Here is a 72,089-nt window from a genome sequence, read left to right as displayed (position 1 = left end):
AACACTAAGAATATTTTCCTCCCCAAGTTACATTATTAAATTAATCCCTTAGTTTGTAACATGTGATCTTTGAACTCTGAGACTTTGGTTCCTTCACCCCTTTTCCCTCAATGCAGGACATCAATTAATAGTGACCCAAGCCTTGTGTTTTCAGAGTGGAGGTGGCTATGTCTTATTCTAGAATTCTATGGACCATTGAAAGAAAAACAACTTGCTGGGGGTAAATATTTCTCAGAAGCAGCTATGAGCTCGCACTTAGTCCTGTAGTTATACCTTGATCTGTTAAGGTTAACAACTGGGAAATACCCAAAATTTGAATCTAGAATATCACTTCCCACTTACATATAACTGCAATAAGTCCTGACAGAAGCTGAGACCAGCTACGCAGAACTGGAAAACAGCCGACTTTGTCAGAGGGAAGCTTCTTTTGCCTATGGTAGTTCAGAAGGGCTACTTTATCCAGTGTCCTGTTCCTTGGGGCCCATCTTGAACTGACTCTCTTCAACCAGGTTTAAAGCTAGTATTGCCCCATGACTCTATGGGATTACTTTCTCTTAGAACTGATAAAACATTGGTTGGGTTAAAGCATCTTTCAAGTCCTCACTGGGGTTGATAAAGTTCAGAGGTAGAATGCTCAGTTAAGACCTCCATGAAAACACATGAAGAAATTTGAAAATTCTTTCACCAAGCTCTGAAGTTTGGTTTATGAAGCTGCACTAGACCCTCGATGGAGTTAGTACAAAATGTTTTAGGGTTAACAGCTATGAATCGTAAAGGGGGAAGGTGTAGGATTAGGCAAGGAAAGCATGTGGATGTCTGTGTAGGTTTAGTACCTACTGAAGGAGTTGCAGGCAGCCCAATAAGAAGCTCCAGCAGAAAGATTGCTCACAGAAGAATCTAAGTGGAAATGGCCAGGCCTTGGTTTCTAGGCCGTGCTGTTTTTGGATAGGAACTTCTGGGAGGAGTATGGCCTCAGTTGGAACACTGCAGCAGATCAGAACTTGCAATTAGGGGTCAGCTCTGTCTTAAGGGGACCTCTGAGGAGTGTACAACCACGGCTGCCACATGACCCAGGGTTTGGAGGACATGCCATGATCATTCTGATGCTGGTTTGTTAACAATTGAGTGTTAAATTGAGCAAAGCAACCAGATGACAGGATTTCTTGGCACAGGTCTAGAACGACCAAAGAAACTTCTAAACCGAATGTAGAGTTTATCCCCAACAAAGCCAACCTGAGGGAGGAGGATCATTTAATCAAAAACTGCTCATGTTATCCTTCATTGGACTGAAAGGGCTAAGCTTTTATAAAGTCCTTGGCTCAGCCTATAGAAGCGAGCTGACTCTGAAAGAGTTTGACCTCAGGTGGAATAGTTCTCTGAAGCTGAGTTGGACCTTAAAGGAGCTGACAGCTGAAGTCTGTCTTCTATTCTCTTTAGCCGGAAGAAAGCCTCTTTGAGGGAGGGGATCTGGACAGTGCATTTTTGTGTCTGGCACAGCCAGTTTCTTACCCATAGGTAAGACCAAGTTACTCTGTTCTTTGGGGCTGCTTAGGGAAAGATACCCTAGGCATCCTACCAATGTCCCAGAATAATACAACCTATATCTATCCCCAGCCTCATGGCATCCAGGGAAAGTTAGTGCTAAGGCATTACAGTAGTTAGGCCTCAACTACACCACAAGGCAGCCATAACTTGGCAAAAGTATACCCTGTAATATTGTGACTGACTAGTGTAAGTGGTTGTCTACGGTGAGTAGTGATGTTAAAGGAGAATGCCCAAAGCTGGAATATTATACCCAAAGCTGGGCATTAGAAATCACTGGAATAGAGTATCAGCCCTCAAGTTCAGGTGCATGGGATATAGACTCTTGGCATGTATATAGGATAACTGAATTTTGTGGGTGTGTTTAGCTACAGATAATGAAGCTACTCAGAGTATAGTTATTGGGGGGATATACTGAGGCTTCAGCCTCCTCAGGACTAAATACTTTATTCTTTTACATTGAAAATGCCATTAGGAGCCAGACAATTCGTATGGTCTAATTAACAGTAGTTGAATGTGACTATCTGGAATGCTTAGAATCTTTCAGAAATATCACCTGCATAGACTTTTCCAGGCTGCCATCTGCCTTCCCATGTCTTTCAATTCTATACTTGACCTACTCTTCTAGAGTATCACTTGGTTTAAAAACTAAAGACTCTTGGCTATAATAAGCCTCTTATCAGCAATGGCCACAGAAAAGCGTTCCTTGCAATCACTAGTTCTGATTTCAGTAAAGTTTGATGTTGAACCATGATCCTCATATTGGAAGGATGTACAAGTGGTAACCAGAAGACATAAGATTGGTCATTAAGTCTCCAAATCCTCTTTGATAATTTGTAGATCAGTGAACAGGTACTAGCCAATCCCTATGCAGTATTCAAATATTTTCTGCCCTTTATGGGCTCTTTTCTACATGCCATAATTTTTTCTAATTGCCAGGTTCTGTTGTGCAAGAAGATAGCCAACTAATGGGGCCTACTATATTTCAGACCCCACTGTAGGCTCTGTTTTTGCTGTCAAGAGACGTATTCTAATATAGCATGAATGTAAGCAAATTCACTAGTCTATGTGATAAACGATCATCATATAAAAATGGACCAAAATAAAGGGGTCTCAGGTGTGCCAAGGGTAGAGGGATATAATTCTTAGTGAGTGGTCAGGGTTGAAATCACCAAGAGTGAGTGAGCAAAAACTTAGAGGTGAAGGAGTAAGCAGATAGCTAACAGGAGGAGGCAGCCATGAGCCAGATTCTGCTGGGGACTTCCTGAGGGGCATGTGGAGCAACTCAACCAAATTCCCAAAAGATGAGAGACAAGAGGACTTAGCCATCAGTTTGTCTATTAGCTGAGATTTGTCTCCACCTGTTAAATCTTCAATGTAGTATAGAAAAAATTTTTTAGGAGTTTGGAATTGGTTTTTCTGATCCAAGCTTTCTAATTTATTTGCTAGACAAAAGAAATGCCTGTCATCCTTCCATTTGAGAAATTTAGCCACCGTGAGGCTGGTGCCCAAAGGGAACATGCTGATTGATTATTCCTTTGGCTATATTTACTCCTCAATTAGATAATCCTTCAGATCTGACTTCTGAGGCACACTAGCAAACAGATGCTTTTCTACTTAAGTGTAATAAGCGTGCAGAAAAGGATGCAAATACTCAGTTGACTGAATTATCAAGTGCTGCTTCTCTTTTCTGCAGTGACTTCTGGAGGCCTCTGATCTTTTGAGATGGAGACAAGCCTCCTACTTCCCCACTTTGACTCTGTACCTTCCTCTTTGGCTCATCGAGTCTGTTTTGCTTTACCTGGCTAGAGCAGCTGGCCATGCTGGCCAGATGTTCATGAACCTAAATTATGGCATTCCATCATATCTCTGAACTAGAGATCCCTACACTCTGGACTAAAGTACTGGAGGAACTTCTTTCCTGTTGTGACTTGATGAGATCTGTGTCCATGCCAAGAATTAAGGGTTGGTGGGGATCAGATCATCCTGGGCATTAGCACACTTGGATAGCTGTGTGCTTCCTCACCCCCACACCCTGTTCCACCCCTCACTTTAAGTCCAGGTATTTTCTTAAGACAAAAGCTTCTAAGTCTCAAATTTCCATTTTACTACTTAAGTTTTACTCCTTGAATTTGTCATGTATGGTATAAGGTTGTACTAACTTTCTGATACCAGCCAACTTATGCAAGAACCAATTTTAAAACAAGACTCTTTCTACCTGAAACAGAAGCCCACTGGGGCTGCCAGGCTTCACACTTGACATGACAGTGCTTCATTTGAGTATGAATATGTGAGAAGAGCCAGAGTTTCTCTGGGCCTGCTAGAGTCCGACCTCAGTGTCGAACTTGCCTCAGCCCCTGCCTGGGTGGAGTGAGGTGGGTCACACCAAGTCAAACTCTGAGGACAAGCTGAGGCAGTTGGTACTGAAATATCATGGCAATGGCCAGGTTCTTTTTGAGCAAGGAACTGGAGGGCTCAGAAAGCAGGGAGGCCTAAGAATCTGGGAGGTATGTGAATTCTTACCATGTAATGTGACCAAAAGGGTTTTACATCAAGCTTCTAATACCATATCCTCATATGTTCCTGAAATGGTATAGAAATTCATCTGATATACACAGGTTCCTTTTGGTCATAAACCTTAGAATTAGTGAGTACTAAATTCTCTCTAATAGTATAGAATTGAAGCTGCAAGTTCTAAGGGTCATGGCAATTCCAGGCTTTTAGTGTAAAACCTGAGCATGCTGTATACCAATGTTTGAAGAAACCTAGATTTGTGGGCCAACTGAACAGACATCAATGTTTACCTGCACAAAACGTGACTGAATCAAGACTTGGTGAATAAGTGTATCTTCAGTCAAATCCAGATAGAGCATGAGATCAGCTAGGTGATCTTGGAATCATTTCTGGCTGGGTCTGGTAAAGAAGACATGCCCTCAAATGTGCTTTGTCATTCTATATTCATACCTGGCAGGAACCTGGAAGAGAAGTCTGCCTCCTGGAGGTCATCTCTCCTATCTTCATCTGCTACTGCCAACGTACAAGATTGTATTCTAGGAATCACCAGCATGAGCACCAAAGGACAAAATCCTACATATCTGACTTTGCTACTCTTACTTTACCAATGTCAGTCTAGGTCCTTCTCAAAAGACACCAAAATAGAATTGGGCATATTAGAAAATGGTCCTTTAAAGGATGATGAAGGTAGAAGGTGGGAGAACCTTCAGAATGGTCATGCAGGCTTATACCTATTAGGAGGAGAGGGAGAAGGCAGAAGAATTGAGTAGAAAGAGCCTCTGAGGTACAGCTCAATCTCACACAGGCCATTGTGGAGCCCTAGAGCAGAATTCTGTATGGGGCAGGCCTAAGGCTTATACTGGGAGCAACCTGGGAAGAATGTGGGCTTGACATGAACATGGAAGTAGATCCTGAAGGTATAGAAGCTGGAGGCCATCTACACACCTCCATGGGTGACACAATCAGTATTGAAATGGATATAGCCGGGCACGGTAGCTCACGCCTCTAATCCCAGCACTTTGGGAGGTCGAGGTGGGAGGATCATCTGAGGTCAGGAATTCAAGATCACCCTGGCCAATGCGGTGAAACCCCGTCTCTGCTAAAAATACAAAAATTAGCTGGGCATGATGGGTGCCTCTAATCCCAGCTACTAGGGAGGCTGAGGTGGGAGAAGCACTTGAACTCAGTAGGCCGAGGCTGCAGTGAGCTGAGACTGCGCCACTGCACTCCAGCCTGGGTGACAGAGCAAGACTCCATAAGAAATGAATGGATAATTGTTTGTTTGGTTTTAAACCAAGAAAAGAACAAATAGGTTTCATTTCATAGACCAATGGTAGATGCCACTTAGAACAACATTGGGATCTCAATATATTCTATGAATCAAGAGTGTTGGGTTGAGTTATGAACACACATTCTCAAATTCAGGATCAGTGCTTTGCAAATCCATGATTTGCTTTGCCTGTCCTGGAGGCTTTCTATCTCAAGCTGTGTCCCTCAAATTAATGAAGCGAATTAGACTTGCAAAGCAGTTTCAACTCTTATCTAAACACTGTTACACTGTTATTAGGTAATCATTTAGATTTTATGTTGACTCTTTCTTGCCATATCTTAGAACTGGCTATACAAATTTCATGTAGAAATGTAAATTTTAACATTTTAACTGTATAGCACAGTAGCAGAATATACAAAGAACGTTAGTACTCATGCTTAGTTTTCACTGAACTTTATGCTGGCCAAATCTGATCATTTGAATTTGTTCTTTATCTTAATATGTTATACTTACACATAATATATATTAAATCCAAATTCTCTTTACAATAGACATTGTATGCATCTATTTTTACATGGTTAGGTAATATGGTATACCTGATAAGTTATCTTCATTTAAGCCCATTCTAGTTATAATATCTGACTGGCACTTAATACCTATAAGCTCATCAGTGTGACTGCTGGAAATTCATAGTATTAAGAATAATATCCACATTGATAAGGCTACTTATAAGCAATACATTCAATGTGTTAGCAATTTTTGAAGAACTTATCAATTATATGAACTTTTTCCACTTCTGAAAACTTAGATTTGGCAGAGTATAGGGTTGGGAAAGGGTCAAACCTTTCTAGAGTTAGGAGATGTGTTTTATTCTGGTCTCCCTGCAGATTATAAGCATCTACTATATTAAAGAAATGAAGTTGTTTTACTAATTTCTGAGCATTCCAAAATATCCAGGGTGGCTTTAAGAAAAAGGAAGACCTTGACTTAGGCACAAGTTCCATAGTTTCTCATCTTGTCCCTTTAGCAGCAAAGTTCTATTCTGGATAGAGGGACATGTACTAGCTCCATTCAAATCCAGGCTGTTGGATAGCTGGAATTTTGGCAAGCTGCAATATATCCTAGCTAATTTAGAGGCATAGGATCTTAAGAGATCATGGAACCTTAGTGGTACCAGACTACAATCCTAATAGTCATATTAGCCTATGGAATAAAAGATATTATAGTGAAGACCAAATAGAATATTCTAAAGCTCACCCTCTAATGGTTGAGACAGAAAATAAAATATACCCTGAAAGGAAATGACATTACTGTCACAATTAAAAATTCCACTATTTTATCACATCTCCATTAAATCAGTCTGACCACTACAAAAGTCAGGATCCTGGAAAGATCCAGGAGAAATGAAGTAGACAACTATAATCTCAAGAAGTTATATGAGGTATCTTCTGTACAGGTTTATACAGCCTCAGGGAGACATTAGCATACATATATAGTCCCAGGGTTATCTCCACTACTATATCTGCAGTCAAAATGTCTGAAGGGACCTGGTATACCTGGACACTGCAGAATATCACGTTAGTTATCTTTATCAATGATATCATAAAATTGGCCCAGGTAAACAAGTGGGAAATCTGTCATAGGAACTCCAGAGGGTGAGAATTAAAACCTATGAAGACTCATGGGTCTGTCACTTCACTGAAGTTTTTAGCTCAGGAATTGTGGGGCATATGAGGACATACCCCCAGAATAAAGGACATCCTTGCCATGAAGAAAGAATGAAGGCTGACATGACCCTTCAGGATCTGAAGGCAGCATACGTTACCCTTGAGAGTAACGTTCTGACCTACATATCGGATGACACAAGAGGCTGCCAGCTTTGAATGACAGAATTGGAAAGGGCCTTGCTGCTTGGACCATACAACCTAGGAAGATCCTATGGCATTAGAAGTGTCAATGATGGCAGGAAAATGTCACGTAGAGTTTATGGCATGTTCTAATAAAAATCCAACAGATCTGTGTTACAGCAAGGGTATGCCTTCCATAGCAGAGAACTGTATACGACTAAAAGAAAATAGCTCCTGGCATGCTATTGGACATGCTAGAGATGGAGCATCTTATTATGAATGCCGAGGGACCCCTAGAACTGCCCATCCTGCATGGGTTTCTATCAGACTCACCAAGTCATAAGTTCAGGTAGGCCCAGCAGTAATCCATCAAAAAATGGAACACATGGTTGAACACAAGCAAACCATAGTACACAATTATTTGGCTCAGACCACTATGTCATTCACAAACATTCTACTGATAGCACGCACTCCACTCACACCTATGGACATGGTAGAAGATTTCTTATGACCAATTGACAGAAGTAAAGAAGTTTATCTCCATATGGGTCATCCCACCTGGAGGTATAAGCAAAAAGGGACTGCTACTATACTACAGCTCAACTCATAACTTGAGAGATAAATCAATCCCAATGAGCAGATCATTGAGCACATGTAGACATACTTAGTGGGTAAAAATATGTAACTTATAATATACACAGAACCATGGACAGTAGTGACTTGGCTAGCTGGTGAGGGACCTAAAAGAACAAGTATTGGAAGATAAATGTGAAGAAGGTCTGGGGAAGAAGCATATGGACATACTCATAAGAGCTGACACTACAAAGACTTTCCTATTACATATTAATAACCACTATAGAACACCTTCCACAGAAAAAATCTACAATAAAGTAGACAGAATGGCTCTTTCACTTGACATCAATGCTTTCCCAGTAAGTCCGTGAGTGGAATAGCTACAGTAACAGAAGTTAAGTCTATACATGGGCCCCAAACCATCGGCTCCCATTCACCAAAGCTGTTCTAATGACTGGTGCCACAAAATACACAAATTGCAAGCAACTAAAACAAATTCTGAACCTCTGAATATCGCACCACCTGTAGAGACCTAGTCATCATTTGGCAGTTTATTTTATAGGTAATAGACACATACTCCAGGTAAGTGTACCTTTCCTGCCAGCAGGGTCTTGACTACTGCTACCTATCTAAGGCCCATAGAATGTTGGTCCAGTGACAAAATAATGGAACAAGGGATTCACATTACAGCAAACTAGGCTGGCCATGAGCACATGACCATGGGGCTTACTGGTACTATCCCATATGGATATACGCAGAGCTCCAGGCTAGACAAAACGATATCATAGCCTGTTAAAAGTATAGTCAAGATCATAGCTTAAAAATGATCATCCTGGGAGGATTCTTAGAATAGAATATAACCTAAATTAATAAGCATATAATGGTTCTATATCACCAATAGCAAAAATACATAACCATATAATGGTTCTGTATCACCAATAGCAAAAATACATAACCATATAACAGTTCTATGTCACCAATAGCAAAATTACATGGAGGCTAGGAATGGAAAAGAGTGGCTCTACTTCTGTCATTTCCTGTGACCAACTTTGGTAATCTGTCTCCAGTCTCTGAAACCCTGTGGCCTTGGTTCAGAGGATCTTGTTGCTAGAAGGCCAATCCTTTCACTAGGGGACACAGTAAGAATCTCACTGTATCTCAAGCAATGGCTGTCATCTAGTCACTTCAGGTACCCTTGTGCTTTGAGTCTACTTTGGAACATGCCTTCAATGCTCTGCCAAGCAGTTTACAACCCTACCTTAGCCTCAGCTCCTGCTCATGCAGAGCCTCAAGGCTAGTTGGAAATTCAGAACTTTGCAGGTCCTCTCTGAGAATGCATGCAACTTAGTGTGTGCACAGGTCTGAACATGTGTGTCACCTTCTAGATTCTCAGGAATATGTTGGAGCTTTCTTACTCTTTATGAGCATGTCATTTCCCAACTCCTTAAGTTTGGCCAGCTTCTTGATTACCCCAACTGTACACTGCTACAAATGTTAAATGATATTTTTGATAAATGCCCTAGGGAAAAAGCTGTTTGCAAAGATTAAGCTAAGTCAGGTTCAGTAAAGACAAGCCCTGTGATTGAAGATTTCCAGGAAATTGCCAGATAGCTCAAATAACTATAGTCTAGAAACTGGGCTCTTGGGGAAGAAACCAATCCCATTTTGCCCCTTCAGTGCTAGGCTATTTTTCATGGCAACCATGATTATGAAGCTCTTGGTTTACTAGACTACCCTGGATCTGGGGGAAAGGAAATGGAAACAGGACATGTCAAAGCATGAGTCTGCTGTTCTTATAAGATCCAGCTGTTTTTCTTAATACTTTTCAGATTCTTGCTGTTTGCTTAAACACTCAAATTGTTGTGGACTTTGATTTCCAGAGTTCTTAGAGTTGATCTTGACAATTTTTTGCTAGTGTTATTACTTTTGATGAGGACTCGATTTTTCACAGGTCCTTACTCTGCCATTCTGGAAGTGTTATGCCAATGAAAGAAACTTTTAAAAACTTAAATGGAGAGAGATACCATGTTTATTCATCAAGACTCAACATTAAGTTCTCAGTTCTCCCCAAAGTGACCTATGAATTCTATGCAACCTCAGTCCTACTCCTCCAGGCTCTTTAAGTAAAAATAAATATGCTTATTTAAAAATGCACATGGAAATTCAAAGGACCTAAAATATCTGAAACAATCTTAAAAATTGGACTCAACTGAGTTCAAGTCTTACAAATCTGCTGTGATCAGGATAGTGTGGCACTGACATAAGAATAAATAGGCATTGGTCTGCACTTAATGGTAACTGTATCTTGGTTAAAAAATCATCTTTATAGTAAATGGTGCTGGAATCATCAGACATCCACTTAGGAAAAATAAACCTCAACCCCCACCTCATGTCACATAGTACAGAAAACTTAGTTTCAGATGGATTATACAACTAAACTTAAAATTACAATGCATTTAGAAAACTTAAGATCTTTACACTTGGAGACAGGAAGGATTTTTTAAAGAGGATAACAGAATGAAATCCATAAAAATACAACACGTCAAAATTGGACGTTCTCACCATAAAAGATCATTAAGAAAATAATCATGGTATAAACTGGGAGAAAATATTTACAAAACGTATGTCTGACAAAGAACTCATATCCAGAACACCTAAAGATTTCCCAAATTTAACAAGAAAAAGAGCTCAAACTCACCAAAATATTTGAATGGAGACTTCTCAAAGACAGCCACAGAAATAGCCAGTGAAGAAGTTATTTCAACATGGCACAAAAGGTTTCCAACTTGTTCCCCCACCAACAGATGCACCAAATAAACATCCATTCAGAGATCCAGGCCCTCTGAAAGAAAGTCAGAAACAAGTTGAAGCTGGCCGAGCACGCTGGCTCATGCCTGTAATCCCAGCACTTCGGGAGGCAGAAGCAGGTGGATCACTTGAGGTCAGGAGTTCAAGACCAGCCTGGACAACATGGTGAAACCCTGTCTCTGCTAAAACAAAAATTAGCCAGGCATGGTGGCATGTGCCTGTAATTCCAGGTACTCGGGATGCTGAGGCAGGAAAATCACTTGAGCCTGGGAGTCGAGGTTTACAGTGAGCCAAGTCTGCACCATTGCACTCCACCCTGGGCAACAGGGTGAGGCTCTATCTCAAAAAAAAAAAAAAAAAATTCTATGTACCAGTCAACTGAGAAAGTGCTCACATCAAATGAATAGAAAATACGGCACACTCAGGCATGGACCCTGTGCCAGGGAGTGTGCCCATGCAATCACAAGAATTCCCAACACCCAACTTCTCCCTTAGGAGGGTTTGGAACACATTTATAATGCTCTAAGGCTTCCAGTTTGCCTCTTCTCTCACCAACCCTGAGAGTAAAGGGGATTGGGCATACATGAGTCTGTCTAGATCATAGAAAGTGGTAGTCTTATGCAGGTGTGCAAGCACTCCCAGTGGCTTCATCCCTCAGGATAAGAGTAGAGAAGGGGCTAAAACTCAAAGGTCTGTTTCTTTCTGGAAGAAACTTGCCAGCACGCTCTGCCAACTGCTACTGTTGGCAGCTGAGTCTGCATCAGGGAATTAATAGATTCAATAAATAGTAGGCTTCTGGCAGACTGAGCAGGACCTCAGTACTACTTTAGCTATCTCCCCAAGTTCACCCACGTGATAACTCAGTTTACTAACTCCTCCTGGCAGGAGCTTGTCCACACATCAAGAACCCCAGCTTTTACAGCTTACACCCAAAGGACTATATCTTAAACCTCTAAGCTCTGGAAGTAGAGAAGACTAGGAATGTGCAAGTCTCCCTAGATCACCAAAGTGGTGGTTTTAAATGGGTGCACAAACACTCCCAGCAGCAGTACCGAGAAGGGGTTAAAACAGTTTCATGCTTCTCCCCAGAAAGGATTGACAGTGCACTCTTCCAGTAGTAACTTGACTGCCTAGCTTCTCATTAACCTGCATTAAGGCACTAAATGTGCAGACAAAAAATAGACCTGGTATCCTGAACAGGAGCTCAGCATTTGTTGAGCCTTCTCTAGTTTGTCCCAATGATAAATTCAGGTCTTCTCATCCTTCCTGGAAAGAGCATATACACACTGAGTGCCACAACTTCCATAACTTTCACTAAAGGGGACTGCTTTAACAACTCAGCTGTTGAAGCTGATGGGGCTCTGTATCTCCAAGTCTTCTAAACTGCAGAAAACAAAGGTGGACATAAAGTGAGCCCACTTCCAGTGGCTATCTCCTCAAGATCAGAGGGACAAGTCTGAATGTGAGTATAGGCATTTGCCACCGATTCTCTCCTCAACTTAGTGCAGAGACAGTAGGAGGTAAACATCTGGTCCCAGCTTCACCATGAGTATAGAAGGAACTAGAACATCTAATACCCCAATCTTTTCAGCTACATCTAGAGGGTCTGGCTTCTAATCTGTCTCTTCTAACTGACAGAACATAGCACATCCTGATCTCCTGGAGGCCACAGAAAAACAGTCTGGACAAACACGAAGATTTGTGAGGCAACTTAAAACCTCTGGCAAGGTTAATTAGTGAGATTCTTCTCAATAAGGCCACTCTGACAATATTGGGATAAGCAGTTATCTAAAAGAGAACATATCGTAAATGCTTCATGACATTGGTCTGGGTAGTGACTTTTTTGGATTTGACCCCAAAAGCACAAGCAACAAAAGCAACAGTAGAATATGGGATTGCAAAAAACTAAAGCTTCTACACAAAGGCAACAAAGGAACAACCTACCGATCAGAAAAGACTACTTGCAAATCATAGGATAAGGGGCTAATATCCAAAACATTAACCTCAAGCTATGTAATAACAAAAATAACCCTATTTAAAAATGGGCAAATAATCTGAATAGACACTTCTCAAAAGACAAACGGTCATGTGAAAAGATGCTCAACATTCTTAATCCAGGAAATGCAGATTAAAACCAGGAGATCACCTCATGCCTGTTAAAATGGCTGTCATCAAAAAGATAAAGTGGCTAGGATGTAGAGAGAAAGGAATCCTCATACAATGGAAATGTAAACTAATATAGCCATTTTGGAAAACAGTATGGCAGTTCCTGAAACTAAAAATAGAATTACCATATGATCTAGCAGTCCTGACTTGGAATATATCCAAAGGAATTGATCAGTATGTCAAAGATCTGCACTCCCACATCCACTGCCACATGATTCACAATAGCCAACCTATGGAAACAGCCAAAGTGCCTATCAATGGGTGAATGGCCAAACAGTAGTATATATACACTACAATACCACTCGGTCTTTAAAAAGAGAATTGTCATTTACAACAGCATGGATAAACATAAAGGACATTGTGCTAAGTGAGAAAAGCCAGGCACAGAAAGACAAATCACATGATCTCATTTATGTGAAATCTGAAGGTCAAACTCGTAGAAACAGAGTATAGAATAGTGGTTAAGAGGGGCTGAGCAGGGGGTGGTAGATGGAGAGATGGAAGATGGTAGTCAAAGAGTACAAAGTTTGTTAGAAGGAAGAAGTTCTGGTGATCTATTGCACAGCATAATGACTACAGTTACTAATATATCATATTTCAAAACTCTAAAAGAATAGATTTTAAATGTTCTCATCAAAAAGTGTGGTGATATAATTAGCCTGATTATAGGCCATTATAGTATATTATGTATTTAGCCCATAAATGCAATTATTTGTCAACTGAAAACACTCTTAAAAAAGCTAATGAGCACACAAATGCTCAACTGTTAGTCATGATAGAAATATAAATAACTGAATTCTAGGTTATAGGAATATACCCCTTGCAAAATCCACATGGCAAGTTTTATTTCATGATGTATCTTAACTAATACTATACAAATGTGGAATTCTTACGTGGCTCAGAGGTAAAATGTCTGATTCTAAAACTAGGAAATGCATTTTTAAAATGTTGAATTAAGTGAACAAATACTTATCGTAGAATTTAGGTTATAGACACATACTACTTGCTCTATCATTTACCTTTTCTGTATATCAATTTCATAATAAAATGTTGGAAAAATAAGTACAAATAGAAGCTAGATTTGTTTGTGCAGGTTTGGATCATAATCCTGAAGGACAAAACCCCAAATGTCATAATGCCAAATGTTAGAACCTTGAAGGATCACAATCCCACCAAAAGTTATAAAATTCAAATACTTTATTTTTAAATGTCACCATTTTTTACAGCTTGCTATGCTATGTATTTCATCTTTGCATCATTTCCAATACTAAAGGAATAAATTTTATACTTCTAGAGTTCTAATTTATATATTTTTGCAAGTTTGACTCCATGAAAGTTATCACAACATTAGCTGTGTAATTAGTATGTATAAACAATGAAAGTTAATAAATGAAGGGATGTCCTTTTGTACATCTACATTTGTGAAAGATAAAATTTCTCGACCTCAGCTCTAAAAGTGACTGCATATGAAGTTGTGACCCATTGTGGGTTTTCATTGATCTCAGCAGAAAACTTGAGTTATCTGCCATGGTATTTCAGATTACCAAAACTTATAAACTCGGATGCACCCAATTGTAAGTGATACACACTTACATATTTCACTTTATGACCTATTTCTTTATGAGCATGGTTCCTCTGCTCACAACTGTTACACCCAGGCAACTGTCACTAGTACAACTGAGTGTTCATGCTTGTGAAAAATGTATGTTATTACCTGTTTTGTGTAAAGTGGCCTCTGAAGTATTGTTGTGGTTTTGTTTCTCAAATCCTTCTTTATAAACGTAAATCTCTTTAAATTTGTCATTTCCCAGAATTTGATATTTTGATCTGTCAGGATTATGACTTTCAAAATTTTAGACTTTAGGGACTTTGAGCTTGCAAGATTTCAACATTCATGATTATGGTGTTTTTATCAGGGGTGGGGGCTACAGGGGGCGGGTAGTGGATTTTTGTATGGCCACAACTGGTATTTGACTTGTTTTCTACCCATTTCCTGTTCCCCTTGGAAATCAAAGTTTTACTTGATCTATGTGCCACTTCAGATCAGCCCCCACCTGCCTGCCCTATAACCCCTGATTTTTGCCCCAGGCTGCTGCAGCCACAGTGACAACTTCATCTATCTGAGTGAATGCCTGCTTTCTATCACAGTTGGCTGTCTCTCCTTCCCCCAGCAAAGACTGACAGTCTGCAAGATCTCCATTTCCCTTCCTGTCTGGGGGTGCTGAGAAGCTCCACTGCCCAGATCTGACTAGATTGCAACCACAGAGGATTTGGCTTCCCTAGTGTTCTAACAGTAGAGCCAGATTATCCAAACCTGGAAGTGTGGAAAAGCTCACACCCCGACGCGTCCCACTTTGAAGAGTTGTAGGAAAGAAATAGAAGCATTCTATCCTTCGTCAGATTTAGGAGGTCCATGTGCCTTTCTCAAGGCCCTGCCTGTGACTAAGCAATTAGCTGTAGAGCTTTCTTAAGCCGTGGCCAGCTCAGTAATACCGCACATTTTATGTGCTTTTCCTCCTTTCTTCCCCACTTCTATCCTTCATTCTTGCTTGGGATTGCACCTCCAATGTGTGAGCTTATGTTCCCTAGAAGATGGAGCCTGAGGCAGATCAAACGATGTTTTGCTTGTTCTGCAGACATGTTTTTGTTTACTTCTCTAGTGCTCTCCAAACTATACAGAGTAGTTCCACACAACTGTACTGGAGAATCTAAATAACCAACAAAAGGGAAATTAAGTTACGGCTAAAGTCTGATATAATCATCCAACAAAACTACTTAATATTCAGAACATATAAAATTTGACAGCATTTTTATTAAATATATGTACAGATTAAAAAGAGAAATTAGCTTTAAAATCAATGAAGAGACAAAAATAAGAATATTCATAGAAGCATATGTGATAGTCAATAGCTGGAAACCATCCAAAAGTTTAAAAGACTCTTAAATCTTGTGTCATAAAATTAGGTTTGCCAGATGAAATAGAGGATGTCCATCTTAATTTTAGGTAAACATCTTGTAATATAATTATGTTGCAAATAGCACATAGGACACTTACACCAAAAGTTACCTAAAATTCAAATTTAAACTGGTGTCCTGAATTATTTGCTATATCTGTTAACCCAATGTAATAGAATACCATATAACAATCAAAATGAATTATAGCCACATGGAGCAATGTGAATAAATTAAGCGATATTGAGCAAAGATGTGATTCTCCTTACACAAAACTTGAACTCGGGCAAAACTAAACAGCTTAGAAATCTTCAGAATAATGGTTACAAGGTGAAGGAAGGAGAGGGTGTAGTGATCTATGGGGAGTATGAGTACCTTCTAGGTAATATCTTTTAAGCTATTAGGGAGATGTGGTTACACAAAGATTTTCACTTTGCTTTAATTCACTGAGCTGTAGCTTAATGGATTTCATGCTTTTCTACATACATGATAACTTAGTACAGTGTCTTAAGATTAATAATAGTAGTTACTTGGATTGGGTTTTCTTTGCATTTTTCTTTATTTTTTAACTTTGAATCTCAGACTTGGATTACTACTTATAATCCAAACATTGAAGCAATATTGTATGTAATGATGCGACTTTATCTTTGGATGGACAAAAAAATTCTGCCACAAAGTTTGACCATGGACTGTCTCAACTGAAAGAAACCTCTTCAAATATTTTAAGATGAGTTTATTTTGTTTTCCTCCTGCCTCTTCACCATTCCTCAATTTGGAGTATTCAAGGGAAAGAAAATACAATGTTGTCCTAGTGGGCTACAAAAGTTTCTGAGACATCACTAATCCCTTTGAACACTTGTCAAAAACAGATTTAGAAATATAAACAACCTGTCTCAACATAGGTTCAGAGCCTGGAAACTTGGCAAAACCAAGACTGAATCCAGACCTGACTACAGTCAATATTGGGCAAGACATTACAGCCCCCTGAGCTTGAATTCTCACTTCAAAATCACTGAAGCTTCAACGTAAGGAGTAGCATGCGTAGCCTAGTGCCTCGCACAGAGCAGGGCTTTAAGTATTGATATGATAACCCCACAATTGCTTTGAAGGTCTCCAATGGAGGGTTCTTCCTTCAGCCGCGAACTTCTCATGGACCTAGGTTTGCCTTTCTTCCTCCTACTGGCAGTAGACCTGAGACTTGATTTACTCGCAATTTCTTCCTTTCTTGATTTTTAGCTATAAAATACTCCATGAAAATCGGAGGCTGATGAAATTATGTAAGTTAAGATGTTTTCTTCCCAAGCCCTCTGATTCATTCCCAGAACAATCATCTGAGAATACCTTGCCAGATAAACCAGCATATTTGTAAATCTTGAGCAATGACTGTGAAACCACCTAAACTACAGGATGCTTATGTTTTAGTAAGGCAAAATATCTGCTCTGCCCGCACCTACTTAAAGAGGGCTGATTTCATTATAACACTGTGTCACTTGGCTACCCTCCATGGTCTGTCTTTATGAATATGCTCGGGAGAAAGACATGAGAGATGTGCTTTATCTCATTTCTCTAACTCCCAGGAAACAGTAAAATGACAGAAACAGCAGTCTAAGATATTGGAGATAATTGCTGCTCAATTCTGGGTTTGGTTAATGAGCACTGTACAGAAGGCAAATGACAAGACCTCTTTTACAGCACAAACTGTCACTGTATATATTGGGTATGTGTCATCTGTGTGTATTTTTGCAAATTACATTTTTCAGTGTAAGCAGTAATCCTGCCAAACAATTACAGTGTTTACAGAATCTGATGTAATCCATCTGTTGAAAAGGCTCTTCTGTGTTTAGGCTGATAAAATATAAAACAGTTGAAGACTTAACATTCCTCCAGAATAAAGATTTATGGATTTTGTTATGTTCTTATATGCCATACAATTGCAATTCATGGTGAAAAGCTTCCAGAATCCTGTTAGACAATGACAAGCTCTGTGAGATAGAGTGGCCAGCACTCATGAGGTCTAACTGCCTTCCTGAATACATTACCTTCTCACTAGCAACTGAATACCAAGGCATGGTTAGGTGCACGAGAAATACAAAGTAGAGTTGACTCTTCAACAATATGGTCTTTGTACAGGCCCACTTATATGCAGATTTTTTCAACCAAGCAAAAACTGAAAACATAGTATTCTCAATATTTAGCATCTGCATATATGGAAGGCTGACTTTTTGTGTACGTGGGTTCCACAGGGCCAACTGCAGGACTTGAGTGTGCATGGGTTTTGGTATATGTGGGGGTCCTGGAACCAATCCCTTGCATATACTGAGGAATGACTGTGTCCAACGTACGTATTCTCAGTTGAGTGCAGGGGCACATGACTGTAGTCCAAGGTACTCGAGGTTGAGGAGGAAGGATCCCCTGAGACCAGGAATCCAAGGCCACAGTGTACTATGATTGTGCTTATGAATAGCCACTGCATTCTAGCCTGGGGAACGTAGCAAGACCTCATGTCTTGAAGATATAGATATAATACATATTGAAGATGTAGATATAGTACATATTCTCTGCCCTCTTCTGGCATTCTTTTCTTCTAAATTTGGCATAACATTAACAGAAAAAGCAACTCAAAGAATCTTAGTTGAATGTCCTCTTTCCCATGAGAGGTGTTTTGTTTTGTTTTGTTGTTGTCTTTGTTACTTGTAGGGTAAGATGAAAAAATAAACTAGATGTTTTACAAATGTTAGCTTTTTTGAGACTGTATCTTAGTTTCGGTTCCCCAAGATGCAGACCATGAGAGAAAGACTTGATTTTTGCTTCAAGTGGTTTATTAAGGAGGTGTAGAGAACACTGGCAGGGGACTCAAAAAGTGATAGAGAATACAGCCAAGGACTATATTTAGCTACCACTATGGGTAACAGGGGCTTAATCTCAGAAGAAATAGTGTAGTACATGTTTTTTCAGGATTATCAAAACTGAGAGGTGAGGGAGCTGGGGTATTTGTGCACCAACTCTCATCCATCACTGGTTGACTGCTGCTGAGCAGTGGTCATCCTTCAGCGTTTCCAGCCTGTTGCATATGGCATCACGGCAGCTTCTGAACATGAACACGTAGGTGTGCTGCAAGTTGGAAGTGGAGTGAAACACAATAAAACAGTAAATTCTGAGGGATAAAAGTGGGCACCAACAATACCTGCTTTAGTCTATTTCCATCTTCCATTTTTGAGGAACTATTAATACTATCCATACTGACTCATTAGTTCTATTCATGAGGGTCACATGGGCAATAAAAATATAAAGGGAGATGGGATACAGAAGATATGTCTTGATGCCATCTTGGCATAGCAAGCAGCCTGTTTTTCATAGGTGGTACAAGTATTTGCCATAACCCATAGGGAAGAATGGAGGAATCTGAGGATGTGGTGAGTGGTACAAGTTACCCCCTTGAATCTGTGACTGTATTCTTCCTGCCTTTTTCAAATGGTGATTACAAAGGTTCTTTGAGTTGAGCTGCTTCCTTAAGACTGTACAACCAATGAGTAATGCCAGGATTCAAAAAAAGTCCAACTGATAAATTTGTGTATAATTATTGCTCATGAGATACCATACCTTAGAACAGTAGAGATGTACATGGCAATTTTGCTCCTCAAGGGACATAATGATGACTAGAGATATCTTTGGTTGTCACACTTGGAGAGACATTACTGACCCTAGGGAACAGAGGCCAGAGATGCTGCTAAAAGTCTTAAAGTGCATGAGACAGCCCCCTACAATGAAGAATTATCTGGTCCAAAATGTCAATGGTATGAGGTTGACTTAAGAAGCCCAAAGTCAGTTTCTTCATCTCTCACAAAAAGGAAGAGCTATAAATTACCTACTTTCTAGCAAGTGATTCTCATATCTTACTGTGCATAGTATCAAGGGTGCTTAAAATGCAACACTAAAGATCTGCAAATTGGAGCCCTAAAAACTGATCTAAGTAATTCTGGAAAAGGGCCCTGAAATCTGTTTCTAAAAAGTACCCCTAGTTATTTGAAGTGGGCCATACTTTGAGACACTTCATTTATAGGTTACTTTCCAGAATGCTTAAATTGTTTATCATTTTAATACTTAATGTGCTTTGAAGTACCTCTCAAGTGTAAGCTGCTATCATAACTACTTGTGCTGACTTAGTGGAAAAGTCCCAGCAGAGAAGTCCCAGCAGAGAAGTCAGAATCAACCAGAATAATCAGATCAGGAAGCTGATAGAGGCAAACATCACAGACAGGGCTATGAAAACATCTGGTGACTATAGTATTTAATGCCCTGCCCTGATGATGGCTTTGTGACTGGTAGATTGTGGGACTTGTTGCTGTATAAAATCTTAGTTAATGCTGTCTATAAAATGCTAGAAATGGAGTGCTTTATAAGAGCAAGATTGTTTGATTTATTTCTATATCTCTAAAACATATCATGTCTGCCACAGTCAAGATTTAGCAAATATGCTGTTGACTAGATCAAGTGATAGTACAGTGAAGAAGTAGAGATATTCTAGTCTTACAGCTGCCTAGATTTCCCAGATTTGGAGGTTGGAATGGGGCACCTTCAGGTTTAGTGACTGACAGTCATCCCAAGGTAATCCAAACCCTTCAAGATATGGTGACAAGATATGGTAGAGTCAACTGTTGGGGTGTCGCCCTAGATCTTATTTCCTGGACTGGCATGGGTAGGGGCTGCTAATGACTCAGATGCATACTTCTCCAGAAAACTGCCCCAGCTGATGAAAGCCACTTCATCTTGCTGTGCTGGCCCCAGAGTAGCTCAAGACAAAGCACTGCCTGGTTTCAGGATACAAAAGCACAGATCCCTTGCCTCAGGGTTGGACATTACTATGGTACCATTCATGTTACTGTGCCATGACTATGGTACCATTCAGAGATCAAGGGGTCATGTTCAAGTAAACTTCAGCTGAAACCATATCTTTGCTTACCCTTTCCTCCGCCCTAATTTCCCCCCATTCCTCCTGATAGTTTGGATGTTTGTCCCCTCCAAACCTGATGTTGAAATGTGATCCTCAATGTTGGAGGTGTTTTGATCATGAGTGAATCTCTCATAACTGGCACTTGGTGCCCTTCCCATCAGTGAGTTCTCACTCAGTGCATGCAAGAGCTGATAGTTTGAGTCTGGCATCTCTGTTGCTCCCTCTCTTGCATGCATTGTACCTTGCTCCCCCTTTGCCCTCTACCATGAGGGAAAGCTTCCTGGGCTTCACCAGAAGCTGAGCAGGTGTGGGTTCCATGCTTGTACAAGTTGCAGAACCATGAGCCAAATAAACCTCTTCATAAATTACTCAGTCTTAGTTATTCCTCTATAGCAATGCAAATGGACTAACACACCTCCTTACAGATTTCTCTTGAAAGCATTCCCTTAAATCACTTGCACAAGAATGGCTGGATTTAGGAAACCTGGCATAAGGCACTGAATTCCAGGAATGAAAGTCAAATTCACATGAGCACAGGCACATAGAGCCAACTGATGCTACCATACAACATACCACCCAGAAGCTTTCTGACCTGATGGAGTAGTGAAGCAGCCTCTTACAGGTACAGTTGAAGTGCCAGCTCAAGATACTTACCATACTATCCTTCTGAATCCTCAGTCACTATATGGTACTAGGTTCTCATTAGCAAAGCACATGAGTCCCGGAATCAAGAGGTAGAAATAGAAATGTCCCTCTCACCACCATTCCCAGTGATTTATTTGGGGATTTGTGATCTCTTAACTTCAGGATTTATGGATCAGGTGATCCTAGTTCTCATGTGGAATGCTTCCACTAAGGAACAGAGTACCACTAATCTTAGCACTATGACTGATGCCTGGTCACTTCGGGATCCCTGTGCCTGTACAAGGAGTTATCATGCTGTAAGCTACTATCAGTCCTGCTCATCATGAGACAGAAACTGTAGCCTCATGATAAAGGCAGAGGAAAACGTTCACGCAGATAACTGACTGTGGCATCTTTTAGTACTTCCATGGTCATTGTCACTCTACATGGTCAAGCACAGGAATAATGGCCTGATAAGGGTATAGTAACCAGGGTCCAAGATTCTTCAGAGTTCACATCACATCAATTACACCCATCGAGACTAGTGGAATTGCGTAGCCAAGTGGAAGCAGAATATAGAGTTAGGTGGTAGAGGAGAAAAATATGTATATTACCGGCTTTTGGCTCATAGTGGAGGGTCTCATTCATCTACCAATATTGCTCTTCTAAGTTTCCCCAGAAATTGTCACCAACCAGAATCCTAGAGAAACTGTGCCAGAATTGAGTAAACTTCATGTGAGCAGTAGACCTGAGTGGTGGGCTACAATAAATGATAATGGTTTCTTACCTAGATTTTTTTATTTTTATTTATTTTTTATTTTTTATTTTTTTTGAGAGGGAGTCTTGCTCTGTCACCAGGCTGGAGTGCAGTGGCACGATCTGGCTCACTGCAACCTCTGCCTCCCAGGTTCAAGCGATTCTCCTGCCTCAGCCTCCCGAGTAGCTGGGACTACAGGCACGCGCCACCATGCCCAGCTAACTTTTTGTATCTTTAGTAGTGACAGGGTTTCACCATGTTGACCTCAATCTCTTGACCTCATGATCCACCCACCTCGGCCTCCCAAAGGGCTAGGATTACAGGCATGAGCCACCGTGCCCAGCCCTCAGATCTTTTTTTACTAGTACAAGCATCTTCTAGCTGCTTTGTTTGCTTACCGCTCATAACAGCCTCCTCCTCTAGAGAATTTCTACACTTGCCTAGGAGGTTACACTTGCCCTCCTTTAGGGTAGTCTACAGCCTATACCAATAAAAGATAACACAATCTCCTTGCCTCAAGGTGGGACAACTTTGTAATACCACTTATACTCCAGTGCCCTTCATAGAAAGAAGGCTGAGATTTAACTTCAGTTGACATCACATCTTTGAAGTTCTGCTCTATTCTTTGGGCATTTTCTCACTAAGTCGCTTTTATAAGAATCCTCTTTCTGGCTCTGCTTCAAAGGAACCCAGCCTAAGACAAGGTACCTCCATCAAAACAACAGTCTTCTGCCTTCCTTTAAGATGCAGAAGTATAATCCAACACTTAATTTGCCAGATGATAAAACTGAGATCCTGAGAGGTTAACTGAATTACCCATTTAGTAAGATGGAAATCTGATCTTGAACCTGGATAAGATTCAAAGCCTTTTCCCTTTCCACAGCAGTATTTCTGCCAATTGCCCAGACTGTTACATTACTAGGACTCACACTTTGTTGCCATATCTCACCACCTCCTTATCTGGCCTGGCTGGAGAAGGGTGAGCCTGGTCAGGAAAACGAGAATAAGATAGCCATCAATGGGATCTTAGATGGTCACAGTAAACTAGAAATGGCACTCTGGAGGTGTCCATTCAGCTCCAGCGGTGTGCACAACTCTAACCTAGCATTTCTCTTGGAGCTAGGCACATCAAGCTGATGTTTGGATATTTCTAGTTATCCATCAGTTCCAAAGATGGCATATGAATTATGTTTCATCAAATATTGACCATTCTATCAAAGTTCATTTGGGCCCATCTCAAATTCCCAATCCCTTATCTAGTCATGACTGGTGCTAGTGAAAGTGGGGTATTTGCATCTCAAAGTACCATGTGCGTTTACTCTGTTCTAGTCTTAAATGGACTTTGAGAGATAGAGAGCACTCAATGGATAGAACAAGGAGGTGGAGCCCAGCACTGATGGGAAAGGTTATGACTCATTTGCAGGGAATGAACAATCATGCAGTAAGCGTGCATGTTGATGTCCACCTCATTCCACCACAAATCCAATTGCCAGGCAGGCTTTGTGCAACATATGATGTGTCTCAAAGCCAGAAGGGGCTGGACTTCACAGGCACCGGCTGATCTGGGTCTGGGAAACCCTTTGGTAATTTGAGACTAGAGAAGGTATTTAAAAAATCACTCTGGGCCAGAAGCAGGGGCTCACATCTGTCATCTCAGCATTTGGGGAAGCTGAGGTTGGCAGATATCTTGACCCAGGAGTTTGAGGTCATTTTAGGCAGCATGGTGAGACCCCATCACTACTAAAAATACAAAAAAATTAGCTGGATGTGGTGGTATATGCCTGTAGTCCCAGCTACTTGGGAGGCTGAAGTGGGAGGATCACCTGAGCCCAGGAAGTTGAGGCTGCTGTGAGCCATGATTGCACCACTGCACTCCAGTCTGGGTAACAGGAGTGAGACTCTTCTCAAAAACAAAAATGCTGGTAGCCAATGTGGAGAAATAATTAGAAAGATTTATGGATATTCCTTGCTGTCCAGTCACAGTAGACTTGTATCAAACAAACTTTATGAACCACCTTCCACCCACTTCCTGGACTCACAGCAGCTTGTTCTGCTCAACTTGACCAACAACCCTAGGATCCACCTGAGGCCAACCAGTCGCTTGCTCTAAGAATGCCAGAGTGGCCACCCCATAGCCAGGCTGACCAGCTGCATGCCTGGATTTTCTGGCTCCACTTGATACTTCCAGTCTAGGGTAAATCATCACAGCTGAGGGCATGGGGTCTGGCTGCCTAAGTAGCTGAAAGAGGATCCAGATGACACAACTTCTATATGGCAAATTTTAACCAAGAGAAAACAGGACACAGGAGGTCACTGGGGAGATAAAATCTGCCCCATCGTAAATTGTCAGGTGTAGTTTTTCCTCATGGCTTCTCTGGAGAAGTCCCACATGCCATGCAACACGTGTCAAGCAATATGCTGTGTGTCTTCAGTTTATCATAAATCTGTTGCCAGCATGACCATGTATCACGTCACATTGCTTCAATACTTCCTTGCCTCACATCCCTTTTGCCTCATCCTTGCTGCCCTAGTTTTGTACTCTTTAATTAAATTGTCACCATTTTGACCCTTGTTTCAGGCTCTGCTCTCTAGGGAACACTGGCTCACTTAGTTTTAGGCATGTTCTGCCTGCTCTTGGTTTGGTGAATTTCCCACCTAACCTTTATTAACACTTTTTCTTTTTAGCCTTTTCCATGACAATGACTGCCCCCTTTCCCGCGAACTGAGTCAACTCCCCCTTTATATGACTTTTTAAAGACTTTGGAATCTCATACCTCCTAGCACTTTTACTGGCTGTGGTATCTAATAAAGTATGACATGTCTCATGCTCTGACTCCCCCATTCACTTAATCAGACCAACCCCTTACATGAGAAGCTCAAATTTGTTGTTTATCTGTTTTACAAACATCATCCACAATGATTTTCCCACGTCTGTTGCTTAAATATTTATAAAGTGTGGGGCAAGGATGAAGGAATCTAGTCAGTTACTCTAGTTGGCTCCTGGAAACCCAGTTAGCCATCTTAAAAGGAGCTGGAGTAGTTTTATTTAATTAGGGCAACTGGCTCAGGAGCAAGGAGGATCACACAGATTTTAAGGTAGGAATAATTGGGTGGTTCAGAGCACCAGCCAAGGGTAGCTCTTATATAGGCATTGAGTATGGTTACATGTGAACAAATGCTGCACTTTTAAGATGACAGGGCAAATGCTTCACAGACAACCCTCCTTAGAGGGTTGACCTTAGAGTGCTGTCTTGGCTGTTTGAGGTTAAATAAGAGCTCTTAATATTTACAGTCCCAAAGGAAGGTGATGTTTTAATGGGCCATAATGAAATGAAAGCTGCTCAAGGGTAGGGGTTATTTGATTATCTCAATTTCCAAGACCCACATGCTAGGTGCTCAGTGACTGTTTCTTGAGTTAATGACTATCAGAAGACTCCACAGACTAAATTTTAAAATGGTTTCCAACAGGCTTATTTGTATACCAAATTTCTACTCTAGTGTTTAAATAAATTGCCTAGGGACCATTATATGCACAGTCAAAGCTCATTGTTTTTACTAAGAGAAGTTACAATACTCTGGAATAGATGGACCTCTAAAACTGACAGGGAAAAAGTTAATGTAAATATTTACAACCACTTTGCTTCAGTCATACTGTCTCCCTCTGTCACGTATCCTTTCCAGGAGAATTCAGTCTTTATCAGCTTAATTCCTGAACCTTGATTTTGCAGAATTTGGTTAATTAGCATGAGAGAGAACTGAGGCATTGCATGACCAGGGTAATAATTTATATTGGAGAAGGCAAGCATTTAGTGGCAGAAGAGAAACTAACATATCCAGAGAAGAATAAGTTAGATGTGAGCCACTGGAGGTCCAGGTTTGAAAATATGGAAAGTCTGGAGCAAGGGAAGAGACTGCCAAACATCTCTGCATGTGAGAGAAATAGGGGAAAAACTCTAGAACATGTGGCGACATCTAGAACCCTCTACCTTTTGCATTTTTGAAATATTTCTAAAAATGTGAAATAACTGACTTTTTTTCTTAAATGTGACATTCTAAGGCTGAACCACTAGGCATCTCAACTTTATTTGGATTGTAATTAATCTTAATTCTACCAGAGAATTCAGAATCATGACTAGTTTTAAGATGGTGTTTAACTAGTACCCACTATCTCAGAGAAAGTAACCTATTATCAGATACTGACGTGTACGTTAGACTGACATGTATGTTAGACTGATGTGTACGTTTGACATGTACATCAATATCAATTCTAAAATGAGAGCTAAGATTTTTACCACTATTTCTAAAGTGACAATACAATGAATGGGTTCTTGTGGACCTAATTCTTTAAACAAGGTTAGTATTTTTGAGTGTTAATATTTCAACATGATTATTAAAATACGACCTACCCTATGCTCAGTGTGATTTGTGATGTCCTTAGCCAAAAGCAATATAATTGGCTAGAGCTGACTTAGCAAAAACATTTGCTTAATCCTGTTAACATTTGCACTAATGAACTGTCCAGTGATCTAACAAGGGGGCCAAGATATCCAGGTGCCTCCCATCACAGGGCTGATTGTTAATGTTTTTCAGTTACTTCGGTCCCATATAGCAACATAAGAACGGAATGTATCATCTTATTGGTCAATGACTTCTCTGACAAGCAATTTAAAATGGAAAAAAAAAAATGTTTTAAAGTCCAATTAGCCAAGGAGTTTTTTTCTTCATTATGGATTTAGAAGTTTTGAAAAATCTTTTGGAAGATTTCCTGTTAGCTAGCATTTCTACCAAAAAATAAGTAAGTTTGACAAAACAGACATTTCAGTAATTATAGTCTGTTGACTAGACTTTGGAATTAAGCATTTGCAGAGTCTGGGATAGTGCATGGCACAGAAAGATAATTAGAGGTGGGAATAGCAACATTCTAAAGCTAGTTTGGAGGAGCATAAGTGTGGGAGAGTAAGAATAAAGAACTTGGCACAGGACATTCCCTCCACCACTGCCCAGAAGCCAGAACTCCTCTTTACCCCCTGGCAGGTCACTCATCTGCCTCCCACTTGCTTTGCCTACTTGCTTCCCATGTCCTTAAGATCTCTGCTTAGTTGTCACTTCCTCTGGGACCTTCCACCATCTCGGATCAAATATGTCTATGGTAGTTTTTTATGGTACTGATCCTAGCCCTTGTCTTACACTTATCTATCATGTATGACTCATCTGCCAGTCTCTAAGCTCCATGAAGGCAAGAGTTCTTCTCCCACTATGTCACAGTGCCACAAGCAGTAAGGGCTCAGCTTGCTGAATGAAATTTCTTCTCTTGGCCTACACTTCCCTAATTTTTAAAAGGAAGATTTTTAAGAAACTACTCAGCACTAATGTGATGACTACTTAGTTTTAAAGAAAGACATTCATCTGCTGTAGAGCGTAGCAGCTTTCTACGTTTAAAAGATGCTCTGTGCCATTCAGAATTTACAGAGCAACACTAAGACAGGCCTGATGCCCTGATTCCTCATTAGAGGGCTTCAAACACCAATATTGCTGGGGATCAGAGGCTTGCTGCTAAAACCCATTTGGGGTTGTTTTGGAAACGTGGGCTCACTGAAGCCAAATTGGCTTTAAAATATCACTGTGTAGGATGTTGCATGGATGCTGATAGAAATAGATCGAATATTTTTTAAACCCCAAAGATGCTCAAATGAACCTTAGATTAGAATCTCAAATAGCTGTTTTCTTAGTTTTTTTCAACCGTTTTTTTCCTCTTGGCATGTCAGTGACTAATAAATCGCAGCAAAGCTTGAGTTTATACTAGCTCATAGGTGATTACACTGAACAAGTAGTTTTGCTAAACCCTAGGGCCCCTTGGAAAATGAAATAACCCACATATGGAAGGAATCAGCCAACAGAGGGGCCTCTCTACCTACCTGCATTCTCTAGCTGCTGAAACTGTTTTGATAAGATAAGAGGAAACAGGTCAAGAAGGAACTCAGAGTCCTAGAAACTGAACTATAGCTCTTGTTGCTGCAAAGCCTGCACCGAATAAGTGAGCTAGGCCTGAGTGACTGTTGCAGTATTGCTGAGTTTCATCCGAACTTAAATGTTTAGTCTCTATCCCATCCCTACCTACCTTTATGGCCCTTTACCTGCTACCGTGACACTATTCCAGCAACCATATATTTCAAAGTCCCATAAGAATCCCAGTTTCAGTGGTTTGGTCCTTCTATTTTCATGACTGTATGAATTTTCATTGGACCAGATATTTTGATATCTGCCTTCCATAACAAGATCCTTGGAATTGCACACATGGTAGGAGCACAGCCCTAAAAGCTGATGGGGTGTCAACAGAAAGGAGTAAAGCCACCCAGACAGCTAGTAGTACAGGCCTGGCCAATTGTTGGGAGGGAGAAAAAAGCTGGCAGGACCAGCTTTTTAGATCTTCTGACCTTTCAAAATGCTGAATGCCCAAACTTCTGTGGGAAGTAGTCTAACTTTTTAAATGTCTATAACTAATTTAAAGTGTAAGTATGCCAAGAAACAAACACAAAACTCCATTTGTCTATGGGCCTCATTGGCCCACAGCTTGCCAGACTGTTTCAATCTTTTCCTAAAATCTCAAGGTTTTATCCCTGTTCATGAATCTCCCCCTGCCCCGATACCATTTTATCTGGTAAAATGACAACTTTGTGAGATAGCTTATCATGTCCCCATTTTTAATTTGAGGACACCGAGGCTCAGCTGTTGCCAATGCACGCCTGGTTATAAATTTCAGACTAGATTTAGGGTTTGAAAAGAATTATTTCAGATCTCCATGTCCCTGCCATTTGTCCTGTTATGCCATTATCTGAAACAAATCATGCCCCCTCTACATTTAAGACACTACAATGATGACCCCTCAAATCTATAAAAAGTGAAGTAAGTTAATATGGGGTTATTTACCTACAAGAATTGGGAGTCTAGGGTGTACAACAGTGAGAAGTAGACTCAAAAAGAGAAAGTAAGAAACAGTCAAACTCCTAGTGGCCAAATGGACACAAGACAGAAGAATAAGAATATTTAAATACTTGAGCTGATGGTATGATTGCTACTGTTAAAAACTTTAGCTAAATTAAGAGTTTAATTGAACAAAGAACAATTTGTGAATTGGGCAGCCTCCTGAGCCAGAGTAGGCTGAGACCCCAATACAGCCCTATGGTGGAAGATTTACGGTCAGAAAAAGGAAAGCGACTTACAGAAATGGCTGGATTGGTTACAGCTCAGCGTTTGCCTTATTTGAACAAGGTTTGAACAGTTGGCCACCTTTTTAGATTGGCCAAAACTTGGTGACTGTCACGAGTAGGATACAGTCTATTTACAACTATTTAGGTTACAGTTCATGATGTGCGCAGACAAACCTTTAGGCTGAAATTAAAATATGTAAGGAGGAAGCTTTAGGCTAAACTTGATTTGACACTACAATTTGAGACCCTTCTCTTTTCCAGTCATTTAGGAAAAGTCTGATGCTGGATAGCTGGTGTCGGTCCTCTTTAGAGGAGTGAAGCATGGGGTGGTTTTCAGTGTAGGAATGATGCAATGTGAAGAAAATATGTGTGAGAGCCAGGCATTGATGAAACGGTCTAATTCATTAGAATCGGGAACCCATAGCCATTGTAACCAGGAAAAAATATAAACCTCTTTGGAACCCTCCCATTCAAGAATCTCAAGTTTAGAAGGGCAGTGAGTTTCTCATCTTGTGAGACAGAAGTTTAAGCTAAGAAACCTTGAATCTCAAAGACCAGGATGACTCATCGTGTCTGCATTAAACCTGGAAATAAAAGATTTCCATAACCGCTCCCCACTCATGACAAGCAAAACGAATTGCTTTAGTGTGTGTTCCCATTGCAATTTGTTTTATATGCATTATATTGTAACTATATAATCCTGATAGAAGAGAATGAATCATTATCCCCATGTCTCTAGTACCCATCATGATAGGATACAAATGCTCAGTAATTTAAGATGTTTTTAAAATCCTACCAATCTCCAAATTAGTAGCTGTTTATATTGTGTCTGATTCAATCCATTGTGTTTATACTTAATATCCTTGTGTAACTGAGTTTAATTTGCCAGAAGGTACTAATTTTATTGCTTCCAAAGTGGTCACTTTTTCTGTTTATATGACACTTAATGTTTCCATTTTCTTTCAGACCCCTTTGCAGACAACGGGTCAGAATACACACTTGGTAACATAAACCCAAATTAATTTGCACAGTTTTGCTTGACTGGGCTTTTTTCTCAAAGTCACGCTCCATGAAAAATTCTAACCAGGTGAGCCTTGGCAAAGCAGCTGTTTCTCCCACAGTATATAAGGGAGGAATCCTCAACGCGTGAACTAAGAGGAGGCAGGTGATTGCCTGGCCTATTTGGGGTCTTTGTCTAATATTGACTTTTAATTATGAAGGCCAAATGTTTGTTTTCTTATGGGATCCATTTCTGCCCCATGGTATTAACACAGTTGCAAAATGAAACCTGTTTGTTTTTTAATGGGGTAGATGAGTAAGTTTATATTACAGTAATACATTCTGAGTGTCAGCTCTTGGAAACTCAGATCCTATGTCTGGTATGAGTTTCTAATGAAATGTCTTCCATGTCTTCATCAATACAGTTATATTTTTATTATACTTTACAAGCTCACTAAAAATAGATATGCCACCTATTCTGGAAAACACTTTAGAAATATATATATGTATAATACCTTATGTGCGTTTATTCATTTAATATATGGTCTGGCACAAAGAAGGGGTCCTTAATTTGTCAAATGCTAAGCATTCAATGAAGAACAAAAAGGCCTGGCTCCTACCTCAAGAACTTTCATCTTACGGGTCACAGGCAAAAATAGGCCATTATAAGAAAGGGTGTTAAACGCTTACAGTAACAACAGGCATGAGATATTTGGACCCAGAAATTCTACTTCTAGAAATCTATCCTAAGGAAATACTGTGTAAATCATATCTGCATTTCAGATATGACTTGTTCACTCAGCGAACATTATTGGCAGACCCAATTCATGCTAATATGGTTCACCCAGTGCATTGTTTCACTGTGAAAAAATTGTGGAAAGAGTAGAAAAACTGTATTGAGCCAATTTGCTATAAAAATAATAGAAAGCACAATGTAAGTGTTAGCAATTCTGTGCCAGGCAAAGTTTAAAGCACTTAATCTGAATTAACATTCTCTCAAACTCTATGAGGATTATTACTATGATCCATTTTATATACAAGAAAATTGACACCAGCTGGGAGCAGTGGCGCACACCTATAATCCCAGCACTTTGGGAGGCCGAGGCAGGTGGATCTCCTGAGGTCAGGAGTTCACAACCAGCCTGACTAACATGGTGAAACCCCATCTCCACCAAATACAAAAAAATTAGCTGGGAGTGGTGACACATGCCTGTAATCAGAGCTACTTGGAAGGCTGAGACAGGACAATCACTTGTACCTGGGAGACGGAGTTTGCAGTGAGCCAAGATAGTGCCATTGCACTCCAGCCTGGGCAGCAAGAGGGAAACTCCATCTCAAAAAAAAAAAAAAAAAAAAAAAAAAAACATTAAAAAGTTAAATGATTTGTCCAAGGTTACTTAAGAAGTCATTTGACAGGCAATGTGGCTTGAGAGTCTGCCTTATGTTACAGCCATTAGAAATGTTTATGTACTTTATACTGATATAGAAAGGCTTATGATATTCAGAGTTGGATATATACTACTTATCTTAGCCTGAGTTCTCCTAGAAAGCACAGACTCAGATAAGGGCTTGCTAGCATGCAATTTACTTGGGAAAGTTATTTCAAGAAAGAGGAGTTGTGGAGATAAAAACAGTAAGACAGAAAAAGAAGAAAGCCAGTGCAAGGATGCACCATCCATTTCATCATTGAACAGCCAGGGCTCAATCCCACTGGGACCTCTGAGGAGATGTATAGAATGTGCCTCAGAATGATCCACTCAATAGATGGAACTGGGGGGCAGGAGAGGATAAAACCATGGACTCCATTCCTCACTGGTGAAGGCTTACTCATGTGTATCACCCCCCTCTATGTCCAGGTCAGCCTAAGCATGAGCATTGAGTGAGTACACATCGACCTAACTCTGAGGTGCCAGGGAAGACCTAGGGCAGAAAGCAGAGAAAGCAGGCAACAGGTGTTGAGAGCTAATGGGTGAAATGAAAGGAAAGCCAAGAAGACAGGAGGCAGAGCAAGAAACATCGAATACCGTCCGTCCTTTCCACCAGTCATGCCCATCACCATTTCTCCTCCATTTCAGCCTTTGAGGTTACTCACTGCAATTGCCACAAGACTTAGTACAGGTGGATTAATGAATCAAGATCCAATCTCTTCTATTACAGGTAGTCCCCAGGTTGTAACTGATAGTCAACACCTCCCTCCACTCTACCCATCCTTGTTTCCCTCCTGTTCAGCTTGCACCTGGGGAGGCCTAGGGTACTTGCCTAGTAGAGCAATCCAGATTCTCATTATCTAAAGACTCAGGCCCATTTCAGAAGGGAATCTGGGGAGTGTGGGCTTTACCATGGAGGCAGATGACTATATGTTACAGGAGAAGACCTCTTTTCCCATAGTAGACACTAAACTGTAGGTTTACAGACCTCTGGTCTGTGGTTTAAGCAAAAGATATCCTTTTCTTATTCTCTGGGGATACCACAGAAGCACAGCAGATGCCGTGTCCTTCCACATTTCTTGAATTTTGTAATGAACCTCAGCAGACTCCTAGCTGCTGGTGCTGCATCCCTGAGCCCTCATCATGTTATTCTTATCAGGCTTTGGTTGCTGAACTTAGCCTTTTACAGCTATCATAGGCATGGGATTTCCCAGAGGTATGCTGTTGGACTCCCACTTGTGACCCACACAATGGGAATAGGTAATAGTTGAAGGGCTGTTACTGCTGCCAAATTGTGCTCTTCATAGTTAAAATGGAAACTTATACACATTTTGCCACAATAAAAAATACCTTTAAATGAGGAGATGATATACTGTTCATATGCAATTTTAATTCCTTTTTTGCTTAACATTTATGATGCTTTTATGTGGACATGTACATAATGCTGCCAATGGCTATTTCTAGCTATTATACATGTGGTTTTTTCTTCCTATTACTTTTATATATCTTCCAAACGTTTTCTAGAGTTTCTACAATGAGAATAATTAGCTTCATAGTTTTGAAATTTTCCCAAGGAAAACATTAGATATTAAGAAATGGCACCTGACCTTCAGAACCTAAATGATGTTCCAATCAACCCGTCCTTTCTAGATTGACTTTTTGGTTAAAACCTTTTGGCAATCATTCAAGGGTAAGAAAAAACAGATCTGTGTCCCTCAATTGTGGGAGATTTAGATTATGGCCCCTACAGGGTCTACCCTCACCCAGCTTTCTGAATAGCTCAGTCCTAGAGAGGGCTGGCATTATTGCCATGATCTCAGACCCTCATCTCTGCAGCTTCCAGTGTTGCTATTAACAGGGGCTTGCAGAGACTACTAGGAGCAGAGTCGATTGCTCCTCATCCCTTGGGTCCCTCAAGGACGTGCCCCGCCAGTGCCTACCTGACAGCCCACACCAGCACCCCTTGCCTTCTGCCCTGGGGTTTTCATATCACAGTTCAGTGAGTTAACTTCCTCAGTTGAACAACCTAGAAGTGTCCAATAGGGCTGTTTATCTTTTAAAGGGCCAGTTTTGTGTATATTTACATCTTAGTGAGGTTTCATGTTATAATGGAGAGAGCATGGGTTGTGGAGTCAGACAGAATCTGGGTCTGAGTTGGCTTACTGTTTAGCTACATGACCTGGACAAGCCACTGAGTCTCTCAAGTGAGAATGAGAGAGTGGAGCCATATCTGCCCAGTGCGAGGTGGTGAACAAATTCTTTCTTCCAGTGTGGAGACATAGCAGCTTCATAGGGTCCCTCTAAAGATGCCCAGCAAGACTAGGTAATTGGCTTGTTGCCAAGCTGTGGTAACCCAAAATGCACGGTTACGCTGATCTCCCTCTCCCCTTCCCCATTCCTTTTTCCTTGTCTCTTCCCCATTCCTTTTTCCTTGTCTCTTCCCTTTCCTCCAACTCCTGTTTCCTTAGAATTTTATTCTGCAGCAAAGTGTTAGCACAGAATCTTTAGCCTCAGGCTAGATGTCTAAAGTTTCTAGAAGAACTGGGTAAAAATTCTATCCACACATTTTTTTAGGCCCTGTGTGTGACTTTAAGCAAATTGCTTAAAGCTCTGAGTTACATCTTATGTAAAATGAAGCCAACAGAGCTTAAAGATTGAAGTGGTTGTACGTAGAAAGAGTTGTTTGTTTAATGTAAAAAGTACCCAGCATATTTCCTGACAAAAAATACTCAACAAAAATTTATCTTTCTCATTTTGCCCTCGGCTATCGTATAGTTTTTACTGTGAGCCTGCTTGTGTGGCTGGTAACCTGTAACATAAGTGGAAATTTAGGAAGGTGAATCAAAGGGAAAATTGTCAGTAAAGAAGAGAATAGGGTGTTGGTGGTTTCATGTGGTTCAGTTTCATGTGACCTAGGGAAACAACCACATAACCCACTACAAAATGCGCTTGACCACATGAATCCTAAGCCCTGTTAGGCAGAAGTCAGTCTGTGGGGTTTTCTGGGAGGTTAGCTGTGTCAGCGTTTTGCTCAATGTTTTCTTTATAGGGCCAAGACAAGAACAGGATTTCCTTTCTCATCAGCTTGTTTCCCACATGTTGAAGTTACCTCTGTTAACCTTCCCAATTCCAACAAGCTTGCCCAATAGGGCTGTTTATCTTTTAAAGGGCCAGTTTTGTGTATATTTACATCTTAGTGAGGTTTCATGTTATAATGGAGAGAGCATGGGTTGTGGAGTCAGACAGAATCTGGGTCTGAGTTGGCTTACTGTTTAGCTACATGACCTGGACAAGCCACTGAGTCTCTCAAGTGAGAATGAGAAAGGCTAATACCTATAATATAAAAACTGTTGAGAGAATGGTGACCTAATAGGAGTTTCCATTTAACATAATGCCCAATGTTTAGGGGATACTAAATCTTTTGAAAATACTCTGTTCTTATTTTGGACTGTTAAATGCTTGACACTTCCATTAGCAACCAGAGTTTTACTTGAATTAATTCTAACACACAGTTGCCATTTTCTTCTGCCCAAGCCGCAACTGTGCAAAGCAGCTTCTGTTTGCCCTTTCAGATCCACTCCCCAGCCTTCCTGTTTTGCTCTCTGCCCAAGAGACTGACTTATATGAACCACATCAGTGTGCTCCCCTGCTCTTTGACATCTGGCTGAGTTCAGCCAATGGAGGACCAGACAGGAAAAAAGGAGTGACATTCAGTGTACTTACTCTAACTCCTTCCCTGTGAAATTGCCTCAGGCTGGCTGTATTCCTCTTCTCTACAATCTCTGCTTCAAGCTTCTAAGAACTATTTCCATTCCCTCATTCTTTACCTGACCCAAGCCCCAAGTTGGACTATGCCTTATGGTTCCTTTACTGCTACATCTCTAAAATAGCCAACTGTAAATCAACTGTCAAACTCATCCTAATCAACGTGTGTCATCTATTGTGACATTGACCAATACATAGAATCTACGTGTCATTGAAATGTTATTTCACCTATTCTTGTGTTAAATACATTTGCCGTTTGTGGGGATTATATTCCTGTTTAACGGAGGTGCTATAAGAGGTTTGGTAACTCCCAAGAGAACACATGGGCAGTCAGTGGTGGTGATGAGACCTGATTAGCTGCTCTAAGTCTGAAAGTCTCTTCTGCAGCCACTCCTTACCAGCAGTGGTAGCAATAGCATAGGTTTATCTGTACATCTGTCACCCTGATATGAAAGCCTCTAGACAGAGCTAGCCAACAGGGATCAGGACTGGGAGCAGTCTTGCAGTCAACCTGAGGGATAAGCCCCTGGATGGTTGCCAAGTAAGGCAGGGAGAAGTGGGCTATAGATCTAGGCAGACAGAGTCCAGTGCCCAGAAGTTCAGGAGTGGCATGAGGCGAAAGGGGATATTCTTTGATTCTAGAACAGTGACTATTTTGCTCAGTGGCCTGATCTATTTGCTCAGTGGCCTGATCTATCTTGCTTCTCTGACCAATATCATTTTATAAACACACATACCCACAACAAATAAGGAGACTGCAGAAATGTTTATCATTGTGGCAATTGTCCCAGGTGCCCCTTATTTTCTCCCCATTGTATTTATGATCCCATTTGATATTTATAATCTTGAACATAATACATGGAATATAGATTCATTTGGGTTGATACCTCTGAAGATTTTGGTCCCCTAACCTATGTAAATCTTCTGTGCTTGCATATGGGGCCTTCCTCTGCTTACTAAGAACTAGCACACATCCCCTTGCCAAATAAAGTGCTGTAAGAATTGCAGAGATTTTGTGACCTAACTGCATGTCTTCTATCCTCCTGGTGACCAAGCTTAGGTTATGCTATAACTAAGCCTAATCATATCTGCAAACATGGATAGGAAGTCTTCTCCTAGCCAATATGTTACCAGTAAAGGATAGGAGAATGCACGGAGAACTGACTTCTGACATGGTTGATCAAAGAGGGTAAATAAAGAAAAGTTTACTGATTTGGGCACAATCTCCTAAGATGCAGGACTTAACAGCCTGCCAAGGATCTCCGGAAATGGTATGAATCTGCTATTATGATGGCTTCTAAAAGCATGGATGTTGTAGCTCATACTCAGCAAAGCTTAAATGCAAAAAAAATGCTGTGCTTAAATGGCAAAAGAAGGTATAAAAAGCTTAGAAACAGACTTGCTGAAGGGTATAAAATGTATATGACTGGAAACCCCAACAGATGTGTCCTATAGGAAGATGCTGAAGGCAAATTTATGAAGGTAGTAGAAAATGTACCAGTGAGTAGAACGCTAGCATCACTAAAATATGCAATGATGGCTGTCCTGTTAGCCAGATGGAATGAGCGATATACATTCACTGTTATCCCCAGGCCTAAGTTAACTTTTCTGCCTTATTTCATAATAGCTTAAAGTTATGTGGACCATCTGGATACCCCGTAGAACTTTACAATGATCTATTACATCAATGAACTTCTGTTGATTGATCCACTTGAGCAAGAGTTAGCCAGCATACTGGCAGCCTTGGTAAGACACATATACTCCAGAATATTAAAACGTTTGCCATATCCACAAAATATTTAGAGGTCCAATGGTCACAGGTATTCTCGAGTTTCCTCTAAAGTAAAAAAACAAATTGCTGCCACTTATATCTCCTGCCACAAAGGAGGAAGCACAATGCCTGATGGGTCTCAGGTTCTGGAGGAAGCTGATCCCACACACAGGGGAGCTGCTCTGGCTTATGTCCCAGGTGATGTGAAAGCCTGACAGCCTTGACCAGACCCAGAGCAGGAGAAAAAAAACAAAAACAACAGATGCTTGTCCAGGCCATGATGTAATCAGCCCTGTTGCTTGGGCCATATGATCTGGCAAACCGTATGATAGAAGTTTCCACTGGGGAAAAAAATGTGTGTGGAATTGATGGCAAGTCCTGGGATGACCATCACCACACAGGCCCCTGGAATGGACAGTATACATTCACTGTTATCCCCAGGCCTATGTTAGCTTTTTTGAGCCATGCCATATCATCTCTAATGGATAACTGTACAACTTTTTATTTTACCAATTTAGAACTTTTTAAAAGGAATTCACATAGTAAGGTATTTAATAGTTCCTCATAGATAGTGCTGCTTTATTACTTCTCCACCTGCTTAGTAATCTTTTCTAGAATTTACTAGTTGACATTAAGCTCACTGATCTATAACTTTCAAAACTCTACCTTCTCCTTTTACAAAAGTTGCATATTTTCTACTCTTGCATCCTATTCTTTCTCTGATTAACAGAAGTATTCTTATGTCAAACCTATAAGTTTTTAAGTTACTTTCAGATGTGCTCTTCTGAGCCTAGAAAAAGTAGAAATAACTTTATAGTTTATAATCTAGTTGATCTTTTCTCCTAACTTCGTTTATGCCCTCGTAACTATTTCATATCTTGAAAAAGGTTTTCTTTGATAGAAGTAGAAACAGAAGGAGAGAGTGGGTATTTTTGTACTATCACCAGTTAGTCCTTCAAACTGCCCTCAACTACCACCAAATTGAATGTTATAGTACCCCCACGCTCCCCATCACGAGCTGAATCCTGCCAGACCCACCAAGTCATAAGGTCAGATGGGCCCAGCAACACTCCATCAAAATATTGAAATGGTACATTAAAGATCAAACGTGGGCGGAACTGGAAGGCTCAAACAAGCTAATAAACACATAGCTCAGACCCATCACTGATGCAGCAGTACGTTTCCCTCCGTTTATGCCTATGGCTCTGGGTTTGGCCATGTATGAGGTGGTAGACAATACGTTTCCCTCCGTTTATGCCTATGGCTCTGGGTTTGGCCATGTATGAGGTGGTAGACAATAAAGGGGAGCTATTGAGACTGGCTGTATGTGTGATTCTGGAGCTTGGGAGAAATTCATCAGATACTCACGTCTTACACTTGACACTATTCTAAAGTGCTCCACATTAATATTCTTAAGTTAACTTTTGTCCATAACTTAACTTTTGTTACAACTCTTAGCCACCTTGGCATCTGGTGACCCTAATATCAGCCAAGTCCTTACTGCCTTGAGGTTTCATATTTGGACTATGATAGAATGCCTCCTGACTTAGGATATGACCTGTAAGCACTGACCCTTGACAACTGGCCTTGGTTTCACATCCTTGGTCACTCGTTTTGCCTCCTAGGTAGTATTTTCAGTGTTTACCTCTTTTTTTGGCTCTTACCTCTGACTTGTCCTCAATATCCCGAAATTGATGAACTGCTTGGTTCTCAGAGTAACTCTACAATGACTGAGTCACAGCCTCTTCCAAAGACTGGAAAAAAAAATAAGTTTTTTTTTTTGTTTGTTTTTTCACTACCAACAGTTTCAATAAGTGAAGAGTATTCAAAGAATCTCTTGAAACTTCATAGAATCATACAGACATTTAACTTTTCCTAATGTTTGTGTGCATCAAAAAGCATCGACAGTGCTTCTTTATTTTTACCACTCACCAAGCAGTATTTTAGTAAACATCAGATACACTCAATATTGAAATAAAACATAGCAGTCAGAGAGCTCACTATAAAGCAAAGGGCAGAATCCAGAAGCAGGTGCCCCTGCCATCAGAAGTAAGGCAGGATAGACAACTGAGAGGGATGCATCAAGAATTATTTGTGGGCAGGAGTAGAGGTGTGATGGATAGAAACCAAATGAAAGTCTTTTTTTTCTTTCTAGTACACAAAGATCATTGAGAGAGATTTGATAGGCATAGGAACCGTAGTTGGCTGGTCTGGTCAGGGACCTCAGGCTGGCATGTCAGTCCCAACACTTTAATTCAATTCCTATTCTTACAATGGGTTTACTCTTTGAAGCTAATTCTTGATATTGCTCCTCTGACCAATGCTCATAGCTTCTCATCTATACTCTATACTGATTTCCTTTCTTTTGGGTATATAACCAGCAGTGAGATGGCTAGATCATATGATAGTTAAACTTTTAGTTTTTTGAGGAACCTCCAAACTGCTTTCCATAGTAGTTGTATTAATTTACATTCCTACTAACAGTGTACAAGTATTCCCTTTTCTACACAACCTCACCAGCATTTGTTATTGCCTTTCTTTTGGATATAAGCCATTTTAACTGGGGTGAGATGACATCTCATAGTTTTCATTTACATTTCTCTAATCAATGATGTTGAGCACCTTTTCCTATGCCTGTTTGACATTTGTCTTGAGAAATGTCTAATTCAAATCTTTTGCCCATCTTTTGATCAGTTTAGCTTTTTTTCTAGAAGTTGAGTTCCTTATATATTCTGGTTATTAATCTTCTTGTCAGAGGAGTAGTTTGCAAGTATATTCTCATTCTGTGGGTTGTCTCTTCCCTTTGATTGTATAATTTGCTATGCAGAAGCTTTTTAATTTAATGTGATCCCATTTGTCCATGTTTGCTTTGGTTGTCTGTGCTTGTGGGTTAGTGCTCAAGAAGTCTTTGCCCTGATCGATGTCCTGGAGATTGTCCCCCAATGTTTTCATAGTCTGTAGTAGTTTCATAGTCTGAAGGCTTCAATTTAAGTATGTAACTCATTTTGATTTGATTTTTTGTATATGGTGAGAGATAGGGGTGTAGTTCCATTCTTTTGCACGTGAATATCCAGTTTTCCCAGCACCATTTATTGAAGAGACTCTTTTCCCTAGCATGTATTCTTGGCACCTTTCTCAAAAATGAGTTTACCATAGGTGTGTAGAATTGTTTCTGGGCTCTCTATTCTGATCTATTGGTCTGTGTCTGTTTTTATGCCACTACCATGCTGTTTTGTTTACTAAAGCTCTGTGGTATAATTTTGAAGTCAAGTAATGTGGTTCCTCTAGTTTTGTCCTTTTTGCTTAGGATAGCTTTGGCTATTCTGGGTCTTTTGTGATTCCATATAAATCTTAGGATTTTTTTTCTTTTTTCATGAAGAATGTCATTGGTATTTTGATAGGGATTGCATTGAATCTGTAGATTGCTTTGGGAAGAATGGACATTTTAACAATATTGATTCTTGCAATCCATGAACAGAGTATTTTTCTACTTTTTTGTGTGTGCCCTCTTTAAATTTTCTTCATTGGTGTTTTATAGTTTTCATTATACAGATTTTTCACTTATTTGGTTAAGAATTTCCAGGTATTTAATCTTATGAGTGGCTATAATGCAATTGCTTTTCAAATTTTTTTTATGTTGTTCACTGTTGGCATATAAAAATGCTACTGATTTTTGTATGTGGGATTCTACATCTTGCAACTTTACCAGATTTCAGTAATAAGTTTTCTTGTGAAGTCTTTAGGTTTTTCATCAGCAAACAATGATAATTTGACTTTTTCCTTTCCAATTTCGATGTCCTTTATGCCTTTCTCTTGTCTGATTGCTCTAGCTAGGACTTCTAGGAATATGTTGAATAACAGTGGTGACAGTGGACATCCTTGTTGTGTTCCAGATTTTAGAGAAAAGACTTTCAGTTTTTCCCCATTCAGTATGATACTAGCTGTGGGTCTGTCATATGACTCTTATTATGTTGAGGTATGTTCCTCCTATATCCAGTTTCTTTAGGGTTTTTATTATGAAGCGTTGTTAAATCTTGTCAAATGCTTTTTCCACATCAACTGGAAAGATCATATGGTTTTTTTTATCACTTTCTGTTGATATATCATCTTTTATTTTGCATATCTTAAACCATCTTGCATCCCAGAGATAAATCTCACATGGTCATGATGAATGGTCTTTCTAATGTATTGTTGAATTTGTTTGCTAATATATTTTTTAGGATTTTTGCATCAATATTCATGAGATATTGGCCTGTAGTTTTCTTCTGATGTGTGTTTCTCTGGTTTTGGCACACTAGCCTCATGGAATGAGTTTGGAAGTATTCCCTTCTCTATTTCTTGGAATAATTTGAGTAGAATTGATATTAGTTATTTAAATGTTTGGTAGAATTCAGTAATAAGCCATCAGGTCCTGGGCTTTTTTTTTTTTTTTTTTTTACTTAAAGACGTTTTATTATGGCTTTGATCTTGTTACTTGTTAGTCTATTCAGGTTTTGAATTTCTTCCTGGTTCAATCTTGGTAGGTCATATGTATCTAGGAATTCATCAATTTCTTTCAGATTTTCCAGTTTATTGGCAGATAGTTGCTCATGGCAGTTACTAATGATCCTTTGAATTTCTGTAGTATTGGTTGTAATGTCTCCTTTTTCATTTCTGATTTTATTTATTTGGATCTTTTTTTTCTTACTCTAGCTAAAGGTTCATTTTTAACTTCTCAGAAAACCAACTTTCTGTTTTATTGATCTTTTATATTTTTTTCACTTATTTCTGCTCTAGTTATTTCTTCTAATTTTGGATTTTGTTTGCTCTTGCTTTTCTCATTCAGGATGTATCATTTAAAGTTTTTCCTCATTTAGATGTAGGGACTTACAGCTATAAACTTCCCTCTGATTACTGCTTTTGCTATATCCCACAGGTTTTGGTGTGTTGTTTGTTATTTGTTTCAGGAAGGTTTTCAGTTTCTTTAACTTCTTCATTGACCCACTCATCATGAGAAACATTGTTTAATTTCTATGTATTTGTATAGTTTCCCAAATTCCTCTTGTTTTCAGTTTTATTTCCTTGTGGTCAGATAAGGTGCTTGATATTTCGATTTTCTGAAGGTTTTGTTACTTGTTTTGTGACCTAACATAGTCTATCACTGAGAATGATCTATGTGCTGAGGAAATGAATGTGTGCTTTGCAGCTCTTGGATGAAATGTTTTGTAAATATCAGATCCATTTGCAACATAATGCGGATTAAGTCTTTGATTTTCTGTCTGGAATATCTGTCTAATGCTGAAAGTAGGGTGTTGAAGTCTCCAACTATTACTGTATTAAGGTCTATCTCTCTAGTTCTAACATTTCCCTTATATCTAGGTACTCCCATTATTTTAAGTGCATATATATTTAAAATTGCTATATCCTCTTGCTGAATTGACCCCTTTATCATTATATAGTGACCTTCTTTTTCTCTTCTTATAGTTTGTCTTCAAATCTATTTTGTTTGATGTAAGTATAGTGACTCCTGGTTTTGTTTCCATTGGCACGAAATAATTTTTTTATTTTCAGCCTATATGTGTCTTTATAGGTGAAGTGTGTTTCTTGTAGGCAACAGATCAATGGGTCTTGTTTTTTCATCCATTTAGCCAGTCTATGTCTCTTGATTGGAGAGTTTAGTTCACTTACATTCAATATTGTTGATAAAGACTTAGTCCTGTCATTTTGGTATTTTCTGATTGTTCTATGGTATTTCTTTCTTTCCTGTCTTCCTCTAGTGAAGATGATTTTTCTCTGATATAATTTAGCTTCTTCCTTATTTTTTGTGTATTTGTTGCATGTTTTTTGGTTTGAGGTCACCACAAGGCTTGCATAAACATGCAGGCAAAGAGAACTAAAAATCTTAAGTTTGTCCCCTCACTTTAACTTGTTTTTATTTGTATCTTATTGTACTGTTGTCATTATTATTTTTGATTAGTGTTTCTACTTAGCATAAGAGTAGTTTATACAGTTAGTGTTTATAATAGTGTTTTTCTGTGTACTTACTATTACCAGTAAGTTTTGTACCTTCAGATGATTATTTACTGTTTATTAATGTCTTTTTCTTTCTGACTGAAGTATTCCCTTTAGCATTTCTTATAGGATGGGTCTGGTATTGATGAAATACCTTAGGTTTTATTAGTCTGGGAAGGTTTTTATTTCTCCATGTTTGAAGAATATTTTTGTTTGATGTACTATTCTAGGGTAAAAGGTATTTCCTTCAGCACTTTAGCTGGTAATGAATGCTGGCAGGACTGTTATTTCCTTCAAGGTTCTCTTCTGGCCCAGGGTGTCCCTCTAGAAATGTTGTCTGGGGGACTAAGACCTAGAAAGGGGGCCTCTTGACTTGGTGCCCTATCCTTCTGTGGCTGAGCTGGTATCCAAGGTACAAGACAAAGTCCTCCCCATTCTTCTTAAGTGGAAGGAAGAGGTCTCTTTTGGAGCTGTGAGCTGTACAGCCTGGGATTAGGGGAGGGGTGATGCTAGCACTCTCTTTGCTGCCCCAGCTGGTGTCTCAGTAGGTGGCGTACCCCAGAGAACACTGTCTCTGGGCCTAGTTCAGCTCTACTACTTGCCTACAGGTTGCAGTCATTATGGCCTAGACTGCCTTTCAAGTTTACTTGGAGACCAAGATGGCTTAGGCCCTTGGTGGTAAGGTTTGTGGGAAGTCAAGTTCAGACTGCTGGGATTGGGGATTCTCCTCTGGCTAGAGGTGGTTTAAATGCTCCCTTCGTGAGTGTGGATCAGCTGAGTTTGGTTCAGGTTTCCTTTCTGCTCTAACAAAACATCACTGAGTTCATTGCCTCACAATTGCTGTGTTCTCCCTCCCTCAGCACTCAGACACTCCACACCACATAGGTGTTTCTGGGGCTAGGGGAGAGGTGGTGATGGTGATTTAGGACAGTTTCTCCAATTCTTGAGTGCCTCTTTCAGCAATATGAAGTTAAAACCAGGTACTCAGAGGGCTCAGCTGACTCTTTTGGTTCTTTATAAAGATGTCTTTTTCTGTGTAGATAGCTGTTAACTTGGTATCCTTGCGGGGTAAGAGATGATTGGTGGAACTTTCTATTTCACCATCTTGCTCTGCTTCCACCTATGTTATTTTTCCCTCTGAAAATAGCCACTCTATTTCCTAAGCCATGAACCTTAATCATATTAGACTTTTCCTCTCCCTTCTGCCACATTCAAGTTTTACTAATTCTACCTCTTCCACCATTGCTCCCCAACTTTCATCCAGGCTATCATAATCTCATGCCTCAGTTACTAAAGATGCTCCACCATGGCTTCCTGCCTATTTCACAGATCTGAAGTTAATTCTGATGAGCAACGTGGAGACTTGGAAGAATGCTTAGAGGACCTCCTGAGTGAGGCAATCAAGGCCCCACACCCCTGCTACCTTTTCTAAACTCATCTTCCATCAGGTGCCCCTGTGAGAACTGCTTTCTCCATCCTGTTACAATTATCCACCTTTATGTGTGGTGATCCTTTCCTTTGGGATGCCCTCAACCACCTCTACCCCATTTTTTCTACCTTGGGTCTCCTTTAAAGTATCATTTCTTCTGGGACTTTTCCTTATTTCCTTAATTGACACCAATGCTTTCCCCCACACCTCCCTATTCCATTATAGCATTTATCACAAAGTATTCTGATAACTAGTTTACATATTTTAAAAGGTAAGGGCTCAGACATATTTACCCCCTGTATCCCTATTGGATTGATGTCCAACTAATATAGGATGTAGGGATGTAGCAGGAACTTAATGAAAACTGAATCAATGATCTAACCTAAGCACTCTTGCCCTGGCTTCTATTCAGGGCAAGACTTAAAGCCTGAAACCATATGAAAAGTATGTATATATTGTTTAGGATGTTGGGACTTTTTTTTATTGAAACACCACCATGATAGTCTCTTTCATGTCCTTTGTAATCCCACAGTTCAGATAACAGGTACCAAAAGAAATTCAGAGAACCAGATCCAAGACTCTTGGGATCCGGGCAGATCAAGAGCATAAGAAAGGATAAGAATGTAGAGAAAACAAAGGATGTATGAAGATAGCAAGTATTGTCTGGGAGATTTCCACCTCCATCCAGAAGTGTTAGGGTGGATGCTAATTTCTTCACTTTCAGCCTAATGTCAAGGGAGCTTCCATAGTACCATTGAAAGATGGTGGGGGGAGACATAAGACTAATGTGGGTCTCACTCCTGGGAAAGCTGAAGCTTCCTGTGGCACAGGGACAGAGACTGCTCTAAGGTCAATCTGCACCCCCCAGACTCTGTTGAGACTAGAGATATGGGAGTATTTCCTGGGGCCAGAAGTAGGAGGGAGACTGATGCTCAAAGGTGGTATGAAACCTGCTATATTAGTCTGTTCTCATGCTGCTAATAAAGACACACCCAAGGCTGGGTAATTCATAAAGGAAAGGTTTAATAGACTTGTTTCCACATAGTTGGAGTAAGCCTCACAATCATGGTGGAAGGCAAAGGAGAAGCAAAGCCTCATCTTACATGATGGCAGGTAAGAGTTTGTGCAGGGTAACTCCCACTTATAAAACCATCAGATCTCAGCCTTATTCACTACCACGAGAACAGTATTGGGGGAACCTCACCCATGATTCAATTATTTCCACCTGGCCCTGCCCTTGACATGTGTGCATTATTACAATTCAAAGTGAAATTTGGTTGGGGATACAGCCAAACCATATCACCTGCCCAAGAGCTTCTGCCACAGGTCTAGAAAATTTGAGAGCCAGGATCTAAAATCTAAACCTTAAGAAGAGGCGCCAAGAAGCCATGTAAAGAGAATGGTGCATGGTCCACATCACAAATACTGTAGGCTCAGGTGGTGCTCAGTAAGAAGCTCCAAAGCCCCAAGGACAAGGAAAGGACTCAACTCGAAACATCTGCCACAATTAGAACATAAGATCAGCTCCAGAAGGACTTTTCTATCACCTTACTTCCCTCCTTCCCTTTTTTTTTTTTGTCACCCAGACTGCAGTGCAGTGGCACAATCTCAGCTCACTACAAGCTCCGTCTCCCAGGTTCATGTCATTCTCCTTCCTCAGCCTCCCGAGTAGCTGGGACCACAGGTGCATGCCACCATGCCTGGCTAATTTTTTTTTTTTGTATTTTTAGTAGAGATGGGGTTTCACCGTGTTAGCCAGATGGTCTTGAACTCATGACCTTGTGATCCGCCTGCCTTGGCCTCCCAAATTGCTGGGATTACAGGCATGAGCCACTGCATCTGACTCCCTCCTTCCCTTTTTGAACCTTTCACACAAGCAGGCCCAAACTGAGAAAGAACACACTACAAATAAAGTTTGGAGTTCAGGTTAATTTCTTAGATATTCTGACTTCTAAATGAAACCTACGCTTTAACATAAAGTGACTACAGACATAATATTTAGGTGTGAAGGAATCTGTTAGGATTTATGTCTGGGTACAGGGGGAAAATGTCCCCAGTGATTATACTGTAAAGGAATAGTGAGATAAAAACCAAGCTTTAATGTGGCTAAGACGTAAGTTGCACTTACTCACTTCCTGAGGATCCATGACTTTCTATAGATTTCCAAAGGGATCTGCGATGAGAGAAAAGGTTAAGAACCAACTTGTGTTCTTTATAGAGTAGGGGAATGAGCTGAAACATGTTTATGTGTAAAGAGGACCTGAATAAATGTCTCCTGCTTCCAGCCTAGGTCTCTGAGACCAAAGCCTTAAAAGTTTTAAACATTAACTGGACATACAATTCTGCATCTAACAAAATCAGGTTTTTATATACTTTCACCTTTCTCTCCCTATGAGCAATCTCAGGGCTGCAGACCGATTGGAAACATAGGGGAAAGGGGAGAAAAAAGAAAGGGTCTGGTTTTCTCCTAGAAAAGCAGACAAGGATCATGTGTCTCCATAATGAGACTCCAGTACTTGCTAAGCCATAGCCACACTCACTGCCAACCACATATGTCTACACATTTTGATAGACTACAGGCTTCATTTGTACAGGAGTCCCTAATTACCCTTGACAGGGCCAGAAACCCCGAGGCTTTCAGGCTCAAGGAGGCCAGGGATTTCTGAGGGGCTGGTCAACCCGGGGGAGTTGTATCTTGTGCTTTAATGGCCTGGCTCATGGCTGGGGGTGGAAGCAGTGTTTGGATGAATTTCTCCTTGTAAGGATACAGAAGAGAAGTTTGAGGTCTCTGATAACCACCCTGCTCCTGGTGGTAGAAGGAGGAAGGATTATACTGAAGTGGAATGGGGTACAAACCTGGCTCCATAGATGACCTTTCACTCATTAATTGGAAGAGGAAAGATAATTGGTGGCAGAAAGTATCACAATGATTTCTTCAAATGAAGACTTTACAGCATGGTTGTTTGCATCTTCTCATGCTTGTCTGTGGCACATTCTCCCCCAATCCTCATACCAACTTCTAGCCTTTTCTCTTTTTGGTATGGCATTACTTGCTTGTGTCTCCTAGTGAATCTTAAAAGTAGATAATTTCTGGGTGTAAAAATATGAATAAGACCATCATGGTATCTGGCTTGTGGGTACGTGTGGTGTAATTATTTGCTGAATGTCTTTTAATTCCTGTGGATAAATAAGCACTAAATAAGACACTGTGTTAGAGATACCAAGACTGAAATATAATCCCTAACTTCTAGAAGCCACAACCTCTGGGGAGTTCAGACAAGTAAACAGATGAGTATAAGGCATGGCATGAATATGTGGTGACATGGAAGCATGGGCAAAGTGCACCCAACCAGACAGGGTGATCAGGACAACTTCCATAAGAAGGTGAGGTATGAATTAATGCCTAAAGGAGTGGTGAACGTGAGCTAGGCCAATTGCAGGAAGAAAGGGCCACCAATGAAGAGAGAGCATAAGCTAGAATACATCCCAGGAAAGAGCCAGACGTTCAGTGAGACTAGAGCACATAATGAATGAGAGGAGAGGCTTAAGAAGACGTTGGGGCCCAATCATCAGGAAGGGGTAGCCAGGTGATATGGGGCTTTGGTTGTGTTCAAGCACACATTTCTGTTTGCTTCTCTGCCTTCCCCTTTATCATAGGGATTGAAAACCTAAGAAACTATACTTCCCAAATTCCCTTGCCCCCAAATTGATGTTGTGCATCAATCAGCTGCACTCATGTGAGAGTTGGAAGGCAGAAACAAGGCGAATGTCATATTCTCTGGCAGTTATAACAGATGCAAGGGTTTCAGCAATGACGAGTTTTTGTGACAGACTTTGGGTTCCCATGATAGGAAGTTACAATTCCTTCTAGAGACTGTGGAGGAGTTGTGAAGCTACTCAAGCTAAGCTAGAGACAGGAAGACAGTGAGGAGGCTACTACTACAGTTAAAATGAGGAGAGGAGACCCTGAAATAATACAATGACTATTGTAATGGGGCATAAAGGGCAAATGGAAGGGTCAAGGGTTCTATCGGCATGGAAATGTTTACAAACACTGAAAAATGCTATTCATAGAATAAAATGAGTATTGCATTAGCAAGAGCAGCATTTGATTATGCTTAGCCTGGAACTATCTCTTGTATCTAAGTCAAAAGGAGATTCTGAGGAAGTCTTTTGGAGGAAGTGAAATATATTTCCTTGGTTCTTGAGGAATGAGAATGCTGTAGATGATTCCCTTTGTCCTCCTTCCACCTTTAGCATCTATTGTTCTCCTTCTTAACTAGACACTACTGGATTCTTTCACATATTATGAAAGCTTCCCCATAACCTACATGAGTAGGCATTTTCAGCCACTTACAAGAGACATAATAGCTCTCCCACTGTTAGTTAGGAAATCCCGTCTTGATTTGTCTTCTAACTCCAAGCCAAACATGTACACTTTCCAGTTTTTCAATCCCATCACAAAAAATATAAGATTTATGTAAGTTTATACCAAGGAGATCTGCTGGGGCGGACTGGAAGAAGGTGGAAGAGGGTGAAGAGGGTAGTGACGGGGGAGTCTGTGTGCCTTTGGAGAAATTTTATTGATCTTGCAGAACAATCTATTCCTCTCCCACAGCACCTTTGCCCTATCATATCTGAAGTTCCACACATAGGAATTTACTTCTTTAGGCTATCTACTTATATAAAGTGCTTAAAAATCAGTATGACAAAGACCAGTAACATAACTTAACATGCAAAAATCATGAACAGTTTCCACTGGCCAAGCTTAACCAGAGCCAGAGGATAAAAACTGTACGTCATCCATACTGATCAACCTTTTGGGACATAGGGCAGACAGAAGCTAGGTGGAGAGTGGATTTGGAAGAATGAATGGATGATACCTAGCACAGTTCATTTAATCCTGCAGATTTCTCTGAAAAGAGTCCCTTCCTTAAACTCTCCTTAATTACCACTTTATATGTGCTAAAACAGGGCAAATACATATATACACATTTTTCATAAAACTTTCATTTCATAAAATATCCTGAATCTGCTTTTATTTTTAAACTTTTAAAACCTAAATTGTGGTGAAATATATTTAATGCAAAAATGGCTAAGATGGTAAGTTTTTAAAATTTCAACTGTTATTATAGATTAAAGGGTACACATGACAACTTGTTACATGAGTACATTGTGCGACACTGAGGCTCAGGGTTCTAATGATCCCATCACCCAGACAGTAAGTATAGTACCCAACACGTGGTTCTTCAGCATCCAACCCCCTTTGCCTCCCCCAACTAGTGGTCCCCAGTGTCTATTGTTCCCATCTTTATGTTCATACGTATTCAGAGTTTAGCTCCCACTTGTAAGTGAGAGCATGTAGTATTTCATTTTCTTTTCTTATATTTGGTCACTTAGGATAATGGCCTCCAGCTCCATCCATGTTGCTGCAGAGGACATGATTTCATTCTTTTTATGGCTGCATAGTATTCCAATGTATATACGTACCACGATGGGCAACTAAGGTTGATTCCATGTCTTTGCTATTGTAAATAGCGCTGCAATGAACATACGGGTATGTGTGTCTTTTCAATAGAATGAATTATTTTCCTTCGGATATAGGCCCACTAGTAGGATTGCTGGATCCAATGGTAGTTCTATTTTAAGTTCTTAAAAGAAATATCCAAATTGTTTTTCACAGTGGCTGAACTAGTTTTCATTGCTACCAACAGTTTATAAGCACTCCTTTTTTCTCTGCAGCCTTGCCACTGTTTAAATCATGATTCTGACTAGTGTGAGATAGTGTCTCATTGTGGTTTTGATTTGCATTTCTGATTAGTTATGTTAAACACTTTTTAAAAATGTTTGTTGGCTTCTATGTCTTCTACACCAATGTACAAAAATCAGCATTTATACACACCAGTAATGTTCTAGCTGAGAATCAAATCAAGAACAATCTCATTTACAATAGCCATAAAGAAAATGAAATACCTAGGCATTCATCTAACCAAGTTGGTAAAAGATCTCTACAAGGAGAACTATAAAACACTGCTGAAAAAAATCAGATGACATTTTAAAAAATGGAAAAATATTTCATGCTCGCAGATTAAAAGAATCAATAGTTAAAATGGCCATGCTGTCCAAAGTAACTTACAGATTCAACACAATCCCTATCAAAATATCAATGATGTTTTCCAGAGAATTAGAAAAATCAATTCTAAAATTCCCCTGGACTCAAAATTAGCCCAAATAGCCAAAGTAATCCTAAGCAGAAAGAACAAAGCCAGAGGCATCACATTGCCTGACTTCAAACTATACTACAAAAACTACAGTAATCAAAACAGCATGGTACTGGCACAAAAGACACATAGACCAGTTGACCAGAATAGAGAACCCATAAATAAACCCACACACCTACCTGGTATTTGACAAAATCAACAAAAACAATGCAGGAAAAGACTCCCTATTTGATAAATGGTTCTGGGAAAACTGTCTAGCCATATGCCAAAGAATGAAACGGAACCCCTACCTCTCACTGTATACAAAAATCAACTTAAGATGGATCAAAGATTTAATGCAAAACCTCAAACTATAAATCCTGGGAGAAAACCTAGGAGATACCCTTCTCAACATAGACTTTGGCAAAGAATTTATAACTATGTCCCCAAAAGCAATTGCAACAAAAACAAAAATTGACAAGTGGGACCTAATTGAAGACCTTCTGCACAGCAAAAAACAGTTACCGTCTGGGTGCAGTGGCTCACACCTTTAATCCCAACACTTTGGGAAGCCAAGACAGGTAGATTACAGTGACAAGAGTTCGAGACCAGCCTGACCAACATGGTGAAACCCAGTTTCTACTAAAAATACAAAAATTAGCTGGGCATGGTGGTACACACCCGTAATCCCAGCTACTTGGGAGGCTGAGACAGAATTGTTTGAATCGGGAGGCAGAGGTTGCAGTAAGCTGAAAGCATACTGCTGCACTCCAGCCTGGGTGACAGAGCGAGACTCCATCTCAAGAAAAAGAGAAAAAAAACTACCAACAGAGTAAACAGCTTACAAAATAGGAGAAAATATTGAAACTATGCATTTGACAAAGGTCTAATATCCAGAATCTACAAGGAACTTAAACAAATTTAAAAAACATCCAGTCAAAAATGAGCAAAGGACATGAACAGATGCTTCTCAAAAGAAAGTTTTAAGCATAGCATTCAGTGACATTAAGTACATTCACATTGTTCTACCATTGCCACCATTCATCCCTAGAAGTTTCTTCATATTGAAAGACTGAAACTCTGTACCTATTAAATAACTGCCAATTCCCTCTCCCTCCAGCCCAGAGCATCCGTTCTTTCTGAATTTAACTACCCTACCTCATAAGCAAAATCAAACAACTTATTTATGACTGCCTTATTTCACTTATCTCCAAAATACTTCAGATTGTAGCAAGTATCAATTTCCTACTTCAGGCTAAATAAAAAATATACATATATGGTATAGTATTATTTGTTCACCTATCAATACTTGGGCCGCTTCCACCTTTTGGCTATTGTGAATATGTTGCCATGAACATGGGTATACAAATATCTCTTCAAGACCATGCTTTTAATTCTTCTGGCCATATACCCAGGAGTAGAATTGCTAGATCATACCTTTCTATTTTTTGAATATCCATATTGTTTCTCATAGTGGCTGTACCATTAACATTTCTACTAGTAGTGCACATGGTTCCAGATTTTCTAAACCCTTACCACTTATTAACACTTAACACTTTGTTTGTCATTTTCTCATAGTAGTAATTCTAGAAGATATGAAATGGCATCTCATTGTGATTGATTTGTATTTCCCAGATTATAAGGGATGTTGAGCATCTTTTCATGTGCTTATTGGCTATTCATGAATCTTTAAGGAAATGTTTGTTCAAGTCTTTGACCAATTTTGAATAGGGTACTGAGATGTATGAGCTCTTTATATATTGTACATATTAACCCTTTATCAGATATGATTTTCAAATGTCTTCGCATGCTATGAGTTACCTTTTTATTCTGATTAAATCCTTTGGTGCTCACAAGTTTTTAATTCTGATACAGTCCAATCTATACATTTGTTGCCTGTGTTTTTGGTATTATATCCAATAAAATGTTACCTAAGCCAATGTTATGAAGCTTTTACCCTATGTTTTATAATTTTAGTTTCTGTGTTAGGTATTTGAGCCATTTTGGGTTAATTATTATGTATACTGTAAGTGTCCAAACTCACTTTTGTTGCATGCTGATATTCGATGTTCTGTCCTTTTCTAGTTTCATTCCTTTGTGATTGGAAAAGATACCTTATATGTAAGAGATTTGTCTCAAACTTATTGAAGACTTAGTTTGTGGCCTAACTTACTGTCTATTCTGGAGAATTAAAGTTCTATGTGTACATGAAAAAAATGTACAACTTGCCTTTGGGTAGAATGTATATGTTGATTAGGTCCAATTGGCCTATATGTTATCCAAGTTTTCTATTATCCTACTTGTCTTCGGTATGGTTGTTCTATCCATTACCAAAAGTGAGATACTGACATCTCCTACTATAATTGTAAAGCTATCTATTACTCCCTTCAATTCTGTCAGTGTTTGCTTCATATATTTGAGAACTCTGATGTTTGCTACATTTGTATAGAATTATTCTATCTCAATGAATTGCTCCTTTTATCATTGTTTAATGTTTTTCTGTCTTTTAGCAGTTTTTAGCTACCGTATATTTTGTCTGGTATTAACATAGCCAATCTTGCTTTCTTTTGGTTACTACTTGCATGTAATATCTTTCTACTAATTTTCAACCTATACTTGTATATCCTGAAGTGAATTTCATTTACACAGCACATACTTGGATCCTGTTTGTCTCTTTAAAATTAATTCTGCCAATCTCTCTCTTCTGGAAAATTTCATCTATTTACATTTAAAGTAATTACTTATAGAGAAGGACTTTTACCATTTTGGCATTTTTCTGTATGTCTTATGGCTTTTTTTAAACCCTAATTTCTTCCTTTACTACCTGCCTTTGTGTTTAGCTGACTTTTTTGTAATGTCTTGATTCCTTTTTTTTTTTTTTTTTTTTTTTTTTTGAGATAGGTTCTCCCTCTGTCACCTAGACTGAAGTGCAGTGGCATGATCACAGCTCACTGTAGCCTCAATCTCCTGGGCCCAAGCAACTCTCCCTTCCTTAGACTCCTGAGCAGCTTGGACTACAAGTGTGACACCACACACAGCTAATATTTTCTTACATTTTGTAGAGATGGTCTTACTATGTTGCCCAGGCTGGTCTTGGACTCCTAGACTCAAGCAATCCTCTTCTCTCAACTTCCCAAAATGCTGGGAGTCCAGGCATGAGACACCGCACCTGGCCTTGATTTCTTTCTCACTTTCTTCTATATTCTATATATAGTTATTATGGAGATTACGGTATATCTAACATCCTAAAGTTATAACAATGTATTTTAAACTGAAACCAACAACTTGAATCACATACAAAAACTCCTTTACAACTCCTCATGCCTGTAGTTTATTGATATCACAAATTACATCTTTATATATTATATACCCATTAACATAAGATTAATAATCATATTAGTATCTATTAAATTTGATAAAAGAATTGAAAATTGAGCTACAAACCCAAATTTTAATAATACAGGTTTTTGTTTCTCCATGTATTTACCTTTACTGAAAAATTGTGTATTTTCACATGGCCTTAAGGGTACTGGCTATAGTAGTATCTTTTCATTTCAACTTAAAAGAACCCTTTATCATTTCTTACAGGGCAGATCTAATGGTAAATGAATTCTTTTAGGTGCTTGGTGATATCTCGTAGTGCCCTTAGAGTTGGTTCACTTTTCTTTTTTCTTTTTGCTCTTCAGACTTGATCATCTCAAATGACCTGTCTTCAAATTCACTAATTCTCCTGCCTGTCTACTATGAAACAACTCCATGAATTTTTCAATTCAGTTACTGTATTTTTAAGCTCCAGGTTTTTTTTGGCTATTTTTATAACTTTAACTTTTTTATTGCCATTCTGTTTGTTTATACATAGTTTTCTTGTTTCCTTTAGTTGTCTGTCTCCTGTTAGCTCTTTGAGCATATTTAAGACAGTTATCTTTAAGTCTTTGTAAAGTAAGTTTAAACATTATTTCTTTAGAGTCAGTTTCTAAAGATTTTTTTTCTTGAAAGGTCTGTTTTCCTGTTTCTTTATATCCATTGTAGTCTTTTGTTGAAAATCAGGTACTTAGAACAAAAATAGCTATCTTTTCAACCCTTTTCAGACTGGCTGGCTGTAGGGGAAGCCCTTCACTGGTCAGCCAGTCTAGGGTGATGACTAAGACTCTTCTCAGGTCTTTCCAAGGAATTTAACTTTCTTGGATCTGTGCGTGTGCTTTTCCTCCCTAATTCCCCATATCAATGGCTACCTTTAAATATCTTCATTTCCGTAAGAGTCTCCTCTCTGCTTCTCAGGGCCTTGAATGTTCTACTGTGTTTCTCTGCCCATAAACTCTGTCCCCCAAGAACCTACAGGTCTGCAGCCTCAGCAGCAATCACGTGCCATGGCACTGACTGCTGCTTTTGTAGCAGGACGAGCCACAGACAAAACTCCTCCGACACAGAGTTAAAGGAGGAAGAGGTTTATTTGGCTGGGAGCATCAGGCAAGACTCCTGTCTCAAGAGCTCAGCTCTCCGAGTGAGCAATTCCTGTTCCTTTTAAGGGCTCACAACTCTAAGGGGGTCCGCATGAGAGGATCATGATTGATTTGAGCAAGTAGGGGATACGTGACTGGGGGCTGCATGCACCAGTAATCACAATGAAACAGAACAGGACAGGGATTTTTACAATGCCTTTCCATGCAATGCCTTTCCATGCAATGTCTGGAATCTATAGATAACATAACCAGTTAGGTCAGGGGTCAATCTTTAACTACCAGGCTTAGCTCAGGCAGGCCCAGGTCTGGTTTCGAGTCTGGTTCCTAAGCGCCAGGCTACCTGCCTTTAGTTTCACTTCTCTTTTTCTGAGTATAAAACAATGAGAGGATCTGTCTCTCTTCTCTCAATTTCATCCTCCAACCTCATACTCAAACTGTGCAAACTATTCCCATTAGAGTTCCAAGTCAAGTAAGACAAATCGTTTCTTGGATGGTTTGGCCCCCACCCCCGCCACCCCACCTGACAAGCCAGAATGTTGAAAATAGTTTCTCTTCTGTCCCAAGAGAGAAACTGGGAATTTGGATGGCTTCTTCCTTCTGACTGCTCTACCAGACCATGGAGGAACTGGGGCAAAAGTGAGCAAAATTTAATAATTTTCTACCATTTCAGTAAGACTTCCTCTTGGTTGGGCATTCACTTTGTTTCTATAGATTCTCATCTGGTTTCTAGAGCTCACATAAAGCTATTTCAGCCAGCCTATTGTGCATTTGATGTTTTCAGGGAGAATGAGAGACTAGAGCTTCATAGTCCACCATTATGCTGGTGTCACTCGCATAAGTAACATTTTATCATAAACTTCTCAGCTATATGCAATTACACTAATTTTTATGAATACATTTTCTTATGATCATATTGTTATGGGATCTCCGGGGTGTCAACGTTCTGGCTGGAAACCTGACTTCTGTGGCCATGGCACCTTTGCCTGTGTTCTTGTCCTGCATCCAGAAAGAATGAGGTACACAGACAAGTGAAGGGTGAACAAGATGAAGATGAGCTTTATTGAGTGTTAACAGCTCAGAGGAGACCTGGAGTGGGTAGCTCCTCTCTGTAGGAAGGTCATCCATTGAGTGTTCAGTTCTAAGCAGAGAAGAGGCCCTGGAGAAGGGTAGATCTTCTCGGCAACTGATCCTCCTGATGTCTGCAGCTCTCAGTGGAGAGGGTAGCTCCTCTCTGCAACTGGTTGTTCCCTCATCTCCAGCTATCAGCAGAGAGGGTAGGTCCTCTCTAGCTGATTGGCAGGTAATGTCTCTGCTCTCTTCATTCTCTGGCCATCCTCTGCCCTGCTTAGGCTGAGCACAGGGCTTTTATGGACCTCAAAGTGGGGGAGGGAGTGTGTGCCAATTGGTCCATAGGCAGCTATGGGCAGTTTGGAAAAAGTACCACAAGTTCTGAGGTCAGAGTTCCCACTCTGGTTCATGGGACTGGCAGCCAGGCCCCCAGCCTTCAGGCCCTCCCTGTCCTGAAGGTGGGGCATTACTGGGAACCTACCCCCTTCCACCCAGAAATCAATCTGCCTCCCACTGCCATTCATGACCCCAGGCCCCAACCCTATTCCAAGATTGGAGCAGGTGTGGGAGAAGGAGAGAAGCCAGGCAGCAGCAGACATCCCTCAGCCAGAAGGGATGTGGGGAGGGAGGTTGCATGGGCCTTCACAGGCCCTAGAGGATGCATGCTGCAAAGATGCCCAGGCCCTGCACCTGGGAGGAGGGCTGCACCCGGGGAGCTCCCACCCCGCAACTCAGAAGGAATGGGGTTCCTGCTTCTCTCTGGCTCCTGCCAGCTCAGTGGAGTGGGAGGCCCAGGTCTGCAGCCTCAGGCCTGCCAACTGTAGCTGCACCCAGGAGGGGACATCCTGCCTGCTCCTGGCACCCTCCAGGAGCACAGGGAGGCTCACACCCACAGCTGCAGTTTGGGTGGCTGTAGCTCTGCCCAGTAGGGTGGGTCTCCTGTCTATTCCATAGAGCAGGAAACCTGGGTCTGCAACCACGGTTTGAGCAGGCTCCTGCCCCGACTTGGAAGGGGCAGAGCTCCCACCAGCTCCACAGAGTATGCAGCCTCAGCCGCGCCCCCACCCCGCAACGGCGCCGCGCCTTCTAGTTAGCTTGATGGCAGCAGCCACTGCCATCAATATAATATACATCATTTGTATAACCCGTATTGTAAACTGATCTGCTATTATGATTTAGTGTGGAAGAGAGTGCACTTTCTTTGAAGCTGAATAGATATAGACCATACACTGTTTAAGGAAAAAATACTAATAACAGAGCTAATTCTTTATCATACATACTTGTTTTTCAAATGCAAACACTAGTTTTTAGTGAAAAAGTTACCACTTAAGATAAACCTATTATGATAGGATTTTTAAAACTGTATTATTCACTATTACTGATTTGTGTTCACTATTCACAAATTAGAATTTTACTTTTATTATGTATTCCATTTAGCATAGAAAGTAGACATTCTGATTGGACTTAATACTGAGTCTTAGAAATATTAGACCTAGAAGACGCCTAGGGTTCTTGACTATGAAGAAATACATTTAGTGTGTAGCAATTCGTTTTTGATGTGTGCTACAAGTAATTTGTTTATATTGCCTTTATAAAAGCTATTCAATCTGTATTCCCCTCTGTTATAGTATAATTATCAAGAAAAATAAGACTAGCATCCAAAAATAAGAGGTAGCCTAAATTTTTACTGCAGCCTCTTGAGCAATGCCAAGTGTTCCATTCACAGCATACAGCAAATTAACACCATAAATGTGCTCTCCAGTTAGCTCATCTACATACTCTTTCCCATGACTCAACACGCATGTACATACATGCCCAACCTGCAGCTGTACCCTGATCTTTTTATTTCCAAAAGTCTTCTAAAACCTGCCTGTGACATCTTTTCTTTGTTGTCCAAATCCCATTTTCACCTTCCTCCCTGCCTATTTCTTCTTTTTTTTTTTTTTTTTTTTTTGAGACGGAGTCTCGCTCTGTCGCCCAGGCTAGAGTGCAGTGGCCAGATCTCACTGCAAGCTCAGCCTCCGGGGTTCACGCCATTCTCTTGCCTCAGCCTCCCGAGTAGCTGGGACTACAGGTGCCCACCACCTTGCCTGGCTAGTTTTTTGTATTTTTTAGTAGAGACGGGGTTTCACCATGTTAGCCAGGATGGTCTCGATCTCCTGACCTCCTGATCTGCCCGTCTCAGCCTCCCAAAGTGCTGGGATTACAGGCTTGAGCCACCATGCCGGCCTACCTATAACTTTTATTCATTTTTCCCTGGGCTCAAACCCATATAGGATGGAGTTGACCCATGTTCTTCCTGTTTACCACAAGATCTTCACATTAAACAAGAAAACTTGTGAAAGGGCCTTGTAAATTGGAAAATGCTACAAAAGTAATTTAGTATATATTAGATTCCGGAGTATTAAAATATACAAAGTTATTTACTCCAAGTTTTAAAAAACCTGAGGAAAAACACAATAACATCCAAAACTCCAATAAGCATATTAAGAAGATATGGCCCAGAAACATGTAAGACCTCTGATATTGCCAAGCTCTTGACCAGGAACCATGAGTTTACATCTCCATGCCTGTGAGATTTACCCAGTGCCTCTGGCTGGTGTACTCAGGAGAAGATATGTAGGTCTCCAAATCTCCCTCAGGAATTTTGATTAGAGGTTTGGCTTATGGACCAAAAGAACAGCTTTCTTTCTGTCTCACTTTGTGTCGGAAACACCCGAAAAGGTAAATCTGACCAAAAGGGGACTCTTATGTTTGGGGTAGGAGGATCAGGGGAAAAAGAATAGAAAACTTGAATTAATTCTTATAGTAGATACAGATGCCATGTTTTGTTTTGTTTTGGTGTGTGTTACTGAGTCTCGCTCTTTCCCCTGGGTTGGAGTGCAATGGCACAATCTTGTCTCACTGAATTTCTGCCTCCAAGGTTCAGGTGATTCTCCTGCCTCAATCTCCCAAGTAACTGGGATTACAGGCATGTGCCACCATGCCTGGCTAATTTTTGTATTTTTTAGTAGAGATGGGGTTTTATCATGTTGGTCAGACTGGTCTTGAACTCCTGACCTGTCTCAGCCTCCCACACTGCTGGAATTACAGGTGGGAGCCGCTGTGCCTGGCCTATGTTTATTTCTCTAAATATAAAATTCATGAAACCCTCACAGGTAGAAGTAATTATAATTATGCCTATTTTACTAAAGAGGAAACGGAGGTACCATAGAGCCAAATAATTTGCCCAAGGATACGTGGCAGGTGACTTGGAGGTCAGGAATTGAACTCAAGTCTATCTTGTTCTAAAGAACATGGTCTTAACTTTTGCCCCCTGCTTGTAAGGGAGGATGAGTGCTTTACTCTTCTCACTCTTACCTTTCATCTCTCTGAAATAGTCACTTAGTATCTTTAAATCCATTGAAGGCCTGAATAGAACTAAAAGTCAGTAAATGTGAACTCACTCTTTGCCTGAGCTGCGGCATCTCTCTACTTCCCTGCTCTCAGATATTGGTGTTTCTGATTCTCCTTAGGACACAAGACACAGACAAGGACTTAGACCATTGGCTCCCCAGCTCCTCAGGCCTCTTGACTCAGGTGAATTACACCAGCTTCCCCAGCTTTCAAGCTTGCAGACAGCAGGTCATGGGATATCTTGATGTCTGTAATCATGTGAGCCAATTTTTATATTTTTGTGTATGTTATACTGGTTCTTTCTTTCCCTGAACTGTCTAATACAGGTTTTGGTACTGAAAGAATGGTTCTAGAGGAGAATGAAAATAAATTTTCTAAACTGGTTCTGGGGTTTCTGAAATTGACTTTCTAATCTCTGGTTAGATTTAAAGACACTAATAACTCTTTCCAGTAACAAAGAAAGCGGTGATATTCTATGACATAAACTCTTTATAGAGACACACAAAATATCTGCATTCAATACTTCTAATCAACCACATATATCAAGGAGCTTGCTTAAGTTAAGTGACTCTACATACTTTCAAACATTTTTGAAAAACTAACAAATGGCATTGAGTTGTTGCTGCTAATGCCACAGGACAAAGTAGAAAAAGAAAAAGATGAGCTCAGGGACTCAAATTCCTACCTCAAGCAGTACAGAAATGACCTAAGAATTATAGGCATGCCTAGAGGGGAACCTTATCTCCTGTAGCTACCAGGCTAAATAACTAAAAATCAAATGCAGAGCCTGATCCTGAAATTAGCTGAATCACAATGCAAGTTAAATTCCCAGCTTTGTTAGGGTATCTACTGTAAAGTTAGGGAATTGCCTGGGAACAAATGGGATCTTATAACTTGAAATGTGGACATGTGGGAAGATTCTGATGAAGCTGGGGAAATTGAGTTCCTAAGTAAGTCCTTTTTCCCAGAAAAAGGAGCCTCCTGATTCCCAGCAATAACAGCCTTTCTCTCTCAATCTGAGATTAACCCTGCATTGCTTGAGGAAATGGTAATGGCCCATCCTGAGGCAGTTACTATGTAAGACAATGCTGGCTCTGCTCCGGACCTACCAATACCCCTCTTTGCTTTTAGACCTTTAACTAGACTCAAGTTCCAGGAAATATCTAAAGGGTGAAGTACAAAGTATTACCCAGGAGGGGCTACACTACACTCAAAAAGAACCTGAGTTTGCTAACTTATATGAACAGAAATCCACAGCCATGTATGGGAATGGGTGTTAAAGGTGTCAGATAATGGTAGAAAAATCTTATGAATCAGACTGTATTTATTGCTATAGACTCATTAAGCAGATTCTGCATTTGATGTTCTGGCTCCGAGTTAGGAAGGGCTCTACAGTTTGATTGGCTGAAATATGAATAAGATGGCCTACCATGAGAAAATGTAAATGCTTAACCTCCCTTGGTTTAATGTAGGAAAAAAGGAATTCAAAGGCATAGGGAGATTGTAATGTTAGTGTGGCTCTCACTTAAGACCTACTCACCCACACTGGGAGAGTTCTGAAGACCTACCTTTTACTAATATGTTGAGAAATACATTAGTTAGGTGAGTTCCAGTGTCCTTGAAGAACTCTATAATTATCTGTAGGTTAGACCTTTCAGTAGGGACTGTAACCACTCAACTGGAAAACCTAAATGCAATGTGAATATTTGGATTCCACAGTGGCAGGGGCCAAGTGGCAACACTCAATCACCAAAAGCAAGTTGGGAATAACACCATAATGGACAGCAAAGTCAGTCACAATCAGAATAGTTGGACTCACACAGACCTGTGGTGTTAGCTAATCATAATCCTAGAAATGAAATAGATAGGAAGCCCAGTGAACTTTTACTTCATCTATATAAGCAAAGTCCTAGATCAAGTAAACAAGTCTAAGTTGAATAATAAACAGTCACGATCCCTCAATTCCCAGGACTGAGGCAGATTATAGATGTATACCCCTTGAATGAAGGAGAGGCAAGGTCCCCTCAAAGAAGGCCTTCAATACACTACCAAAAATGTACACTGTTAATTTTCACCCTGCCTTTCCCAAAGGGACTTACCTTTTTTTAACCACTTTAACTACACATTGAACAAAAGGAAATCAGAACTTTCAAGAACTACTAGACACTGACTCAGAAATGACATTGATTCCAGAAGCCCGGAACATCACTGTGGCTCTACAGTAAGAGTGTAGGGGCTGTGGAGGTCAGGTGATCAATGGAATTTTAACTCAAGTCTGTCTTACAGTGGGTCTTGTAGATTCCCAAACCCACCCTGTGTTTATTTCCCCAGATTCAGAATACATAAATAAAATAGATATACTTAGCAGGTAGTAGAAACCCCACATTGGTTTCCTGACCTGTAGAGTAAGGGCTATTATTGAGAGACAGGACTAGCTGAATTTCCTAGGCCAACTAATTCCAAAGCCTGGCTGTGGAAGGTGAAAGCATCCACCTTTAAACACGGGGCTTGTAACTCAGCTCACACACTACCAATCAGGTAGTAAAGAGGGCTCACTAAAATACCAATTAGGCTAAAGGCAGGAGGTAAAATAGTCAATCATCTATCACCTGAGAGCATGGTGGGAGGGACAATGATTGGGATATAAACCCCAGGCATTCGGGCCTGGAGTGGACAACCCCTTTTGGGTCCCCTCCCATTGTATGGGAGCTCTGTTTTCACTCTATTAAATCTTGCAACTGCACACTCTTCTGGTCCGTGTTTGTTACAGCTCAAGCTGAGCTTTCACTTGCCATCCACCACTGCTGTTTGCTGCCATCCCAGACCCACTGTTGACTTCCACCCCTGCAGATCCAGCGGGGTGCCCATTGCCACTCCTGATCGGGCTAGAGGTTCACCATTGTTCCTGCATGGCTAAGGGCCCAGGGTTCATACTAATCGAGCTGAACACTAGTTGCTGAGTTCCATGGTTCTCTTCCATGGTTCACAGCTTCTAATAGAGCTATAACACTCACCACATAGCCCAAGGGTTTCATTCCTTGGAATCCATGAGGCCAAGAACCCCAGGTCAGAGAACAAAAGGCTTGCTGCTATCTTGGGAGCGGCCCCCCACATATTGGGAGGTCTAAGAACAAAGACCCCTGGTAACATTTGGTGGCCTCGTATGGGGATTCTCCAAAGTGGTGAGTAATATCAGACCACTATCACTTGCTATTCTTTGTCCTATTATTCCTTAGAATTGGAGGAAAATACCAGGCATCTATTGGCCAGTTAGAAATGATTAGCATGGCCGCCGGACTTAAGACTCAAGTGGGAGGCTTCCTGGGAAAAGGCTTCTAACAACCCCTAACCCTTCTGGGTTGGGAGCATTGGTCTGCCTGGAACCAGCTTCCACTTTCACAATTTCCTGGGGGAAGCTGAAGGCTGACTAGAGGTAGAAAACTGTCGTCCCGAACTCCCGGAATTGGATGGTTGGGATCATGGCACAGCCAGAAGTCTCTACTCCCCAGTCGCCCATGCGTATGCCCCTACCTCTTATTCTGACCCATACCTCTTGGGTCCCGACCATGACTTTCCTGAAAGTGTAGCTCCAAAATTCTCCTTACCTCTGAATCTACTTCCTGCAATCCCTGCCTCCTAGGTACTAATGGTTCAGACTTTCACTTCCTCTCCCAAGTATTAGAGCAAGTTGTATCTCCAAAGGGATTTAGGGAAGCTCTATGCTGCATCCTTAGGCATCTAGGCTATGAACCCAGGGAGTCTTGTCCCTGGTGCCCCTCCCAATTTAGGTATATAGCTCTCAACATGGGCAGTTATGTGGGACCTGTTTTCCACCACCCTTGCCAGGGCTCCAAGTTTGTAAATGGCTAGGAGGATTGTTCTCCCATTGTGTAAGATGTTCTTCTCCCCCATTTTCTACCCAACTTACCCCTCTGCAACATAATCACCAAGCCTTGGCTCCTTAGCCAGGGCCTTAGAACTGATGACCCAGTACTTTAACAACTGGAACTATGTCTATGACAACATAATAGATCAGGATGAAAACTAATTGAGTAAATTCAAGGGAGGTGTATATTCCTATAGTGACAAATGGGGCAACAAGTGAACATCCTTCCACTGTACTTCCAAAATCCATCTATAAAGAGGAGAGAGGGGAAAGAGGCAGAGAGACAAAGAAGGGAGTCAAAGAGAGAAAGAGAAAGAAGTAGTAAAGAAAAAAGTGTGCCCTATTCCTTTAAAAGCCAGGGTAAATTTAAAACCTATAATTGATAATTGAAGGTCTTCTCCCTGACCCTATAACACTCCAATACTACCTTGTTGTCAGTGTAAACAAGGGTGTAGTGTGAAAACACTGAGACCACTGACAACCCATAGCCTTCCTATCAAAAATCCTTAATGTAGTAACCCACATATGGACCAAATGCATTCAGTCGGCAGCAGCAACTGCTTTGCTGAAAGTAGTAAGAGTAATCTTTAGAGGAAACCTCATTGTGAGCACACCTCACCAGTTCAGAACTATCCTGTCAAAAAGCAAAAAGATAGCTTACTAACTCAAATCTTAAAGTATGGGGCTATTCTGTTAGAAAAAGGTGATTTAACAGTAACCACAGAAAATTCCCTTAACCTAGCAGATTTCCTAAATCTTCTAGGGGATTTAAATCTTCATTACCATATAAAGGCCCGACCAGACCTAAGAGGATCTCCCTTCAAGACAGTATGATAGATGGTTCCTCCTGGGTGATTGAGGAAAAAAAACACAATGGGTATTCAGTAATTGATAGGGAGACTCTTGCGGAAGCAGAGTTAGGAGAATTGCCTAATAATTGGTTTGCTCAAACGTGCCATCTCTTTGCACTCAGTCAAGCCTTAAATACAGAATCAAAACCCTATCTCAATCCTGACTCAAAAGATTACCTACACTCTCTGAAATGAATGTGCATAAGAACTGTTTATGGGAATGCATCTTGATGAGGCACCTGGGTTGTTATGAAATACTCATGAATCCAGCCCAGCTCTAGAACTCACCTCTGAGTACAAAGGCAATGTTGGGCACACTGGTAAAAGACCACTGGAATCCAGCAGCCTGGACCCCTTTCCTTGTGGTCAAGACAGGCAGGAAAAAGGGGCACAGGACTGCTACATCGGTGAGCATAACTAATTTGATAAGCAGAGGTCCATGGGTGGTTACACACCCTGGAAAGGAATAAGCATTAGGACCACAGAGGATGCTCTAGGACTAATGCTCATCGGAAAATGACTAGGCGTGCTGGCCTCCCTATGTTCTTTTTTTTCAGATGGGAAATGCTCCCCCCAAGGCAAAAACGCCCCTAAGATGTATTCTGGAGAACTTGGCCCAGTCAGCGTACATGTACCTTTTTCCCTCTCAGACTTGAAGCAAATTAAAATAGACCTAGGTAAATTCTCAGATAACCATGATGGCTATATTGATGTTTTACAAGGGTTAGGACAATACTTTGACCTGACATGGAGACGGATAATGTTACTGCTAAATCAGACCCCAAATGAGAGAACCCCAAATGAGAGAAGTTCCGCCATAACTGCAGCCTGAGAGTTTGGCAATCTCTGGTATCTCAGTCAGGTCAATGATAGGATGACAACAGAGGAAAGAGAACAATTCTCCACAGGCCAGCAGGCAGTTCCCAGTGTAGACCCTCACTGGTACAGAATCAGAACATGCAGATGGTACCGCAGACATTTGCTAACTTGGTGCTAAAAGGACTAAGGAAAACTAGGAAGAAGCCTATAAATTATTCAATGATGTCCACTATAACACAGGAAAAGGAAGAAAATCCTACTGCCTCCCTGGAGAGACTAAGGGAGACATTGAGAAACCATATCTCTCTATCACCTGATTCCATTGAAGGCCAACTAATCTTGAAGGATAAGTTTATCACTCAGTCAGCTGCAGACATTAGAAAAAACTTCAGAAGTCTGCCTTCGGCCCAGAGCAAAACTTAGAAACCCTATTGAACTTGGCAACCTTGGTTTTTTATAATAGAGATCAGGAGGAGCAGGCGGAACAGGACAAACAGGATTAACAAAAGTCCACAGTTTTAGTCATGGCCCTCAGGCAAGTAGACTTTGTAGGCTCTGGAACAGGGAAAGGCTGGGCAAATCGAATGCCTAATTGGGCTTGCTTCCAGTGCGGTCTACGAGGACACTATTTATTTATTGAGACAATCTTGCTCTGTGCCCCAGGCTGGAGTGCAATGGCACGATCTTGGCTCACTGTAAGCTCTGCCTCCCGGGTTCATGCCATTCTCCTGCCTCGGCCTCCCAAGTAGCTGGGACTACAGGCACCCGCCACCACGCCCGGCTAATTTTTCATATTTTTAGTAGAGACGGGGTTTCACCTTGTTAGCCAGGATGGTCTCGATCTCCTGACCTCATGATCCACCCATCTCGGCCTCCCAAAATGCTGGGATTACAGGTGTGAGCCACTGCGCCCAGCCTACAAGGACACTTTTAAAAAGAGTGTCCGAATAGAAATAAGCTGCCCCCTCTTCCATGACCCTTATATCAAGGGAATCACTGGAAGGCCCACTGCCCCAAGGGGCGAAAGTCCTATGAGTCAGAAGCCACTAATCAGATGATCCAGCAGCAGGACTGAGGGTGCCCAGGGCAAGTGCCAGCCCATGCCATCACCCTCACAGAGCCCCAGGTATGCTTAACCATTGAGGGCCAGGAGGTTAACTGTCCCCTGGACACTAGTGCAGCCTTCTCAGTCTTACCCGCCTGTCCTGGACAACTGTCCTCCAGATCTGTCACTATCCGAGGGGTCCTGGGACAGGCAGTCACTAGATACTTCTCCCAGCCACTAAGTTGTGACTGGGGAACTTTACTCTTTTCACATGCCTTTCTAATTATGCCTGAAAGCCCCACTCCTTTGTTAGAGACATTCTAGCAAAAGCAGAGGCCATTATACACCTGAACATAGGAGAAGGAATACATGTTTGTTGTCCCCAACTTGAGGAAGGAATTAATCCTGAAGTCTGGGTAACAGAAGGACAATATGGACAAGTGAAGAATGCCCATCCTGTTCAAGTTATACTAAAAGATTCTGCCTCCTTTCCCTACCAAAAGCAGTACCCCCTTAGACCTAAGGCCTAACAAGAACTCCAAAAGATTAAGGACCTAAAAGCCCAAGGCCTAGTAAAACCATGCAGTAGCCCCTGCAGTACCCCAATTTTAGGAGTACAGAAACCCAACAGACGGTGGAGGTTAGTGCAAGATCTCAGGATTATCAATGAGGCGGTTGTCCCTCGATACCCAGCTGTACCTAACCCTTATACTCTGCTTTCTCAAATACCAGAGGAAGCAGAGTAGTTTACAGTCCTAGACCTTAAGGATGCCTCTTTCTGCATCCCTGTATCTTTAACCTCCTTAAGTTTGTCTCTTCCAGAATCGAAGCTGTAAAACTACAAATGTTCTTCAAATGGAGCCCCAGATGCAGCCTATGACTAAGATCTACCATGAACCCCTGGACTGGCTTGCTAGCCCATGCTCTGTTGTTGACACCGAAGGCACCCCTCCTGAGGAAATCTCAACTGCATGACCCCTACTATGCTCCAATTCAGCAGGAAGCAGTTAGAGCGGTCATCGGCCAACCTCCCCAATAGCACTTGGGTTTTCCTGTTGAGAGGGGGGACTGAGACAGGACTAGCTGGATTTCCTAGGCTGACTAAGAATTCCTAAGCCTAGCTGGGAAGGTGAAAACACCCACCTTTAAACATGGGGCTTGTAACTCAGTTCACACACTACCAATCAGGTAGTAAAGAGAGGGCTCACTAAAATACCAATTAGGCTAAAGGCAGGAGGTAAAATAATCAACTATCAACTGAGAGCACAGTGGGAGGGACAACGATTGGGATATAAACCCCAGGCATTCTGGTCCGTGTTTGTTATGGCTCAAACTGAGCTTCTACTCACCATCCACCAGTGCTGTTTGCCACCATCACAGACCCACTGTTAACTTCTACCCCTCCAGATTTGGCAGGGTGTCCGCTGTGCTTCTGATCCAGCAAGGCACCCATTGCCACTCCCGATTGAGCTAGAGGCTCACCATTGTTCCTGCATAGCTAAGGACCCAGGGTTCATCTTAATCGAGGTAAATACTAGTTGCTGGGTTCCACAACTCTCTTCCATGACCCATTGCTTCTAATAGAGCTATAACACTCACTGCATGGCCCAAGGTTTCATTCCTTGGAATCAGTGAGGCCAAGAACCCCAGGTCAGAGAACAAAAGGCCTGCCCCCATCTTGGGAATGGCCCTCTACATCTTGGGAGCTCTAAGAACAAAGACCCACCTGTAACATTATGATGGACAAGGTGTAGTAGAAGCCATTGTAACTGCCTCTACCTAGGAAACTAGAGCATCAAAAGCAATATGGCATCCCTGCTGGTATTAGAGATTAGTGCCACCATCAACAACTTGAAAGATGCAGGGATAGTGATTCCCACCACATCCCCATTCAACTTTACTTGGCCTATGCAGAAGATAGATCTTGGAGAATAACAGTGGATTACTGTAAGCTTCATCAAGTGGTAACTCCAGTTGTAGCTGCTATACCAGATGTGATTTCATTGCTTGAGCCAATTAACACATCCCCTGATACCTGGTATACTGTTATTAACCTGGCCTTTTTATCCATACCTGTTCATACAACTCACCAGAAAGTTTCCTTTCAGCTGGCAAGGCCAGAAATACACCCTCACTGTCCTACCTCAGAGGTCTATCAACTCTTCTGCCCTATGTTATAATTTGGTTTCCAGGGATCTTGACCATCTTTCCCTTCTACAGGGCATTACAATGGTTCATGACATTGGCATGCTGACCTAATGAGCAAAAACGAGCAACTATCCTAAGCTTATTCATAAAACATTTACATGCCAGAAGGTGAGAAATAAATTCAACTACAATTCAGGGGCCTTATACCTCAGGGAAATTTTTAGAGTCTCAGTTGTATATCAAGATATCCCTTCTAAGGTGAAGAATAAGCTATTGTATCTGGCCCCTCTCACAACCAAGAAAGAGGCACAATACCTAACGGACCTGTCTGGATCTTGAAAGCAATGTATCTCTCATTTGGACATGTTATACTCCAGCCCATTTACCACATTAACTGAAAAGCTGCCAGTTTGGAGTGAGGCCCAGAATTTTAAAAAAGGTTCTGCAATAGGTCCAGGCAGCTGTGCAAGCTGTTCTGCGACTTGGGCCATGTGATCCAGCAGCTCCAAAGGTGCTTAAATGCCAATGGAGAAAGATGCTGTTTGGAGCCTTTGGCGGGACCCTACTGGTGATTTGCAACATAAGCCTTTAGGATTTTGGAACAAGGCCCTGCCATCTAGCTACAAACAACTACTCTCCTTTTGAGAGATGTGATTTGTTTTTCTAAGACCACCAGAGCGAGCACAAAAGAACCAGCGAGTAGGCAAGGCTAAAAGCAAAACTGCAAATTTATTCTTTGGTCATCTGGCTCCAGAGAAAAAGGTATGGGGGTGAAGTCTGTTGGCCTCCGGCAAAGGAGGCCGAGAGAGTCACCCAGTAGAGCTCTCGGGCAGAGTTCCTAATGCAGTCCCGACAAAGGTAGGGGCTGAGGAAGCCCGCCCCGTGCATCTGCCGGGAGTGGCTTTTCTAGGAGTGGAAGGGCAATAGGCGGGGCACGGACGCGTCAGGGGAGGGGGGGGGAAGGCACCGCAGGTGCCACCAGGTAAATCTTGATCTCTTCGGATTGACATCACCTGGCGCATGCCTGGTTGGTCTGCACCTTCCCGGGCGCCAGCTGCATCCTCGCGCACACGGGGAAAAGTTGGTGATGAAAAACCCGGAAATGCACCATCTTGCCTCCGTTCGTCAAAACAAGATGCCTCTTGGACTGCTACTGGGTCTTAATAGAAATAGAACCCTTGACAATGGGTCACCAAGTTTCCACTGCAACTGAGCTTACCATTATGCACTAGTTATCTGACTCATCAAGCCATAAAGTTAGGTGTGCACAGCAACGCTACATTAAGTGGAAATTGTATGTGTGTGATCAGGCTCAAGAAGTCCCTGAAGGTACAAGTAGGTTATGTAAAGAAGTGGCCCAAATGCTTGTAGTCCCAATTCATGCTATACTACCTCTCTCCCAGCCTGCACCTATGGCCTCATGGGAGTTCCTGATGATCAATTGACAGAGGAAGAGAAGATTTGTGCCTGGTTTACAGATGGTTCTATATAAAACATGGGGGCTGCCTGAAAGTGACCAGTGACAGTACTACAGCCTGTCTCTGGAATACACCTAAAAAAACAGTAGTAAAGGGAAACTCTGCTGGTGGCCAGAAATTTGGGCACCGTACCTGGTTGTGGACTTTGCTCAGAAGAAATGGCCCGGTATGGTGTACCAATTCATGAGCTGCAGACAATAATTCAGAGTTGGAAGAAAATATGACTAGAAAACTGATGACAAACTTGGAAGAGGTGTATCAACAGACCTCTCTGAATGGACAAAAAGTGATGTGAGTCCCATGTGAATTCTGAAAGTGACCTCAACAGAGGAAGATTTTAATAAAGTGATTGGTGTTCACAGAATGGGTCATTTTACCAGTCTTTTTCCCCAACTACCTCTTTCCCCAATGGTCTCATTTTAAAAAATGGTCATGGTGGCAGAAATAGAGGCTATGCATGGTCTCGGCAATGTGGACTTCCACTCACCAAGGCTGATTTGCTGAGTGCCCAATCTGATAGCAGCTAAGATGATACTGAGCCTCCAATTTGCCACCATTTCTTGAAGTGATCAGCCAGCCACCTAGTGTGGCAAAGTTGATTACATTGGATCTCTTCCATCATGAAATGGGCAGCATTTTGTTCTTACAGAGTAGACATTTATTCTGGATATGGATTTGCCTCCCCTGAACTCAATGCTTCTGTCAAAATTATCTGTAGACTTTCAGAATGCCTTATCCACCATAATATTCCACACAGAAGCTTATCAAGGAACTCACATCACAGAAAAGAAGTGCGGCAATGGGCCCGTGCTCATCGAATTAACTGATCTTACCATGTTCATTATCCTGAAGCAGCTGGGTTCATAGGATGGCGGGGCTAACTAGGTTTGCAATACCTTAGAGTTGGGGTAAAGTTCTCCAGAGACTGTATACTCTCTGAATCAGTGTCCAATATATGGTGCTATTTCTGATAGCCAGCAATCAAGGGGGTAGAAATATAGTGGCACCTCTCAGTAGCAAAACTTTTGCTTTCTGTTCCAACTTTATGCTCTGCTGGCCTAGAAGTCTTAGTTCCAGAGGGGAAAATGGTTCTCCCTGGAGACTCAACCATAATTCCTTTGAACTGCAAGTTAGGATTGCCACCTGGACTTTGGACTCTGGACTCCTCCTGCCTCTGAGTCAACAGTAAAAGAAAGGAGTTATGTGGGCTGGGATGACTGATATGGACTACCAAGAGGAAATTGAACTCTACTACTCCACAACTGAGGTAAAGTAGAATGTCTGGGATACAGGAAACCCCCTAGGGTGTCTTTTAGTATTACCATGTCCCTTTGTTAACATCAGTAGAAAACTATAACCCAATCCAGACAGGAATTGTCAGGAAAAGTGACCCAGACCTTTCAAGAATGAAGGTTAGGGTCACACTGAAAAGTAAATAACTATGAGGAGTTGAGATTCTTGCTGAAGGCAGAGAATACAGAATGGGTGGTAGAAGAAGTTATAAATACCAGCTACAACCATGTGGCCAATTATAGAAATGAGGATTGTAATTCTCATGAATATTTTCTCATTTTGTTAAATATACATTTGTGTACATATATAGATACATATTAAGCAAATCTTTTTCTTTCATTCTCTTATGTAACATAAGGCATTGACTTTATCAGTATTTAATATTTCACATCATAGTATCTAAGCATAGGATAACAGATTAAACATTATTCAGAATTTTTGCTTTTGGGGAGAAGAGGTTAATTTTAAGTTGTACACAGGATTATATCATGTTAGAATTCTGACCTTATTATCTTTATTTGGAAACTAGGGTTTGGTATGGTATGGTAAAGAGATATCTAAGTGCCAAGTTGACAAGGGGTAGACTTGTGATGTTAATTTTATGTGTCACCTTGACTGAGCTAAAAGGTGACCAGATAGCTAACAAAACATGTTTTCTAGGTGTATCTGTAAAGGTGTCTCTAGAAGAGATCAGCAATCTAACTGATGAACTGAGAACTGAGTAAAGCAGAAGGGCCCTTCGCAATGTTGGTGGGCATCATCTAATCCATGAAAGTCTGAGGCCGGGCGCGGTGGCTCAAGCTGTAATCCTAGCACTTTGGAGGCCGAGACGGGCGGATCACGAGGTCAGG

The 72,089-nt window shown here is 40.9% G+C and overlaps 1 long non-coding RNA gene across 1 annotated transcript; it reads right to left on the bottom strand.

The window, feature by feature from the left end:
• Positions 1–38,849: 38,849 nt before the first annotated feature.
• On the bottom strand, positions 38,850–47,753 carry LOC117093801. Its single transcript, XR_004441243.1, has 3 exons — positions 47,451–47,753; positions 46,723–46,767; positions 38,850–38,928 (listed from the first exon to the last, which is right to left on the bottom strand). It is a non-coding gene; the product is annotated as an uncharacterized LOC117093801 (long non-coding RNA).
• Positions 47,754–72,089: the final 24,336 nt, after the last annotated feature.

Source organism: Trachypithecus francoisi, unplaced genomic scaffold (genome assembly GCF_009764315.1).
Source record: "Trachypithecus francoisi isolate TF-2019V2 unplaced genomic scaffold, Tfra_2.0 Lachesis_group12, whole genome shotgun sequence".
Classification (NCBI taxonomy): Eukaryota; Metazoa; Chordata; class Mammalia; order Primates; family Cercopithecidae; genus Trachypithecus; species Trachypithecus francoisi.
Note: the sequence above shows the minus strand (reverse complement) of the source record. Positions and strands in the feature narration are given on the sequence as shown.